This window comes from Bombina bombina, chromosome 1 (assembly GCF_027579735.1).
Source record: "Bombina bombina isolate aBomBom1 chromosome 1, aBomBom1.pri, whole genome shotgun sequence".
Lineage (NCBI taxonomy): Eukaryota > Metazoa > Chordata > Amphibia > Anura > Bombinatoridae > Bombina > Bombina bombina.
The window spans coordinates 597,030,191-597,102,279 of NC_069499.1; the positions used below are offsets into that span (position 1 = coordinate 597,030,191).

Here is a 72,089-nt window from a genome sequence, read left to right on the forward strand (position 1 = left end):
GTGGAGGTGCGTCTACTGTTGAAGGCAAAAACATAAGTACATTAGTACATCATACAATGCAATCCTTAAGGACCAATCATAATTGTATAACAAACATATATCATCTATTATCAAGTATATCTCTTTTGTGTGGGGGAGAGAATAAAACCTTAGCATTCTTCCAGTTATACTCCGGTATAAATGCAAACATTTAACAGGGATTGATATAGGAATTAGCATATACAGCCGTATGAAGAAATAAAACTGATGAGGTTATCCCACATCCACATGTCACTGGGGTATAATTTGCAAACCAACTCCATTTCATAGGGGCTATTGAGGAATAATAGGGGTCTAATTGGTCAAAGGCTAAGTTTGTGAACACAGTGTTATCTTGAGCCAGTAACCCAGCCCTACATATTGCAAACCTGAGATGGCCATTGGTATAAGAACCCTTTGACAATAAAATGTAACATAGAACATAATATGAGATTATAGCAAAAACAGGCAGTGAATATCTGATATACAATTTTAATATAATTACACTACCTAGAGAGCCCCACACACACCAACCATACATTCCAAGCGGCTCTAAGTAGAAGATGGTGAGTTCATGCTTCATGCCACGGGGGGATGTACCTCTGATTGGCCCAGTTTTAAGTACATAAAGGAGGGGATCTATCTCACCTTTAGATTCATAATCAAAGGGCACTAGCTGCAAGCATTACAGGAAATGTAAAACAATAATTTTCATTCTCACACATTCAATTGAAACAAGGTCTTTAACACACAACAGAAAAACAGTAAAAAACAAAACCACCAATTCTCCGACACCTCCAGCTCTGTTTGTCCAGTATAGTGAGCTAGGGGGAGACATGGGTCTCCAGAACACAGTTACCAGATATGTCATCAAGCAGTATGTGAACTGTCGAAGCAGTCCAGTATCTCCGAGATCCTTCCCGGAGGCTCTCCCTACAAAGGAAGAAGTTAGATTCATCCACTTTTCCATTCGGAAGTGGAAAGGCTGGAAAAGGCATAAAGAGCAGTTAGCGAACATCATCTTGACCTTCCTTGTCTAGATAGTCCTGCAGATCTTTGGGGGTATTGAAGAACTTGGGGCCAGCAGGTGTCTGCAGTCTTAATTTAGCAGGGTATAACAAGGAAGCCTGTCTCCCTTATTTGTACAGGCGAGAGCATAATGGAGCAAATTCTTTTCGAAGTTTAGTCACCTCTGCCGAAAAGTCCTGGAATATTAGGAGCTTCTTTCCTTCGAAGACCAAGTCTCCAGAATGTGCCCTCTACACTCGTAGCAAAGCAAGTTTCTCCTGGTAATTGAGGCATTTGAAAATTACTTGTCGTGGGCGGGAGTTCAGGGTCTCAAGGCCTCTGTCTGGGCCTATGCGATGAGCACGCTCCACATCCAGAGGCAAGTGATCTGGGTTCATTTTAAGCAACTTAGGAATTGTTAATGCCGTAAATTCAAGGAAATCTTTATTCTTTACCGTTTCCGGGATGCCAATCACTCTGAGGTTATTTCTGCGGCTGCGATTTTCAAGATCGTCTACCTTTTCTTGCAATATTTGGTTCTGACGTATAAGTTGCCTTACTGAAGTGGAAGCTGAAGCTTGACTGTCTTCTACATCTGAAACACGTTGTTCCACCTGAGAAATTCTAGTAGAGAATTGATGTATTTCACTGGTGAGTGTATCTACTCCCGCCTGGAGTGACTCCATTTTCGGCAAAAAGAATGATTTGAGCTCTTGAAGTAAAGCAGAGGAGTCCGTTGTAATTAGATTTGAAGATTATGGGGAGGGTGGAGATTCAGCATGCGAGTCTGTTGCTGGCCACTTTTTATCAGACTGTTTATTTCTGGATGCCATCTTTCCCACCAGCGAGTTGGAAATGGGCGTAAAGTATTTTTCTAACTTCATGCAAAACCTGCACTTAGTTGCTTGCAATACAGGTATAGTGTTCTCAATATGTCAGCAAATGTCCTCTAGATGGCAGTACAAGACTATGTTTCCACAGTCTCTGAGCTTCTACCCAGGAGCCTGAATAAACTTGTTTTAGAAACTGCAGTTTTCCTTTACATTATGATGTGCATATATTTTTTAGAAATAAACCTTCAGCTTTGTGTGACACAGACTACAAATAGATCTTTATGTTTGTTTTCCAATTCTTTATATTCAGAGTTGCTTCATATGTAGAAAGAGATAGCAGGAGTCAAGGGTTTCCCTTCCTTTTGTAACAAAACACAACTGGTCACCAAAATATGTGTGGCTGCCTGCCAAAGTAAGGCCAACAGTCCCAAGGCAAAACACACAACCAGACAAACCAGGGGACGTCTTAATATTATCTCAGTATTACTATAGTGCCTCTGTCACAGGGAGCAATGTGTTTACTGCTTAAGGGGTTAATTGAAAGAGTCCCAAATATTTTGTGTTAGATGCAGGTTATTATAGCTGTGTGTTAAAGCTGTATGTTCACAGTTTCCATCGGTACACTTCCCCTCAGTGTATGCACTCCTCCTACCCCTTCTCACCATGCCTCTGACCTGTTAAGCGCGCTGCGGTCTGACTACAGGAATAGGCCAGCCATGTGGTCTGCGCTGACTCACCCTCCTCTGCTCTGTTGTTGATGGTGGGAATAGCTGTTCCCCAGCTCTAAATGAGCCGTTACAGATGTTGATGTAATGTCAATCCAAGATGGCGCCCTCAATATGCGCTCTGTTGCGCACTTTAAATTTCCCTTCCAGGGGCAAGGGCGATATTCGGCCCTTCACACTTTAGACCGGTTGGGCTAGTGTCCAGAAAGCTACCCAACAAGGATGGCATGTGGGGAAGTGTGATCGGTAGCAGGTTTAGGGTTTTTTCAGAGCTCAATGCACGGAGCTCTTTCTCTATGCTGCTGATCCGTTGCTCCGCCCACCAGACGTCGACATTTATCATTTTATTTGGTATATCTCTCCGCTCTCTTTCAGGTGATACTGCAGTATTTATGACTGTGCCTGTGCCTGTGGCCCACTGTTGGCCACTGGCTGTACCCCTAAAAAAGGATTGTTAGGTTGCTGAGCTGTAAAAGCTTGACTCATATTAGTAAATAGTGTACATAATTGACTAACTTGTGTGCTGAGTTGGCCCACTTGAATGGACAAGCTATCTTTACCCATGGACTGATTTTTTGATGTCCCAGGGTATTGATTCTTGGATCCTTGGGTTCCCTCAGAATCATAGCTATCTCTCCTATTTTGACGTGGTTGTCTTTGGGGTTCAACTCGTTCAGAGTTAGTATTTTGGGGAGCACTATTTACTTGGGGTGTCTGGTTATCCTGAGAGTATTTTTGCCACTTTTGGTATTTACTTTTACGGGGATACCAATTATTTTGTGGACGTTCATCTCTTTGGGAATAATTATTTACCTGGGTATGCCCCCCATCTTGAGCATAATCTCTCTGTGCCTCAGCCCGTGTTTGGGGAGGGGCAGAGTTAGAACTTTGTGGGCATGGCCTGTTTTCTCGGGCCACCTCCACATAGGTTTTCTTTTTAGACTACAAATTGAGGGGGCTAGGTGACACCCTAGTTTCTGACACAATTTTGGGACTGGGTTTTGGTTCCCTTTTAACCCCCTGTTCACCGGACTGCTGAATAGAGTATTACTTTGTACTCTCTTTAATCAGTCAGTCCAATGAGCAGTGCTCATCAAAATCTCTAGCTAAATTAAGTTTGATGGGCGTGGGCAATGCTTCGGAAAATAAATTCACAAATTCTGAGCATTCAAATATGGGATTATCTTCAGCCATACTGTACGCACTTTTCAGTACAGAAAGGAATTCTATAGGGCTTTGATTTGCACTGCATTTTAAACTGTATACAGCTATTTTTGCTGCAGTTTTGTGCGATATTGCCCGAATTATTTTCTGCACTGTGGTTTTGTCTCATTCCAGGAATGAATATTAATATCCTTTAGTGAAGCAAAGAATTTGTGATATTTACCTTCAAATACCCAGGGCAGAAATTCAATTTTTGACTGCTCACTTGTAACATTTATAATGGATAAAGCATTTTCATAAGTCGCTAAGTGGTCAATTATAGAATTGTTTCCTTGTTGGGGAACTTATGTACTGCATCCTTTAAGAAAGTTATTATTTTAGGGGTGACATATACCTTATTAGATGTATCTCGGCCTTTCCTAGGAGCCTTATTTTTGGGGCTGGAGTACCCCCTATCTGCCCTATATTCACTATGGGGAGACCCCCTACATATATTAGCACTACGTGGGCTATTTTGGTAGCTAGCTCCGCCCTCTGACTCACTATAATCACTATCCTCCCCTTCTGAAGTGTAGCAGTTCTCTGAATTGATAACATGAGGTGACTGTCTATTTTGGAGGTTTATTTCTGACCCAGTAGGGGTCCTCTGTTTAAATTCTTCCCTAAATTTCTGCAGTTCAGTCCTGATGTAATCTTTAAGAGATTTAGAATTATCTGCATTATCCACATTGCTAATAGAGGGGTTTTCATTATGACAATACAATCTTTTCAAACCACTTAATTCTCTCTGGCTTTGTGCAAGTTCTTTACGCAAATCTTCTATCTGGGCAACTAAATTCTAGTTATATTTTTGTAAAGTGGCCATGTTTTGGGCAAACTCATTAATTTTATTTCCGGCTATATTGAAATTCTCTTCGCATCTGCGTGAGGAGCGAATACTATCTTCTAGCCCCTGTGTTTGCAATTCCTTCGCTATGAGGTATAGCGACATTTCGTCAACAATGCATATTACAAGGTGCCAAGATTTTAGTATTAGTTCATCGAGTTTTTTTGAGAGTTTTGCATTGATTCATTTTTAATAACTCTTGGAATAATTCACTTTTTTCATTCCACCTTCCATCATCAATAGCAATATTTTTAGCCTTAATTTCAAGCATATCCATATTATCATTTAAATCACCCGCAATATTACACCTCTTTTTAATGAGGCCTATAATGTCCATCTTAAGGACATGCCCCTGAGTGAGGGGCAATTTCGGGGAACAAATTTTAACACTATGTACAGATTCAAATGATTCACTTCTGGTTACAGACATTATTATATTGGCTTAGTATTTAGTTAAATTAAAATGCTAATATAATTTTGGCCAAATAAGAAGAAAGAAAAAAAAAATTTTTTCAAAATATTATTAATTTTGAAATATGAAAAATCAATTTATAAAAAAAAAACATTTTCTTTAATAATATTTCAAGATATTAATATTAATATATATCATATCAATGTGATAAATATTAATAATATCTAAAGCAGTGTGATTCCAAATAATATGTCAGTATATGGCCGGGTTATATTACAATATATTTAATAATTATTCTTTAAAATAAACCCCCAATAAAATGCATATACAAAACAATAAAATTAATGTAAATTCCTAAATTCTTTATATTAGTTAAAATTTATAGACACATTGAAATATATTTATAGAAAACCAGATATGAATCAAACTATACACGTTTAAAATGTTATAATATGCTATGCAAAGATCATAAAAATTACCTTACTCACAACAATCTCTCAAACCAGAGTTGAATTTAAATATCACAATGAGATGCCAAGATAGGGTTCACTAACTTTAACAGTGCTTAGTTAAAAAATAGAACAATATACTTTAACAGTCAATTTCTATGCCAAATTATCTGAGATGAAAAAAATTCTTATTAGCTACAATTAAGGCAAGTTCTAATATATATATATATATATATATATATATATATATATATATATATATATATATATATATATATATATATATATATATATATTTGCAAAGATAAATTATACACCAGAGAGATTTACTTACAATAATAGGTCTGATTTAGAAATATGCAATACAAAGGACCTTTGTTTGGTAAATAAATTATTTAGTAAATACAACAGAGGGGTTTTTATTCAAATAAAATTTTGCAGCATAAATATAAGTCAATACTATTGCAAGATGTTAATCTCAATTTTATTTGAACTATGTAAATATATTTAGCAGATAGAAGTATATTTGTTTTTGCAGCACAAATATAAGCTCATATTATTGTGAGATGTTTATCCCAATCTTATTAGAAGCTATGTAAGTATATTTGGCAGACAGAAGCATATACTCATATGCCATGAAAGAGTGGACTTAAAGGGCCACTAAACCCAAAATCTTTCTTTCATGATTCAGATAGAGAATAGAAATTTAAACAACATTACAATTTACTTCCATTATTTATTTTGCTTCATTTTTTAAATATCCTTAGTTGAAGAAAAAGCAATGCACATGGTGAGCCAATCACACGAGGCTTCTATGTTCAGCAACCAATCAGCAGCTAGTGAGCATATCTAGATATGCTTTACATCAAAGAATATCAAGAGAATAAAACAAATTAGATAATATAAGTAAATTTGAAAGATGTTTAAAATTGCATTCTCTTTCTAAATCAGAAAAGAAAAAATGAGGGTGGCATGTCCCTTTAAGTGGTTGGATGTGCACCAAAATATCTTTTGTTGTTTTGAAATTATTTAGTAATAGTGAATAGTTAAGACTACACAGGACTGTGAAACACAAGTTTAAAATACAAATTGTCCTTTTAAAATTACCAAGTGCAATTCAGTTATAGTTACCAATTACCTTTGTCTAAAATATTAAATATAAACAACAGTCATACATTACCAACATGAGCCAATTTTAGAATTCCAAACTTTTTCAAGTATTTTCAGATCACCTCATATGGAAATAAGTTATTGCATAGATCAATAATTCTCAGCCTTTTTGCTTAAAGTGATTGTGCCCCCAAGTATGGCAACCAGTTATTCAATCACCAGTGTAAGAAGACAAAATAACTTTTTTTTTCTCTTGCATTCAGCTTTTCTTATATCTAATCATTGGTGATCTGTTTTTGGTTACGCCCCACGGAGCTTAACATGGGTTGGCCCTTCGAGTCAAAACATTTGATTGGTTACTTGGATTTGCATATGTTTTAAACAATCAATTTGTTTGGCTGTCATAGCATTTTAATCCCCTAGGGGGCAGCAAACAACCAGAAATGCAGTCTTATCATCCATTTTTTGCTACATTCCAAATATCTCATTATCTTCTTATATCCAACATAATATAATTCCCAGCATCAACAAGTCACATGTTCCATGTGTAATGGACCATGTCATACTATTCATCGTGATTATTTTAATATGAAACATCAGTATGCTTCTAGTGATCATTTTAATAAGCAATTACACTGTCAATAATATGCTCTCCCCCAGAATCATAGCATTTAAAATCCTGATATATATTCATACAAACACAGCATATTTCACATTCCCAACAATTTTTGAATACACAAATCCATGTTCATGGCTAACATTCAATGGGCATCTTGCTGTCTGTAAAAAATATAATGATAAAAAAATATTCCATATACACGTATCTAATATGTTGCTATTTGTCACTGCTTCTTAGGTCTACAAATACACATTTCTATACAGTATTTAAAATTATACAGGTTGTATTGTAAAATGAACCCAAGAGTTACAATGCAAAACATGTGCTCTTGCTTATCTAATCTTCCTCTAGACGTAACGTCCAGAATTTGTGGATTTTAAACAACAGGGACTATTTACCACATATGTGACACTCAGTCATTTTCTCAGCCAAAAATATTTCTCTACAAATCTCATTAGGCCTCAAAGAAAAATCCCAGACACCACGTCTCCAACAACCCAGGTGACCTAAGTAATGAAACAGATGTTCTCTTTGAAGTAACTTCCCTTTTCTCTAATTGAAACAGAGAGAGGGGGTTTGTTTACACACAGTTTCACAAATAAAATGAGTTCTTGGTCTTATCATAAATCTATGTGTAGATAAATATACATACGTATATACATTATTTAATGATATTCAGAATACAGATATACTGACAGTTTTTCTGGGTCTTTCATAGATTTGATATCCAGGAAATTTTTCATGGTTTAAGGTGAGTCCAGTTCTTCTCGGCTTGCCTTGCATTTTTCAGTCTTCTGCATACCTATCAGTGGCACTATGCTGGAAGATAGGGTAGCTACCATGGACCTTATTCCTTTTGTTCTTTTTCGGGAGCAGACAGATCGCCCTGGAGCAAAACTTTCGAATGGTAGTCCTGGGCCAGGACTACCATTCGAGAGTTTCGCTCCTGGTGTTTTTTTGTCAGTGTCATCTCTCTCGAGACACGTGCCTTTTGAGACCATTGTGAGAGATTGTGTCTATGGATATCTCCCTTCTGGTCTGGGTTGGGGTTTCCTGAAGGTTCAGGAAATCTGGTTACTGGAAAAATCTTCTCTTTTCATCAACATTCTCTCATGAGATCCATCTTCAATGCTCTGATGGCGTGGCCTCTACTTCTGTTTGTCCTATTTATCAGATGTCAGTCGGACAACATTTTGTTTGTGGCTTATGTCATTCTTTAGGATGACACAAGGAGATCTTTGGCTATGAAGGAGGTCTCTTGCTCCTTTTAACTATTGGAGATTCTATTGTCTCTTTTTCGGAGGCGGATCCTGAGCATAGAGATGTTCCAAGAGAGTGGGCCCTTCATCCGGTGGTGTTCTCTGAGATATCCTTCAGGTAGAGTATTCCGGAAATAGACCACATGGCATCTCATACATTTTCAATCTGCCCGAATTCGGGTCCAGATCTAGTGTTGGTGGACATAGTGTTGGTGGACTTGTTAGCGGTTCCGTGGGAGTTCAGTCTGATATCTCGGTTTCCGCAATTTTCCCAGGGCCATAGCCCGCATCAATCAAGAGCGGGCCTCTGTTCTATATGCTCCAGCTTGGCCTTGCATGATTGTTCCAGATTTGGTAAAGATGTCATCCTCCCCTCCTTGGAGGTTATCCCTGAAGACGGACCTTCTACACAAGGTACGTTCCTTCATCTAAGTCTAGATTCTCTGAGGCTGTCTAAATGGAGACTAAACGCTTAGTCCGGTTTTTAAGAAGTTTCTCAGATAGGTTCTCTGACTCTCTGATCCAGGCTCTTAAAGGAAGACTGAACCCATTTTTTTCTTTTGTGATTCAGATAGAGGATGCGATTTTAAGCAACTTTCTAATTTACTCCTATTATCAAATGTTTTTCATTCTCCTGGAATTTCCTTGCTGATTGTTGGATACATTCATCCACCAATAAACAAGTGCTGTCCAGGGTGCTGGACTTTATTTTTTAAATAAAGATAGCAAGAGAATGAAGAAAAATTTATAATAGGAGTAAATTAAAAAGCTGCTTAAAATTGCATGCTCTATCTGAATCACCAAAGAAAAAATTTGGGTTCAGTGTCCCTTTAAGCCTGTGACTAGAGTTCTTTGAATTCATTTGGTTCTCCAAGAGGAGTTCATGCCCTGGTCAGAATCAGGCCTATGTTTAAATTTGTTGCTCTTCCTTGGAGCCTTAATCTGGTTCTTCATGTTCTGCTTCAGTCTCCGTTTGAGCCTGTGCTTTATGTTTGGTATTAAACTTTTTATCTTGGCAACTTGGGTTTACTTCCCAGGGTGTTCTCTGACTGCAATTTTAATCAGGATATTGTAATTTCTTCCTTTTGCCATTTCCCGTCTTCTCAGAAGGATCGTTTGCTACTCTTCCTGGATGTCTATCTACAGGCTACCAAGGATTTTAAATAGTGTTCTGCCTTGTTTTGAGGTGTACGCAGGTAGACGCAAGGGTCAAAAAGCTTCTGTTACTTTTTATTTGACTGAGAGGTGTCTTTGTTTGGCCTATGGGAAGCTGGGCAGCAGCCTCCTGAGAGGATTACTGCTCTCTCCTCCGTGCTGTGTATTCTCTTGCTTTTTTAATTTCTAAGTGTCTATGGAACAAATCTGTAAGGCAACTACTTGGTCCTCTTTTTCAAATTTTTCAAGTCTCAGCTGAGGTTTCTTTGGGAGAAAGGTTCTTCTAGTGGTGGTGCCTTAAGGTTTAGGACCGCCTGCCTTTAGTTCTCCCTCCCTGTCCATTCTGTGTCCTCTCTGGCTTGGGTATTGGTTTGCCAACAATAATGAATGGAATAGTGGACTCTCCATGCCATTGAAAACAAAAAATGTATGCTTACCTGATAAATAATTTTCTTTCCTGGCATGGAGAGTCCACAACCCACCCTTATATAATTTATTTAGGCGGCATTTATTTTTATAGAGGCACCTCTATACATCTAGTGTTCCTCTTTCTCTTTCCTTATTCCCTCGGCTGAATGACTGTGGAGTATGGAAAGTGGGAGGGATACTTAAGCTTTGCTGAGGTGTCTTTGCCTCCTCCTGGTGGCCAGGAGTTGAATTTCCCAACAGTAATGAATTGTGGATTCTCCATTCCTGGAAAGAAAATAATTTATCAGGTAAGCATACATTTTGTTTACGTTTGCACCTTTTGAGTCACCAACTCCTACTGAGCATGTGCAAGAATCCACAGAATTTATACATATATGCATTTGTTATTGGCTGATAGCGGTCACATGTTGCAGTGGGAGTGGAAATAGACATAACTGAAATTAGTCAGAAAAAAATCTACTACTCATGTGAAGTTAAGACTAAGTGCTATTGCATTGTCTTGCTATCATGCATATGTTGATTATGCAAATCTACTGTATTTACTGGTCCTTTAGCTATTCAGCTTTTCCTATGTTAAAAGGCACAGCATTGGCCTTTTGATGTTATCAGGGGAGAAAATGGGAAGTTTCCTTACACGCTGTATATTGTTTCACAGGTATTTTGCATAACTGGTGGATGATATTGATTTCTTTGCTTGTATATCTTTCCTTTGTTCTCAATGAGATATATGGCATTATAAAGGCCTGCACCATTGTTATATTAAATACCGAAACGTCTCTTTTGCTTGGCCATCTGTATCTGTGCCTTCACTACTATTATATATTTATATTATGCAGATAGCCAATCTTGAAATATTTTGCTATTGTCATAAGCCACAGTTTGTTTACGTATTCTCATCATCTAGGCATGACTGATCACCATGTTGCAGATTTCATGTCACAGGATTTTGTGTTGTGGTCTTCAGATTAATGTATGTGTATTTGTATTCTTATGTAAACTGGGTGTGCTGGGTTCCTTGAACTTTGCTAATTTTCACTTCTCCTTTGGTACTTTTGCTAGCACAGATTATATGCTGCAAGCACAGTCATATGCAAAAGTTTAGGCACCCCTGACAATTTTCATTTATAAATAATTGGCTGTTTGGATCAGCAATTTCATTTTGATCTATCAAATAACTGAAGGACACAGTAATATTTCAGTAGTGAAATGAGGTTTATTGGATTAACAGAAAATGTGCAATATGCATCAAAACTAAATTTGACAGTTGCATAAATTTGGGCACCCTTGTCAGTTTGTTGATTTGAATACCAGTAACTACCTAGCACTGATTAATTGGTACACAATTAGTTTGGTGAGCCCATTAAGCCTTGAACTTCATAGACAGGTGCATCCAATCATGAGAAAAGGTATTTAAGGTGGCCAATTGCAAGTTGTTGTTCTCTTTGACTCTCCTCTGAATAGTGGCAACATGAGGGCCTCAAAACAACTCTCAAATGACCTGAAAACAAAACTTGTTTAACATTATGGTTTAGGGGAAGGCTACAAAAAGCTATCGCCGAGATTTAAGCTGTCAGTGTCCACTGTAATGAACATAGTGAGGAAAAGGAAGACCACAGGCACAGTTCTTGTTAAGGCCAGAAGTAAAATATCAGAGAGGCAAAGGATGGTGAGAACGGTCAAAAACAGCCCACAGACCACCTCCAAAGGCCTACAACATCATCTTGCTGCAGATGGTGTTACTGTGCATCATTCAATAATTCAGTGTATGGGAGAGTGATGCAGAAGAAGCCTTTTCTGCACACACGCCACAAACAGTCGCTTGAGGTATGCAAACGCACATTTGGACAAGCCAGCTTCATTTTGGAAGAAGGTGCTGTGGACTGATGAAACAAAGATTGAGTTATTTAGTCATAACAAGGGGGCGTTATGCATGGCGGCAAAATAACACAGCGTTCCAAGACAAACACTTGCTAGCCACAGTAAAATTTGGTGGATGTCCCATCATGCTGAGGGGCTGTGTGGCCAGTGCCGGTACTGGGAATCTTGTTAAAGTTGAGGGTCGCATGGATTCCACTCAATATCAGCAGATACTTGAGAATAATGTTGAGGAATCAGTCACAAAGCTGAAGTTACGCCGGAGCTGGATATTTCAACAAGACAACGACCCAAAACAATCTACTCTAGCATTTATGCAGAGGAACAAGTACAATGTTCTGGAATGGCCATCCCAGTCCCCAGACCTGAATATCATTGAAAATCTGTGGGGTGATTTGAAGCGGGCTGTCCATGCTCAGCAACCATCAAACCTAACTGAACTGGAGATGTTTTGCAAGGAGGAATGGTCCAAAATACCTTCATCCAGACACTCATTACAGGCTATAGGAAGCATCTAGAGGCTGTTTTGTGTGCTAAAGGAGGCTCTAATAAATATTGATGCAATATTTCTGTTGGGGTGCCCAAATTTATCCACCTGTCTAATTTCGTTTTGATGCATATTAAACATTTTCTGTTAATCCAATAAACTTAATTTCACTACTGAAATATTACTGTGTCCTTCAGTTATTTGATAGATCAAAATGAAATTGCTGATCCAAACACCCTATATATATATATATATATGTATATATATATACACACACACATATATATATATATATATATATATATATATATATATATATATATATATATATATATATATATATATATATATATATATATATATATATACACACACACACATACATACATACAAAACACGGAAGGGAACTGCACTCTCATACCGGACCGGGTACACATCCCATGACCCTGAAACATGCTCAGCCCTGGGTGCCACTGGCACTCACAGGAAGCTGTGCTGTCCCCAGAGCCACAAGCAGTTAACCCCAGACAGGTCTGGGTGCAAGAACCATAGGGAAAATTACAAAACAAATTGATACAACACACAGAGAAAACCCAACACTCACTTACAAGCTCTCAGCTAAGATTTAAAAGCAAAAATGGAAAGGTTAGTCACCGCATCTGGCCAAATGGGACAAGCTCAGGTACCACGTCAAGGTCCTTTCCAATACCTGAGACCCTAAAACAGCCACACAATGCAAGCTTATATATGCGCACCTGGTAAAGCCTCAAGGCCCGGAGTATATACAGATGAATAAGGCGGATTTCGGCCGATTTGCCTCAGCAGCAACTCTCCGGAATTATCAAGGTGCAGTATAGTGCGATATCACAGCTAACAAGCAAGCAGTCTATGAATTCAGTCGACACTTTATAGCCACAGCAATTGCTATTGAGATGCTGTTCTATGCATCCGCTTTAAAGTAAAATAGGAGAACTCCCTATGACTCTTTCAATGCTTTAACCTGCACTTCTGTTATAAGGAACTTTAAACTGATGTCTTAAAGACTCTATGCACATTAATGGTGTCCTTTGACTATACAACAGCTAGTTCTTAAGATTGTGTGAAATTACTAGGATGCATGACTATTAATATAGAGCGATTTATCCCCACAACTTGGATCCAATTTTTTTTTTACCTGCCCAGACTACACCCTATTTACACTAATATAGGGGTCTGTGAGCAGCAGGGTGTAGTTGTGGGGAATACTACGTCACTCTATATATTAACACATGTCCTTGCTCTGACTGTATATATATAGTATGTCAATTGTATAATATGTGGTAATACTGTATTCCTTACTGCATAGCATATAGGGTGTCAATTTGGAAACCTAGATCCCCTAGGTCATCTGCCCAGGTTTCATCCTCCATTTAAATCCGTGGGGGTCCTGTGAGCAGTTGGGTGTGGTTTTTCCTACATACACCTCTAAAAGCCTCACTTTTTGTAGGAACATATTTAAAGGTACCTTGCCTACCTGACCGGTCAGATTTCTTAACTGTTATATATGTTAATATTTTAGTATTTTTTACTAGACACTTTATTATGCCTTAGGCTATGTTGGCCTGCGCTTCAGTCTACTATTGCCCTGTCTATCTTAAAGGGGATGGAGTGTGTCTAAGTAGCAAATTTTTTGTATCAATAAAACTGTTACTTTGTCTACTATAGAGCTGTGTATCCTTATATAAAAGAGTGCTGAATTCCCTGTCTTTTTGAAGCAAAGTATCTTTCTTGCTTCTGTCTCCTCTACATATATTCTTGATTTTATATATATATATACACATATTATATATATATATATATATATATATATATATATATATATATATATATATATATACACACATATACATATACATACATACACACACACACACATCTGGCCATAGCTATACTCAGTTTTTGCACCTGCATATCATTGCTTGTATGGTGCTGCTGTTTTTATTACCACGCTATTTTTTTCACAATAAAGTGCACCGTTTGTTTTGAGCAGCCGTCCGGATTTTTTTAATACATATATATATATATATATATATATATATATATATATATATATATATATATATATATATATTAAAAAAACATGGAAGGGAACTGCACTTTTTTGGAGTGCTATTTAGCACCCAGGGCTGGATGTTGCTGAGTCACAGGATGTGTACCTGATCCGGTCTTGGAGTGCAGTTCCCTTCCATGTTTTGTATTTTCTATGGGTGATTACATCCACCTGTGCACCCCTTCTTTGTTCTCAGTTTGTTTGGCTTTGTGAGCTCGCAGGATGGTGTGGCTGTTTGGCCAGATGCAGTTACTAACCTTTCCAGTTGTGATTTTATCTTAGCTGTGAGCTAGCTGGTGAGTGCTGGGTGTTTCTATGTGTTATATATATATATATATATATTTTTTTTTATTCAGCTCAATAGAGGTTTGAGCAATTGTTGAATTGTTTATCTTGTTAAGGAGTTGGTTATGCATTAGTGTGAATGTGAATAGCTTAGGGATATTTGTGGGAGTTTGGTTATGTTTGGGTGTATGAGAGTTGGGGTTTGTATGGGTCCATTGGAAGTTGGTATGATGGGTGTATTTCTGCTGTTTGTTGACTGGGCACCGAGTTGGCGTTGGCTCTGTTATGGCAACATTTAACGGCCCTATTTCACATGGACATTCTTGAATTGGTATGTGAGCGTTTGATGGTTACTTGACTTTTATATGGTTTGATGGATGAAGTTATTTTTGATAACATTATGTGGTTTCATAGATTTGATCATTTTGGTTTAGGTATGAGCCAAGGTAAAATTATGGATGGTCTGTATGGATGGAGCTGTTGATTGAGTCAGTAGGGATGTATGGGTTTTCGTTGATTTTGTTTTTGTTTGGCGTGTATTTTGATATATTTTATGTTGAAAAATGGATTTCCCTGTCCTGAAAAGCAAATAAGAACTAATATAGCAGTATCAGTTGTGCACAAACATTTTGTAAATTTAAAATGATAAATCTTTGACAACAAAAATCTTTGAAACTTCTTTATTTATGGTTTGGCATTGACACAAAGGGTTAAGGGAGGACCCATTACCCTCAAATACATTCAATACATTTGTTTTTCTTCTTTATTCCTCATCTCTGCTCTCAATGGTTGGTGGGAGAAGAGGTTAATGGAGTGATTTGCCAAGCTCTAACAGAAGAGGAAGTAACTGAGAAATGTGTATGGCTCATAATGCCAATGGAGCACTACTATTCAGGAGGTATTATAGAACAATGCACAATGCCCCACAATTCTTAAGATGGTAGACTGTGGGGATCTGTAATTTGAAACTTGAACTGAGATATTGTTTTATCCTTTGTAGAGTAGAGAATGCTTTGGTATGTTTTAGATTGGTAGCAGTTCTCCTTGAAATATATTATATATTTTTTTTTAAATATAGTTGATCACCACTAAATAAGTAGGTAAAGCAATTTCTGAAGAATGGTTTGGTATTCTCTTTGGTAATAAAAGATTTCAAATCATCTGTGGCTACAGAAAAATAATGCTCAGTGACATATCATAAAATGTAATGTGCTCAGATCTGTTGTAGGAGAACGTTTAGAAATGTTGAGTATTGGTAGGAAGTGCTTAGACTTCTTGGGTATGGAGAATTTTCACATTTCCTCTGTTAAAGGGGCAAGTCACCCTCAGAGAATATGAGAATGCCTGCAGTGGTGGTATAATGCTAATGACTGACAACAGAGAATGCTCAGTATTTCACTGAAAAAATGAAGAATACTGTGAACTCTTCTGGGGATCAATATTTTAACGTTCACCTTTAGGAAGCACAATAACATTGAGGATTCTTCTGGGGAGTGGGAAGAAAATCTCGTCCCTTGGGTCTATTTTTCATTACGGTATAAGAATTATGCTGGTTTTCTCAGTCAAGCACATTGACTTAGTAGACCCAGGTTACTGGCACCCACTGTGGGGCGGTACATGCGGCATCCAAAGCAGCCAGCAGATCTTGTACAGTCTGCTCCACTCCATTATTTACCAATGTCAGGTCAAAGTGTTGTGCATATCGAGATCGGAGCATCTCTGAATCAGCGCGTAACTTCTGCAGAGCTTCTGACTACAAGGTAAGGGAGAGAAAATAAATACAGCCAATAATAAATATTAAATGTCCATGAGCCAGAAAAAAAACACAGAGTATATAGGTATATAGACACACACAAATATTTAGTTCTCAGATGTTTTGATTTAAAAACCTCAGACTCTGACTCACCAAATTGCCTTACCCCTTTATATGCCAAAAAATATAGCATAAAACTAACCAAAAAGCACACTTCTAATAAATGCAAATAGATGAAGGTTCCTACAGTTTGTCAGCAAACAAATTAATAGAGCAAATCAAGGCTAATCTTGTTGAAAATCTAGGAGCCAGGGCTTGACATATACACTATTCCCAGACAAGTAAAATTCATATATACATACACACATATAAATAAACACAGATGCCCCACTTAGAGGTGGAGAATCTGTCTTCAAGTGGGTACATTTAATAAACAGTTTATTCAAGGAATTAGTTTGTTTTAACTTCAGCCTGTTCTATGAGGAGAGTAGGCGATTTCTAAGCTTAGTATGTGGCTGCAAAGTTTTTGGTTGCACTAGGTGCTGCAAATTGTGGAAGGGGAAAGATCCGGTGGACAGCCTCAAACCTCTCTCTCTTCTCCCACGCAACTTTATCAAGTCACTTCCTTGGGCGCCAGGGGTATTTTCCTAGGTGCCTCAGTCACCCTAGCTCCTGTGTTTTGTTAACCCTGAGTTCATACAGCACCTAACAAGCACTATACACTTACAGTATATATTATGAAGGAACAAACAGAGAAAAACCTATATAACTCACACAAGTAGCGTCCACCCACATAAAAAAAACATATCCCCTCACACACACAGTGCCAGTCTCTGCTTTTTACCTCCTCCTTGTCAGTGGGTGAAATAAACACAATGAATGGAGCCAATTCAGCTGTGCGCACCATCTTCAGAGTCTAGGAAACAAAAAGTCATTCATGAAGCGACAATACAGATATCAGTTTAGTATCTATCTTATATACATATAGACAAACACACTGGTTTTCTTGAAAGACTATGATTTCTATTTTAGAATACTGTCTAAAGAAGGTATTCTCAGCTAGTTTGAGTAAACTAGAATGTCACAATGTCAGAATGAGGGTTTCCCAGGGAATAAATGCAGAAGGTGATGCATGTAAGAAACTGGTAAAATGGTTTACAAGAAAGTAGAATTCTTTGGTAAATATTAAATATACTGTACATTCAAATTTGATTTTGCCGAATTTTAAAGTTTAATAAAAGGAGTAGAGAGTCATTAAATTATTTAATATGTTGGTTTTTATTCACGTAGTATATTATCAAAAGAATTTCATACTTAAAGTGATGGTAAACTTTCTCCTTTGAATAAACAGATCCAGAATGTTAACAATATTTTAGATGAAGTTTAATTCATCAGTTGTAATGAAGATGCGCTATAACCTACTTTCTAATGTAGCGCTGAAACTATTATACGGCACGCTCCGGCCGCCCACGTCAAATCTAATTTTTTTTTTTGTTTCAATAGTTTTTTATTGGGTTTACAAATTACACAGCAAGATAACATACAATACAAGTGAACATATTGACATACCAAAATAGGTCACATAAGTATTGTTTATGAACCCGAAAATGTTTATCTTTTTTTATTTAGGGTGAAAGAAAGGTAATGGCGTAAGTCAAATGTCAGGGGTATAGAAACTAGTAGAGATTTGTAGGGTAGGAAGTAGGGGAAAAGGGAGGGAAAAAAGGGAGGAGAGAAAGGGGTGGGGAAGACAGTGACAAACCTTCCCATAGTGGTCACAGCAATTTATAGTAATATAGATCCCAGATATATCCATGAGCTACCTGATGGCGAAGAAATAACAAGTACAATAAACAAACAGCATGAGAAGTCATTCAGTTATCACCTGGTAAGTACGTCATTCGTACTACCCGTTATCAGAAGGCCTCTGCTCCCACAGAAAGAGAATGTCGTTAATAAAGTCACGTTTGCCTTTGGCTTATGTCACTACATAGTAAGAGAATGACGGTGATTCAGCTTCAATTAGTATACATAGACATAAAAAGTATTACTTATTGTAACAAACATTTGGTGGGTGCTTCACAGACACTGCGCCATCACTTTTAGGCCTCACCTCAGCTCCGTCATAAATTCTTATTGTGTTCTGGAGGTGGCCGTAAAGGATATTGTTGTGGTCCGGGTGTCTTCAGCAACACATCTATAGCATAGGTTGTATGAAGAGCCTTAGTGAGTTGCGGCCGTCGCTCCGCCCCCAACTCTAATTTATTTTATAAGCTAACGGATGGAACTTTTCTCCAATCAGCGCTCTAGCCATACAGTGCTCGCCCATTTTTTTTTGTAGCTAGAGTGCTGATTGGAGGACAATTCAAATCGTCAGCTCTCCAAATAAAAATATTCTTTTGCAGTGGGTTGCCAGAGCAGGGTATTAAAAAGTTATAGTGCATCTTCATTACAACTGATTATTTAAATTCCATCTAAAATATCGCTAACATTCTGGATCTGTTTATACAAAGGGGAGAGTTTACATCACTTTAAGGATGAAGTGAGAAATTATGGACGTTTCCTCTGTATTTGGAGACATTTTTATAAATTATAAAATAGTTGTTTAGAGAATGATCTAGTTATATCACAAATATGTCTGACACTGGGTTATCTTTGGAAGTCCCTAACTGAAATCCCACTTTGAAGAATGTAGATTTGGTTTCATGTTCCAAAATGCCCAGCTGGCTGACCCAGAATCCGGCTGAACAGAGCTTGCTGGTGGTGACTTGACCTTCTGGATTAAATGGGAGACCTTACCTTGAAGGCTGTCAAGAGACTTATTTGTACTTAGAAATATCATCATCATCTGTTGTGGGCTATTTTTCCTCAGTTTAACAGCTACTTATAGGACAGTAAACACCTTGAGATTTTAATAAAAGTTTTTTTAGCTATGTGCAGTAAAACAACTTTACAATATACATTATTTATTTTGCCCCTTTACATGTAATTTAGCTTAGAATATTGTGGATTTTCTGCAGATTTTCCAAGGCAAATCCTTACAAATAAAGGGGACTTTCATTCATGAAGTATAAAAAAAACTTTATGCTGAAAGCTCCTTTATATGTTTGAAGCATTCGCCGCACTGAGCTGCTCAGGCAGCACCCGGGAGAATGCTGTTTTGCTAAGAGGTGACGTTTCAAAACCAAGCCGGATTTCCTGCACGGCTATTTGCTAAGAGGTGAAACTGTCATTTGTTCCAATGGTCAATCCTAGCGTTTCACAAAAGCTAGGATTGACAATCACTTTAACAGACAACAACTGCAAAACAATTCAGTTTCTACAAACATTATGACTGCGGTTAGCCCCATCTACCCCAGAAGCAAGCCCCAGAGTGGGCAATTGATTTTCAACAGCAAAACTCCACCAAAGCTGTAACGCTTGCTAGTAAATCAAAGGCACCACTCTATGTAGCCACACTTTAGAAGTTATTAAGCTCTTTTCTCCGATCAAATTATGAAGAGATCTTTTGTAGGAGACGTTTATGCTGGCATTGCCTGTAAAACAAACATCCAGTACCCTATTGGACATGTGACCAGCTTAAGAACTATGAAGTATCATACATTGTGATGTATAAGCAGTGTTATATGTGAATGGGAACCAAAAGGTAAAAAAAAACAAAAAAAAAAAACACCTTTCATGAAAATGTTACTTTCCTTTTACAGGGTGCTTTAATCTAATGTGCAGCGTGAGCTGCGGTCATCACTAATTAAGTACTTTTACATTACAGATATATTCAACTAATGCTTGCTGGTTCATATATATGCCTCTTTCCTATGGACGTTTAACCCCTTAACGACCGAGGACGTGCAGGGTACGTCCTCAAAAAAAAGTCAGTTAACGACCAAGGACGTACCCTGCACGTCCTCTGTCTGGAAAGCAGCTGGAAGCGATCCTGATCACTTCCAGCTACTTTCCGGTGATTGCAGGATGCCTCAATATCGAGGCATCCTGCAATAAAAAAATTTAGCCATCCGGTGCAGAGAGACACTCTGTGGCCCTCTCTGCACCGGGGATCGATGGCACTTTTCGTTGGTGGGTGGGAGCTGGTATGGGAGGCGGCCATCGATGGCCCTGCTGATCTGGAGGGGGGCAGGATTGTGGGCGGAGATGTCCGGAGGAGCGCACGGATGCGCACATGTGCACGGGGGGGGGGGGGGCGCGTGCACGGGGAGGGAGCGGGTGGGAACAGCTACACTACAGAAAGAAAAAAAGTGCACAAAAATGAAAAATAAGGGGGGGGGGAATATATATAAAAAAACAAAACAAAAAAAAAAAACATCAGTAATGTGGTGGGAGTTAGTCTGTGGGGGGGGGGAAATACACTACAGATTTTTTTTTTTTTTTAAAAAGTTTTTTTTGCAAACTGGGTACTGGCAGACTTTTTTTTTTTAAAAATACCTTTTATATTAGTACTGGCAGACTTTCTGCCAGTACTTAAGATGGCGGGGACAATTGTGGGGTGGGGGAGGGAAGGGAGCTGTTTGGGAGGGATCAGGGGGTGGGATGTATCAGGTGGGAGGCTGAGCTCTACACTAAAGCTAAAATTAACCCTTCAAGCTCCCTATAAACTACCTAATTAACCCCTTCACTGTTAGCCATAATACACGTGTGATGCGCAGCCATATTTAGCCGCCTTCTAATTACCAAAAAACAACGCCAAAGCCATATATGTCTGCTATTTCTGAACAAAGGGGATCCCAGAGAAGCATTTACAACCATTTGTGCCATAATTGCACAAGCTGTTTGTAAATAATTTCAGTGAGAAACCTAAAATTGTGAAAAATTTAGTGTTTTTTTTAATTTGATCGCATTTGGCAGTGAAATGGTGGCATGAAATATACCAAAATGGGTCTAGATGAATACTTGGGGTTGTCTACTACACTAAATCTAAAATTAACCCTACAAGCTCCTAATTAACCCCTTCACTGCTGGGCATAATACACGTGTGGTGCGCAGTGGCATTTAGCAGCCTTCTAATTATCAAGAAGCAAAGCCAAAGCCATATATGTCTGCTATTTCTGAACAAAGGGGATCCCAGAGAAGCATTTACAACCATTTATGCTATAATTGCATGCGTTGTTTGTAAATAATTTCAGTGAGAAACCTAAAGTTTGTGAAAAAATTTGTGAAAAAGTGAACAATTTTTTTTATTTGATCGCATTTGGCGGTGAAATGGTGGCATGAAATATACCAAAATTGGCCTAGATCAATACTTTGGGTTGTCTTCTAAAAAAAAAAATATATACATGTCAATGGATATTCAGGGATTCCTGAAAGATATTAGTGTTCTAATGTAACTAGCGCTAATTTTGAAAAAAAAAGTGGTTTGGAAATAGCAAAGTGCTATTTGTATTTATGGCCCTATAACTTGCAAAAAAAGCAAAGAACATGCAGACATTGGGTATTTCTAAACTCAGAACAAAATTTAGAAATTATTTAGCATGGGTGTTTTTTGGTGGTTGTAGATGGGTAACAGATTTTGGGGGTCAAAGTTAGAAAAATTGTGTTTTTTTTCCATTTTTTCCTCATAATTTACTATAAAAAAATATAAAATATAAGATATGATAAAAATAATGGTATATTTTGAAAGTCCATTTAATGGCGAGAAAAACGGTATATAATATGTGTGGGTACAGTAAATGAGTAAGAGGAAAATTACAGCTAAACACAAACACCGCAAAAATGTAAAAATAGCCTTGGTCCCAAACGGACAGAAAATGGAAAAGTGCTGTGGTCATTAAGGGGTTAAGCGCTATGATGACTGGACTATTTATTAAAGATAATGCTTGGGACTTTTTAGGTTTTGTCCTGTATGTTCATCATGCATATTTGTCTCTATATTTTAGTGATTAGTTTTGGCAGTATTGCCCGATATGCTGGTGTTTTACCTTTTTTTGATAATAAAGCTTGTTATGTAAAGGGACAGTCAAGTCCAAAAAAAAAACCTTTCATGATTTAAATAGGGAATGTAATGTTAAACAACTTTCAAATTTACTTTTATCACCAATTTTTATTTGTTCTTTTGGTATTCTTAGTTGAAAGCTTTCTAGGAGGTTCATATGCTAATTTCTTAGACCTTGAAGACTGCCTCTAATCTGAATGCATTTTAACCACTAGAGAGCATTAGTTCATGTGTTTCATATAGATAACACTGAGCTCATGCACGTGAAGTTACCCTGGAGTGAGCACCGATTGGCTAAAATGCAAGTCTGTCAAAAGAACTGAAATAAGGGGGAAGTTTGCAGAGACTTAGATACATAGATAAATCACAGAGTTAAAAAGTGTATTTCTATAACAGTGTTGGTTATGCAAAACTGGGGAATGGGTAATAAAGGATTATCTTTCTTTTTAAACAACAAAAATTCTGGTGTTGACTGTCCCTTTAAAAGAATGGTCAATCTAGGGCTGCAACTAACGATTATTTTCATAATCGATTAATCGGCCGATTATTATTTCGATTAATCGACTAATCGGATAAAAAGAGAATCAATAATAGTTTTCTATGTTTTAAATAAAATCCACATAATGAGTTTTACAAATATAAACTTCAGACGAAAACTTTACATTAACACAACTGTTTCTTCAATTTTTAAGCAGCAGAACACAGTTTTATAATTAAACAAAACCACAAACTGCTTGAAAAGAGGTAGAACTAGAAAGAGTTAGACTATCACTGTTAATAACATTCTGTTATTCTCTATTTCAGAAACTTTGCATTGAAATGCAAACATCTCAACATGTCCACATGCTTCTGGCTAAGGCTGGTTCTCTGTTTGCAGCTATATTTCCTGCAGCAGAGAAAAGGCTGTTGAGGTGTATAAGTAGGGTTTTGCTAATTTCACCAAAGTGGGATATTTATCTTTGTTAGCTCTTCACCAATGCTAAGCGTTTTCTACCTTGGCAAGGGACCTCTGAATAAAGTAAGTCTGGACTTCATTCTAACATAAAAATATCTTGAATATCTATATGCAATGGTAAATAACCAGCTATAAGGTGAGGGGAAATATCTAGTCCGCTCTAAAAATAACGGATATATACTTATAAAGGTTAAATCTGGTACATATTACCACAATTTATTAAAAATATAAAAAAAACAATAAAAAACAAGATCAAAAGCGCTAAGGACTGTATATCAATAACAGGACAAAGCCTTACACATTTATTTTTACAGTACATATAATCAGCAATAACAAGCAATACGCTAATAATTGTGCAAACAGATAATAGTGCACATCAATTTAAATAACTCCCATCAATCTAGGGCTAGGTGTAAATAACAAGCCGAGCCCTATATCATGAAAAGCATAGTTCCAAATCACAAGATTTAATATAAACAATACAAATGATGACTATTATATCTGGGTTGCACATAAGCCTGGGGTAGTTGTAAACGTATACTGTCCTGAAAAAGTGAAAAGTAGACGTCCTTTAGGCTAAGGACATAACCATAAAACACAATACCATATGCAGGAGTTCATTGGAGTGAAGCAGCTGGTGTTGTGCACAGACCAACTAATTGCAAACCAACTAATCGATTATGAGATTCGTTGACAACTATTTTCATAATCGATTATTATCGATTATGCCGATTAGTTGTTGCAGCTCTAGGTCAATCCCCTCTTTTTCCAGGATACTAGTATTTTTATCCCATCCCCTCTCTTTTTGTGATGATTTATTTTGAGGGTTTGCACCACACTTGATATTTATTTTTGATTTTTTTTTTTAAGGGTCTTTACTATTTTGAGCAAGTTTCTCATAAAGATAATGTGGGATATGCACCATTTGCATGCCCCCCCCCCCCCCCCGGCCATTTCTGGAGTAATCCACTATTACCCAGAATCCCAGGCTTAATTGTGATGAACTGAGTTTTAGTTTGAGTGAATAATGTTTTTAGATCCTGTAACTAAACATAATCTTTAGGGATTATTCACTGAAATTACTTTTTTGGTACTTTTACAGGTCATGTGACATCCCTAATAAATTTTATAAATTTCTCTCACACTACAAGAACTCCATCAATTTAATACAACAAACAAGTAGGCAGTGTTGCTTATTTGTATACTTTGTTATTTTTGTCATTAAACAGATAGAAAAGGTCAAAATTGAAATGTTCATGGGTGCATTTCAATGTTAAATAGAGACATTTTTGCAATATTCTTCCTAGCAAAAATAGCCTTTAATAAAAGTAATTACTGTTTCCTGCTGCATACGGACATATCCCATGAGGGCCCATGCACCAGTATTCAAACAACACAGAGAAGAGAGTCAGTGGTGGCTTGTATGACACAAATGATGTCTTCACAGAAGCAATACACAGTGCCACCAGCTCTCTGGGCTTGAATACTAGTGCACTGGCCCTCACAGGATATGTGCGTATGCCGCAGAGAAACAGTAATAACTTTTACTAGAAGCATTTTTGCTAATGGAATTATATTGCAAAAATGCTTCTATTTCAAATTAAAATGCATTTATGCACATTTAAATTTTGACCTTTCTATCCCTTTAATATCTTTCAAGCTCAAAGATTTATGTGGTAGTTTTTCATCTTCTGACCTAAGCAGAGGGATGTGACATTTCTATCCAAGTATCATTGCTTGAAAACCACCCCACCGTTCCCCACTGCTCTGTGGATATATATCCAGCACAACCTTAGCATCTCACCTGTTGCTCTATACTGTGCACGGCTTTCCTTATCCTCAAGTATATCTCTCAATATCACCCTTTCCAACTTACCTGCGGCTCTATATCCAAAACAGCCACTTTCCCATCTTTATGAATATCCTTTACAGTCTGTATCTTTGTGCCAAACATGTATCCATTGAAGCTACCAAACTCCAGAAAGTGATTTTCTGAGATAGTTCGGCTCATCTCTTCAGCGGACACAAAGTGATAGGAGGCTCCATCTTCCTCCCCACGCTTGGGAGGGCGTGAAGTATCTGTAAAAGGGTTATGGGACACAAACAGATGGTTTGTCAGTAACTCGCTGTTACACTTATTTATATACAGCAGGAAATACAAAAGCAGGTGTATAGGATGTGAAAAAACAAAACAAACAAAAAAAGTTTCAGGACACTTACGTGGTGATGGGTAGCTGAATCTTTCTGGATATTTGGTCAGCAAAGTGTTTTTAATGTGGCTGCGTCCAACACCACTGACACCTGAGACACAAGGAAAAGAAAGAGGGAAGGTGTATTTTATATTTAGGAATTGTAAATATTTCTTAACTTTACATTAAAATATCCTAAAATGAATATTGATAAATCACTTAAATAGTGCAGTGCATCATATATAGGATTCTTACAACAGAGAGGTAGTGAAAGCCATGACGACATGTTAAGTGAGTGATTCTAGCTTTGATGAAGCGGTTTCTCAGAAGCACAATTTTTTGGAAAGATAAAGTAGATGCTAATAAAAGACTGGCGATTACTTTGTGTTCCAGACTTCAGATTAGTCTGCTGTCTTTGATGATATTACACCATTAAAACCATCAAAAGGATTTTCTTTTGACAAGATCAGTACACGATGGAATTTTTAAGGGAATTAGAAATTATTTAACACTTAAAATTCTAGTGTAAATTAAATTATGCAAAGTATAAAAAAAATACACATTGCAATGATTTCTATTAACCTTTTCCTGCCGTTAGGATGTTCCATGCCGTCCTAACTGCGCTGGACTTCAGCACCGTTAGGATGGCATGAAACATCCTACCTGTTTGGCTGTACTGCAGCCAACAGCGCTTACAGGTTGGGATTGCGGCATGGAGGGTGTGCCTAGCGTCATAAGGATGCCCCCTTGACCCAAACCCATCATTTAATTCTTGCGATCGTATGCAGAATTGCGTGATTTCAATTTGTTTATATCAGAACGTTGTTCCGATGTAGACAATTTACACCCGATACAAAAGGGTTAATATAAGCCACTGCTTACTGTATTTTTGTTTTGTTTTTTATTACAACAATTAAACAGACTGTTTAACATCCCTTTAAGGAAAGGCATATAAAACCCCTTTGCTTTTGTGTACAAATTGCATGTCCGAAGCTCAATAAAAGCAAGGAGGTGTTTAATGTCCATTTATCTCTGCAAAGTGTCAGTTGGCCTCACCCGGAGTAAGCTAAGATACTAGAAAACAAAACAAGGTTTTTTAAAAGGAACACTAAACAAACACTTATGCCCCTCCCTCTAATAATGGGTGCAGCTATACTGGAACCCAGGTTACACTGCAGGTACCTGAAGGAGAGTTTCTGCATATGTGCAAACACATCAGCAATGGAATGCAGTGAAAGCTAGATTTCAATATGACAGACCCATGACTAGAGGGAGGCAGGGAATAACCTCAATACTATGCTTACACAATGTAGTTAGTTTTGAAAAGGGACATTCAGTCACTATTTAAAGTGATGGTAAATCCTAGCTTTTGTGAAACACTAGGATTGACTATTGGAACAAATAAAGGGGACTTTCATTCATGAAGTATAAAATACTTCATACTGAAAGCTCCTCTATTTGTTTGCAGCATTTGCCGCACTGAGCTGCTAAGGCAGTCCACGGCAGAACGCTATTTGGCTGAGAGGTGACGCTTCCACCTCTTAGCCAATAGCCGTGTGGGAAATCAGCCACAAAGAAAAATTCTCCGGTACTTTTTTCTCTGAAATTCCTGGTAGCGAACTGGTTAATATAGGAGTTCTATTTTTTTAATTTTCTAAATTAAAATACTACATCATAGAAATTTATAGACACAGTATTACTTACCAATAAGAACCAAAGTTTTCCTTGTAAATGCTGGAAGAGAAACCACCTCTTCATAGGATACTACATCTAGCTGGTCAAATACTGCAGAGATAGAGGGGGGGAAATATATCATTAAGATGTGTAGATAAAGGGTCAGGGGTGAAGAGAGAAATTAATACAAATCCAGAGAAATTTAAAAGTTAAGGCAAATACATAATTAGCATTTTTGCATACTTAGTACTGGGATAAGAATAGAGGGTTAGCATCACTGATTATAAACTATCAAGCAGCAAATCCCACAAACTATCTTACATTTAAGGTAATAAGTCCATACTGACCAGACCCTAACAAGAATGCCAAACGAATTACAGTGCAGAAAACAATCCTGCCTAGTAAATGCCAGCCACAGGACTTTACCCTCTAACAAAATAACCTACCACAAAGACCTTAACCCCTTAACGGCAGAGGACATACCATGTACGTCCTGCAAAAAATTTCAGTTAATGACAATGAACGTACCTGGTACGTCCTCTGTGAAACTGAGCGATGGAAGCGATTGCTTCCAGCCCCTTTCAGGGTATTGCACCAATGCCTCGATATTGAGGCATCGTGCAATACCCTCCGATCAGTAGCCAATGTAGAGAGAGACACTGTGTGGCCTTCTCTGCATCGGCCAGCGATGGTGCCGGTCTTTGGTGGCGTGGGAGGGTTAGGAGGGAGGCGGGTGGGCGGTCCCATCATATTTTATAATAAATTATAAGAAATGATGAGAATGGTATCTTTAGAAAGTCCATTTAATGGCAAGAAAAACGGTATATAATGTGTGTGGGTACAGTAAATGAATAAGAGGAAAATTACAGCTAAACACAAACACAGCAGAAATTTAAAAATAGCCCTGGTCCCAAACGGTAAGAAAATTTAAAAGTGCTGTGGTCACTAAGGGGATATATTCTCTATCAGATCTATCTGAATCATGAAAGAAAATTATGGGTTTAATATCCCTTAAAACCCCATCCTATCCTCCCTACTACTAAACGGTCACCTAAAATACTTCCCAACATCACCATCCTGTAATGAAAGGGCCACAAATGATCTCACTTGTGGAGCAGGCGGACATTTTTAGAAATTCCACTCTACTACTTGTGTGACAGAGATACTAGTAGATGTGTTTAACCCATGCTGTGTGTGCAGGAGGAGGGTATCTAGTACTGGCCCAGCTATCTAGGGAAAACATTTCATACAACTTAAAAAAAAAAAATGTTAAAGGACTAAATGCAAAAAAAAAAAAAATTGTGCATAGTTTGAGAAACAAAAATCTGTTGTGGAGGTTGTTTGCATATAAACAACACTCTTCACTTGTCTAAAAGACACATTATATACTCTAGTTTATTAGAGCATGCAATTCTAGCACTAGCGACTCTGCAACTGTAGGAGTTTAACCCCCACATGGAGTCCTGCTTAGGAGCCACAGAGAACTGCTGGTCCTGACTCGAAATGGCGGATGACCCCCAAAGCAAGAACATGTTGTGATCTGAGATGTCACTGCAGAAAATGCAACGTTTGCATAAAGAACGGGAACTGTTAGCGGTTTCGCTTTGTAGCACTGCTCCACATCAGGCTGTTCTCTTTAACCCTTTGAGTGCTAAGCACTTTCCCACCTGGGTGCTATGATTTTTTAATGTTATTTTTATTATTTTGAACAATTTTTTTTTAACTTTGTTTTATTTTTTTCAGACCCCAAGACTTACACTGTTGGAAAGGTTAGGCGATTACCAATGGTGGGTCTTGGGGGTTTGTAGCTGCTTAGATGTCTGAGAAACAGGCTTCTAAGCAGCATACCCCCGACTCCTATACTTAACATTGTTAAGTATAGATAAAGTTGCGCAGTGACGTCATCACGTTATTGCGCAGTGACGTCACCACGCAAAAAGGGAAGCCCCGGCGATGCCTGTCACTCTACAGGCACGATTGTCGGGGTAGGAAAGGGTGGGAGCCCCCAGATCTCCCTCAAGGTGGGAGAGTGCTAGTGACGGCTCTGAGCCGTCATTAGCACCAGAGTGGGAAACTCTGACGGCTCAGAGCCGTCATTAGCACTCAAAGGGTTAAACAGCGCTGTACAACTTGCCAAAGCGCTGTTTGAAGAGAACAGTCAAATACAGAGCAGCTCTGCAAAGCAACAGCACAGTGATTGATGACTGGGATGTCAAGGATTTTTTCAACCCAACCTCCTAAACTTTACTGGTCTGTAAAGCTTTGACTCCTGAATGCAAGACGTTCTTGTGAGCAATACACCATTTTTCTATCTCCATTGTTACCTTTTAATTATGTGATGTTAGAACAAGAACAAAGGAAACAAGTTTATTCAACTGACATTTCAAAATTCTTTTTTTTTTTTCCTGCAGCTAATTTGCAATATGTTATAAAAGTCTAAAAACCTGCTTTATTCTCCAGTTAATCAACACAATGCAATGGAGCTGGTGCTTTTCTGCAACTGCCTAATTTAAAATGTAATTTAATTACAAAATGAACTTGCAGAAACGGATGACCCAATCAGCAGTGGAATAAAACTATTTTGAAATGGCTTCCAAGCTCCACCCACTGATGACCTGATCTGGGCTGCATACGGCGTTGAAACACAAAAGGCTCACTAGTTATATTGTCAATATTATTCAGCAGAGTGCCTAGATGCAGCCCAGATCAGGTCCTCATCAGTGGGCGGAGCTTGGCAGCCATTTCAAAGTGGTCAGAAACAATATTCATTTTAACATAACTTTTTTACTGTTCCTTCTGCATAATATAGAAAATGGTGCAGGAGGCTATTTGTAGCTTAATCGATGGTAGGACTTTAAGATGACTAAGGTGTAGACTGTACATCTAAGTCCCATGTCTCTTCAACTTAAGATTGATAAACGTTATAAGGACTAGAATCTCAATTTCATATAAACACAATTTTTTTTTTGCAATCTATTTCTTCTAGCAAGGTTGTACCTCTCACTAGCGCGGCATTACAGGTCTGCAAGTAGTAACCAATGCACAGGAACAGTTTAGCTTATTATTAGGTTAGACAATATGTTACTCACTGGAGCTGTGCTTTGCTAAATATTTGTCTTTACATTTCTTCTTCTTGCTGAAGGGACTGCAGCTCTGAGGGTTTCTGTTGCTGGTACTAGTACTGGCCACACGCCTATGGAAGGAAACACATTAGGTATAGGTTCAGAAGACATGTATACACATAGATACAGACCATATATAGGCACAGAGCACATACCATTCCTGCAGTTCTGGAGAGGGAATAAGCCCAGCAGACTCTGCACCCTGAGCCCGTCCTTGCCACCAATTGGCATCATCTTTATTGATGATCTGAAGGATGTCTCCAGTGCGGAAGCGTAGCCCAGCCTCACGGCAAGGAATTAAAGGGTCAGACTGAGGATCGTAATCAAATAAAGCCCTCACGTACATCTGGGAAAAATATAAAGGTTTCAAATTGAACAACCTTTTGAAAGGAAGCATAAATAATAAGACAAGAGAAAAGAGAAATTAAATAGAAAGGGGAAATTAAGGGGTTAGTTTTGTTAGTGGAAAACTGCAGTAGGTGAAGGTAAAGGATTAGTTTGCACAGGGTATACATATGTCTGTCTTACAGCATTTCTGCAGAAAAGAGGGTTTTTTTTGCTGTAGCGGCTAAGCAAGTTATCATGGGTTAGGGGTTAATAGAATATTCCAACAGCAAGAAGGATTACAACTTTGATAGGACAGTTTTGTATTAGGTTAAAATAATTATCAGTAGTGTGTGTTTTTGGGAGGGGAATTACAGGATATCTACATAATTACTAGCAGGATACTGGCAGGAGGGCTATAGGACACTACTGGCGGGAGGGCTATAGGACACTACTGGCGGGAGGGCTATAGGACACTACTGGCGGGAGGGCTATAGGACACTACTGGCGGGAGGGCTATAGGACACTACTGGCGGGAGGGCTATAGGACACTACTGGCGGGAGGGCTATAGGACACTACTGGCGGGAGGGCTATAGGACACTACTGGCGGGAGGGCTATAGGACACTACTGGCGGGAGGGCTATAGGACACTACTGGCGGGAGGGCTATAGGACACTACTGGCGGGAGGGCTATAGGACACTACTGGCGGGAGGGCTATAGGACACTACTGGCGGGAGGGCTATAGGACACTACTGGCGGGAGGGCTATAGGACACTACTGGCAGGAGGGCTATAGGACACTACTGGCGGGAGGGCTATAGGACATTACTGGCGGGAGGGCTATAGGACACTACTGGCAGGAGGGCTATAGGACACTACTGGCAGGAGGGCTATAGGACACTACTGGCAGGAGGGCTATAGGACACTACTGGCGGGAGGGCTATAGGACACTACTGGCGGGAGGGCTATAGGACACTACTGGCGGGAGGGCTATAGGACACTACTGGCGGGAGGGCTATAGGACACTACTGGCGGGAGGGCTATAGGACACTACTGGCGGGAGGGCTATAGGACACTACTGGCGGGAGGGCTATAGGACACTACTGGCGGGAGGGCTATAGGACACTACTGGCGGGAGGGCTATAGGACACTACTGGCGGGAGGGCTATAGGACACTACTGGCAGGAGGGCTATAGGACACTACTGGCGGGAGGGCTATAGGACATTACTGGCGGGAGGGCTATAGGACACTACTGGCAGGAGGGCTATAGGACACTACTGGCAGGAGGGCTATAGGACACTACTGGCAGGAGGGCTATAGGACACTACTGGCAGGAGGGCTATAGGACACTACTGGCGGGAGGGCTATAGGACACTACTGGCAGGAGGGCTATAGGACACTACTGGCAGGAGGGCTATAGGACACTACTGGCAGGAGGGTTATCGGATACCTGCAGTGGCGGTTTGCGATTGTTCTGTGTCGGTGACACCTTCAGGTTGACTGTACCTTTGCTTTCTTTCTATTGCAAGGAGAAAAAAAAAGTTAAACAACAACATACAATAGCTGGTTTCTTTTTGACTTTACTAGGAATGCCGCTATAAATCCTTACAAGCAGGCTAAACATACCTTTAGGGACATTAATAAAGTATTTGTTTCTCTATTGCATCTAAAAGAAGGAAATTTAATTTTTTTGTTTTTTTCTTTTGTAAAACAGAAATGGATGTTCCTTCAAGGGGAGGGGCTTCTTGGTTTTAAAAGGGACATGAAAGTCAAAATTAAACTTGCATTAAGTTTTATTTCCAATTTACTTCTTTAATCAAATTGGCTCTGTTAAAATGCATAGCTATGTAGGCACAGGAGCAGCAATGTGCTACTGGGAACCAGACGGTGATTGGTGGCTGCACATATATGGCCTCTTGTCATTGGCTCATCAGATGTGTTCAGCTAGTTCCCAGTATTGCATTGTTGCTCAGGAACTGACTTGAACTATGTGTTTAAACTCTGCAAAATGGGTTAAAGTTATAAGCAAGCAATAGTGCAATAATAAAATGCTTGACACATTTAAGCATTTGCTTTGTGCACTTTAATGCCTCTAAACGTGTGGAGGTTTCAGTGGTGTTGTGAGAGTTTTGCTTATAAACCAGCAGGCTTTTATTTCACTTTCCGTATTAAAATCAAATAAAACAGCTTAAATGTTCCCAGTTTTAATGCAAACTATTTTTAACATAAACAGTGCTCTGTCATTTGTATGAGAGAGAGAGAGATTTTAAAAAGGGACAGTAAAGTCAAAATTAAACTTGAATGGATTGGATAGAGCACAACATTTAAAACAACTGTCCAATTTATGCTTTGTTCTCTAGGTATCCTTTGTTAAAGAGTCATTCTAGGTGAGCTCAGGAGCGTGCACTGGGCCTTAGCCATCTGGCACCATTGGTTGCCACAATGTATATAGAACTGTTATACGTAGCTACAAACACTGCTGCCATACAATGTTACAGACACTCTGCTTCTGTAGTTTGCAACTGAGTAACATTGCTAAAAACATTGTTGCAATAACTGCAGCCAGATAGCTAATGAGATGTGCACACTCCTGAGATCACCTAGGATTACTCTTTACTGTCTCTTTAAGTGTATAAAGTTCCTTTACGTCTACTATAATGTTCTCACACCCTCACTTTATTTCCCGTGGTGAAATCAGCATGTGCACTCTTCACAAAAATATGTTAATATTCTGCTCACCAGTGGTTACAGTGAGTAATCTCTCAAATACGATGTGATTACACAGTGATCACATCATTATTTATATACCATGACTCTGAAGTGGACTAGATCTTAAAAATGCTTTCATTCTCAGCTGATTGTAAGGCAAGATGAGACGTAGGGTAATCTTAAAGGTTCATAGTTGAGGTTACATGCTTGTAAGTGCTTTTCTTCCCAATATGATTCAGTGTGAAGTGTACTTAAATTACAATAACTTAATATGAACAGTTTATTTTCTTTACTCTGCCCATAACAGCAATCGAGAAATGTTTGTTTTTTCCCCCACACCCATGATTATGGATAGTGACTCAGTAGTTCACATACGTTGAAAAGGCCGGACCTGAAATAGCATGAGTTATTTGTTAATAGCAGCCTGATGGTATGAGGAAAGGGAAATTAAAGTGGGTATTCATTTCATGTCCATTATAAAATAAAACTCTTCACCTAGGTGTTTATGAATGAAGCCAACAAGACTATACACGCTGCACACAATATTGTTCATCCTAAAAGATTACAGATTTGTTTTTTGTTAAAAATGTAAAAGTCTGAACATTACAATAAAATTCTGCACACACGGCACAACCCCAGCAATGCCCAGAGCACTGCCCTCAACTTCTATTTCAACCAATTTTTAAAGGCCCACTAAACACAGTAGAATAATGAAATCAATCAATGCATAATAAAGAGACAATGCAAAAGCATTTAGTTTGAATTTCACATGAGTAGTAGATTTTCTTTCGGGCAAATGTTAAAGTTAGCTACATTTTCCTTTCATGTGACAGTGATCAGCCAATCACAAAATGCATAGGATGATTATCCTGTGAATCTTGCATAGGCTTAGTAGGAGATAGTGCCTCAAATAATATGGATATATAAAAAAAAAAGATTGTGCCCAATTAGATAATGGAAGAGAATTGGAAAATTGTGTGATCCATCTAAATCATGAAAGTTTAATGTTGACTTGACTGTCCTTTTAAGACCATTAATGCTTACTGCAACAATTTCCCAGTTTAATTAGTATAGCTCATTGCAGGCTCTATCCCAAGTATCCCAAAGTATTACTGAGGCAACCGAAGCATAACTGGACAATATGCGCTTGGCTGCCAGGCTAGGATCCACTGTCATATCTCAGCGCATGTCTAGTGCTCCCCACTCACCAGTAGACTCTGCAGATGATCCACGCTCTGATTTCGGACACTCTTTCCATTTATTTCAAGTATTTCATCTCCAACATGGAGTGAACCTAAAGAAGGGATAAACAAATTGTTTCACGAACATAAGGGAGAATGTAAAGAAAGGAGGTAAATAAAAAAAGTTGTAAATTGGAGCTGGGAGAATTTAACTAGTAAGAAAAGCGACGTGCAAGAGAGGGGTAGTGTGTGCATTGAGAAGGAAAAAAAAAGCATAAATACGGTAGTGGGAAAAAGCGGGTGTTTGCGCTAGTCAGGATTATAGCTAGTATTACAAGTGGAAAGTAAATGCGATCGCAATTTATGCTAGAATCATTACCGAGACTTCACAGCTCTGGTTAACTGTTAACAACACACATCAAAAATACATTACAAAGTTCAGTTAGACTCATAATAACACTAATAAAAAATATTTTTAAAAAATATTGCGCACAAGTTATAAGGGCTCAAAGATATGAGGTCCCAGGTGTTTTAAAATAGGCAGAAAAAGGGCTTTAACATAGAGATACATACAGATACATCTCTAAAAGGTGTATGGTCAGTTACCAGGGTGTCCAGCTTGGAAAATTACATCTCAAAAGAACCCATATAGAAGTTGTGGTAGGGAAGCGGCACTCACTGGATTTGAAATTTAAAGCAAACAACTTTTTATTTTTTACACTATGACGTTTCGGGGTCGCAAGACCCTTGCTCAGACAGTGGAAGGAGCTTGCGACCCCGAAACGTCACAGTAGTGTAAAAAATAAAAAGTTGTTTGCTTTAAATTTCAAATCCAGTGAGTGCTGCTTCCCTACCACAAACCACAACTTCTGTATGGGTTCTTTTGAGAGTATATATAAGCACTCACTGGTCTTTAGATAGCCAAGACATTAAAAAAATCTTTATTGCGTGCTGTGACGTTTCGGGACCAAACACAGTCCCTTCCTCTGACAATATTAAAATAAAAAAAGCAGCCTTATATAGGCCCCAAACACCCTCCCACTTGTTGAAGGGCCAATCACTGCCCCATTCAGTACACATCCCCTAAAAACCAAAACACCCATTGGATTTGACACAAAGTTATAGGATAAACTAATATGTTCTACACTCAAATATGTGAAACGATTCTTTTTTGTTCCCCTTCACATATTTTTATTGAAGCACATGAAATAATTTTTTACAACACCAAAAATTACATACAGTAAGAATATATGATACATGGTAATAAATAGTTATCTTCACTATATTTATTGTGTTTCCAGTGCTTCCTTTTCCTTGTAATCCTACCCTTAATAACCCTTGGCATAACCACACACACAAACCTAATAAAATAAATAAAAATAAAATAATTATTTCTCACCACCCTCTCCGCCCCAGTATTTAGTCACTTGAGTCTTTACCATAGATCCAGGAGAACAATATCTATGTTTCTAAAAGGATATATATTAATTGGTTTTATTCCCATTGTGTCTGAGCTATGATAAATATGGCCCATTTCTGAAAGAACATCTGCACTTCCATATCAACATGCTTAGGTGTATCAAATTGTTCTATAATGAACTGTTTTTTAATAACGTTTATCCATTCCGAGATTTTGGGTTCAGATTTCCTTTTCCAGTTTCTCATAATTAGGTTTCTAGCTGCTAAGATTGCAGTATTTACCAGTTTATATTCTACCCCTTGATTACATTTATCAACTAAAACTACTATCTGTTCTAGGGAGAATTTAACTATCTTTTCCAAATGTAGCCAGAACTCTAATTTCCTCCAGAATTGGTTAATTTTTAGACATTGCCATATTAAATGGAGTAGATTTGCCGCTAAAAGTTGACATTTTGGACATCTAATAAAATTGGGATTTTTCCATAAAAATCACTATGACTTGTTTTTGACTAGACTGTTCCTTTACATTTGCAGTCTCTCTCTGTATTATGTAACAGCCAATCACAGACTCATATACGTGTACACTGTGAATCTTGCACACACTCAGTAGGAGCTGGTGCCTCAGAAAGTGTGCATCTAAAAGACTGTGCTCATATACGTGTACACTGTGAATCTTGCACACACTCAGTAGGAGCTGGTGCCTCAGAAAGTGTGCATCTAAAAAGACTGTGCTCAATTTGATAATGGAAGTAAATTGGAAAGCCTCTTATAAATGGCATGCTCTTTCTGAATCATGAAAGTTTAATTTTGACTTATATTAGTTGTTTAAATATTAAAGACATAGTTGTAAAGGTTTAATTTCTATAATGTGGTGGGCAATGCCAGGTTTAAACTCAAGTTACCCTTATTTATCTTTCCTGCTGAGGACATTTAGGAAAATATATAAAACAGACGATAAAAAAGACTGCACAAATAAGGTTGTGTGGAAACTGTCAAATAATTACTTTAACGATCATTCCACACAGCCTTCTTTGCACAGTCTCTTTCATAGGCCTTCATAATTAAACATTGTATATAACAAATCTTATACTGTTTAATATCTATTTAACCATTGCAGGCAGATTACTACACTACCATAATACATACAGAGGTTAAATAAACTGACAATACAAATTAAATTCATTGCTCAAACTATTTTACAATGTAATACTGACCATTTGTATTCCATTTTTATTTTAACAAATAATTAGCCATACATGTGATGCAACTTTGTAAAGACACAATTTACCTTTCAGAATTAAAAACTGACATTGGTCCCGTTTAGCAAACTCAGGCATTGCTGCCCGCATTTAACATTGCACAAAATGCAGGTTGTACAACACTGCCCCCTACTTGCTGTTAATTACCCTGGTCAGACTAGTCCGGGGTGATTTCAAACAGCTAGCTCAGAGCTGGCGTATAGGTTAGGAAGCAGCGTTTTAATGACAGAAGAAGCTCCAAAGCTGCATCTGCAGCTTGATAAATAAATAGAGCCCATTTTATATTTTACCATTCATTTAACAAAGCAACTTTAAATTATTATTTTTTTATTTATTTTTTTGCTTGAAAAAAAGGAAAAGGAAAAATGCTGTTTAGAATTAAATTAAGATAAATACTATGATCAGTTATTTATTTTATATTGTTGAAAATAAAATTAAATAAATCTAAAGAAATAGAAAACAACATTCACAACTTCATAGGCATGGAATATAGGTATTGCCATTTTCATTCATCAACAATCAGCAAATTCACTTAGTCTGTCATTATGATGAGACTAAGAGATTTAAAAGTCCATATGTCCGAGTACTGATGTTCAATTTATAGTCTCTAAACAACCATCAATTTTAGAAAATGTATAATCCCGTACCCTGTTGCAGGGATACGTTGATGTTTGTCGACTAGAGTGAACTAATCTGAGTATGGTTGTTTGGGAGACCAATACTTATTAATTGTTACTTTACGACAAAGGGCTCCATGTACGAAGCAGCGTAAGCTGCTCCAGAGCCCTTACGGAGCAGGTTCGCACATGCAAGCATGCTTCCCGCAATGTAAGAAGCAGAGGTTATTAGCTTGCTCGCTCTCTGTGATTGACAGTCGCGCAAGTGAAGGGGCAGGTATTACACACACACACATTGGAGTGTGTAATGATGCATAAGGGCCAGCAGACGAACAGATCCGCTGCCCTTATGCATCGAAGGCGTGCGGCAACGCCTCAAGTTGAGAAGCTGTCCGCACGCCATTTAATGCATGGGGCCCAAATTTCAGCAGTTTTTTTAATTTAGTATTGAATGAACTGTATAGCAGCCCAATGATAAGAAAGACAGCTTTTCAAGCCTGTTACTGGGTGTTAGTCATTTCTACGATCCAATATTTTGAATTCTTTATATTTTTACTTTACATTGAAGCAAACTGGTTGGTGTCTAAAATGAACATTGGTACCTATCAGCTAACTAGTATTAACTGGATGTACACAACTGATACTGCTGTATTAGATTTAGTTTACATTTAAACAGCTTTAACATCACATTTTTGTCCAGAAAAAAAAGTTTTTAGAATATTTAAAGGGCCATAATACCCAAATGTTTAAACACTTGAAAATGATGCAGCATAGCTGTAAAAAGCTGACTAGAAAATATCACCTGAACATCTCTATGTAAAAAAGAAAGATATTTTACCTCAAAAGTTCCTCAGTAGCCACCTCCCATTGTAAAGGATTTCTAAGCAGCATTTTAGTGTGTCTGTCCTGGGACATCTGAAGGGATGAGCATCGTGCACTCTCATCTTATTTCACCAATCAGGTAAAGGAAGTTTACAATGAAATCTCATGAGAGTTAAGTCAAATTTCATGAGATCACAGTAAGAGTTCATGACCTCAGCACTGCTGATGCTGATTGGCTGCTGTTCATTTCTTCATTTTTTTTTTATTTTTACCTGCAGCTGGGATAAGGTGAAGTATAACTTTTTACACAGAACTTACTCTGCTGAGCTGAGGAAATTGTGAGGTAAAATATCTTCCTTTTTTACATAGAGATGCTCAGGTGATATTTTCCTGTCAGCTTTTTACAGTTATACTGCAACAGTGTCAAGTGATTTAGCATATGAGTATTATGTCCCTTTAATTTCTGCTCTTACATTTGTATGACAGAGTATGGTTAGTTCATCAGGAAGGAAAATGTTGCCAGCTAGGGTTGGGCGATATGGGAGGGGGATCAAGATTTTTTTTATAAAAAATGCAATTGCGATTTTCTTATAAATTACTATAACACCTTAATTTTGCACACGTGACGGATCTCTCCCTCTGAGCAGTAAGCGTTCCTGGGATGGTCCTGGGGAGGAGGGGCGGGGCATAGACTTGGTAGGAGGTGTCTATAGCAGGTGATTAGTGGACTGGTGTTACTGTAGCATGAGAGTGGCCCATCGGAATTTAGCACCAACACAACACCGGCTTTTTCATTACAGGCGGTGCTGTGGGATCATGATACTTCCTGTTCTGTCACTACAGTTCCTGTGAGCTCCACGTCTTCACATCTGAGGGAAAATATTAACTTGCTCTAATGTTTAAAATGCACTGAGGTCCCTGGGAGGCAGCTTAAAAATACTATTTCAAATTAAAACACAGTGCATAATCAAGCGGTACCTTATTAGCGTTTTAGCCTCTCAGCTGCCTCCCAGGGACCTCAGTGCATTTTAAACATTAGAACAAGTTAATATTTTCCCTCAGATGTGAAGACGTGGGGTTCACAGGAACTGTAGTGAAAGAACAGGAAGTATCATGATCCCACAGCACCGCCTGTAATGAAAAAGCCGGTGTTGTGTCGGTGCTAATATTTTCTATTATTATATCCTTTTCTGCTATCCAAAGCACAAATTAATTGCATAATTTAACAAATGTATTTAATGATAATTTGTGCACAAAAAAATTGAACCTTTTTAATATTAGCTAATTTTAGCTTTAATATTGGATACAATTGGACCAGGTGGTCAGTAAAATCAGTGTGGGGTAAGTACAGCAAACAAAAAATAAATACTGATCTGCTTTGAATTTTGTAAAAAATAATACAATTAAAATAAATATGGAGGCTCTGGTGGCTAAACTTGCTTCACATACTTTAGTGGTAAAAAAAATAATAAAAAGGTTAGAAAGCACTCCAGCAAAAGGAACCATAAACCTGTTTGCCTTGCTTAGAATACAGAAGTGTGTTGCTATAGAGACTTAGAAGGCAACACACATCATCCTATGACACTGCAGTAAACATGCTGAGGCCATACAGTTTGTTTTAGGGAGGAGGAGGTAGAAGATGTGAGGGAGGACAATGAAGTGGTCACCTTGTCTGTGGATGAATCCTCCATGCAAGATTCGAGCAACTATACAATTCTGTTGAGTGTTCACTTTGAGTGTGATACCCTGTGAAAGAGAGTTACAGACAAAGTGAGACAATGACAAATACTATGACAATAATGTGCAAAGGGAGAGACAAGAATAATGTTACAATGAAGAAATGACAGAGAGCGTGAGACACTCACATACTCAATTTCTCTCTCTCTCTTAAAAGTCTTCCACAAATCATTTAATCCCCTAAAACCTATTATTTATAAAATATCCTCACTGCATATGTAACTAGAATGCCGGTTATCTTTATGAACTTTACCAACCCTCTGTTAAATCCCCTTCTGGGCAAAAGCCACTCTGCTCTTCCTTCACTGATATATATATATTTGCCACTAGCAGCCTTACTCAAGCTCTCCCACCAGCTCTTTACCCCTAACAGACTCCATGCCCTCTATAAGAACCTTAGTAACCCACTGGTGCCACTTACCCCAGCCTCTGTCCCTTTACACATATGATTACAACTCATGCTGGCACTGCCACACACAAGTTTTACCATTACATATACTACATTCTTGTCCTGACGCCCATCTGCCACCACCATGTCTCACCATAGGCTCTTCAGTCTGTCGGTCAAACTGCACAAGCCGCACTCTTTTCTTCTCCTCATGGCCCCCAGGAGCTGCAGATCCATTTGTATAGAATTCCTCAGTCAGAGCATTAGGTGCTGGTGCAGAGCTCTGTGGGGCACAGGATGGTTAAAATAAATAAGTTAGATTAAGTATGCAGTAAAATGTTCTCCCCCTCTAGATCCCTATGATCCATTTTACCTGCTGGACTGTATTACATTAATCTACAAATAGCTCCTTTACCTCCACCTTATGCTAATTTTTTTTTTTTTTTTTTAAAAACATCAGTACAGGAGCAGTGACTACAGAAAAGCCATCTAAACAAGGGACATTAGAAGAAACAAAAATGATATGAAATTTCTAACAAACTGACATTAAACGTCAGACTGAATAAGACACACGTGTACGGATAATAATATTAGGAGTCAGCAATATCAGTTTATGGACGTGTGGGAAATGCAACTGTGCTGAAATTGACTCAAATTACTAAATGTATACAGCTTACAAAAAGAAAGAGGGAACAAACACAGCTAATATTTTTTTATGGGATGATGCATTTCCAGATACAGTTTCTATGATCACACTGATTCTGCTATTCACAGAACTAACTGGCACATCAGCCTGGCCCTATTCAACAGGGAAGGACAACCTAAAAACACGGTCACTTTGAGCTAGAGCTTTACACAACCCAGATGTAGATTTCAGGATATATGGGCTTCTGACTGCAGAGGCACAGCTCTGGCACAGAAAGTCAAACTTAAACTTGCATGATTTAGATAGAGAATGTCATTTTAAGACACTTAAATTCACTTCTATTTTTAAAATGTGCTTCATTCTATTGGTATCCCTTGTTTAAAAAGAATACGCACATATCCTACACTAGTGGGAGCTATCTGCTGATTGGTGCCTGCCTACATTTGTTCTATCCAAATCATGAAAGAAAATGATGGGGTTTCCTGTCCCTTTAAGGCTCAGTGAGCAAGAGATCAGTGTTTGGTTGCCTATTACCCTTACATAATTAACTAAAGCTCATTTGGATACACATGCAAGAGAGAAGGGTGCATAACTCACGATGAACATGGTTCAATACACTAATGCAGCTAGGTGTGTGTGTGTATATATATATATAAATAAATCATGGCTAGACACATGTATATTGAAGAAAGTTTTCACTCTGGCAGTTAAAAACAGGACATCACAGCCAATGGATGACAGCTAAAAGCTAGCTCATTTTCTACAATATTTCACTACATGTTTTCATTAATAAACATTTTATGACATTTTTATATTGGTCTTGCAACATATCTGGCCTTGGATTCCTAGACTTGTCTGCTTACCAAGGTTTTTGATAATACTAATGTGACTTTGTCTGTTTCACTGGAAGTATAAAGTGGAAACAATTCAATGGAAACTTATGTTGGAATTAAAACATTTCCCCTAACAATTCTAAGGAAGCTTCAGAATTTGTAAAAATGCATCATACAATGAACCAATCTACCATATTACCATGGTGAGCTTGTTAAAAAAAAATGTATGTTTTTATGATGAAGTGATAAAAGTACAACTTGGAGAAAAAGATATTACATGTGTATAAACAAATTTTATTTAAAAACCATTACAGAACCAGGTTTAAAAAAAAATACATAAAGGGCAAAATGTATCATCATTGAAGGAGTACAGGTTAGCAAGTAGTAAACTTGTCCCACTGCAATTGTCACTTGTGATGCTGCGTTGCATGGAAACATTTAACATTAAACACGTTTTTTGTGTAATGCCACCTCCTGCTCCTGTGCAACTAACTGCGCAAGAGCAATTACTCCAAACGAGCAAGTGTTGGGATGGCTAATCTCGCCACATCGGAGAGGCAAAAGAAGCAGTTTCTGCTTCTTAAATATGTGGCTGCAGGCTCGCTCATACAGACCTGCTCCGCATAGACTAAAATGCTACATACATTTACCCCAAAATGTATATACCAGCAGAGATGAAAGGCCTTCGTAAATATACATTGTAATACTTGTCATTCTTTAGGAGCCAGAAGCGAGATTTGGGGATTTTACCCCAGTAAGAGAACAAACTGAGGATCACAATTTTTAAATTATTGCCCTATAGTTCTGGATGAGGTAGGCTAGAAACCATCAACACATTCACAAATACTCACTGAGTACAATGAGCCAAAATGCCTCACCAATATCTCTTTCAATCCACAAGCTCATTGCCTCACACATCATCAGTACATCTCTTCTGGACAACTAAAGTCTCCTACGCTCTATAACCAGTGTGTTTGTTAGCTCCAGTTAGAAGTGCCCCCAGCATGCTGTGTTTTCTGTTTTGTCCGATCAGTGGCTCAATCACAGTGATCATCTAACCTTTGTTCAGGTATGGAATAGTAAGCTGCATTTCTTACCATTAGCACCACCTATGTTCCATGCAAATAATTTTAAAGGGACACTGTAATATAAAATTAGATTTCCCTTAATGCGTTTCATGATTTGTTATACCTAATGCAGAGTATTAAAATGTATGGGAAATGTGTCATTTGTGTTTATTTCTGCATTTGAAATAGCTGGTAAAATAAAAAACCAATCATTGGGAACATATTAAAGGGGATAAAATTATACAACGTCCCTTAAAAGGGACACTGAACCCAAATTTTTTCTTTCGTGATTCAGATAGAGCATGAAATTTTAAACAACTAATTTAAACCTATTATGAATTTTTCTTCGTTCTCTTGCTTTCTTTATTTGAAAAAGAAGGCATCTAAGCTATTTTTTTGGTTCAGCACCATGGAAAGCACTTGTTTATTGGTAGGTGAATTTACCCACCAATCAGCAAGAACAACACAGTGTGTTCACCAAAAATGGGCAGGCATCTAAACTTACATTCTTGCATTTCAAATAAAGATACCAAGAGAATGAAAAGAATTTGATAATAGGAGAAAATTAGAAGGTTGCTTAAAATTGCATGCTCTATCTGAATCGCGATAGAAAAAAATTGGGTTCAGTGTCCCTTTAAGTTATATGTATTACTGTGTTTATTCTAGACAAAGCATCTTCACTAAAAATGAGTATGCCCTTCCCTAGACAGACTGTTCATTCATGCTTCACTTCCTCTCCACTGCAATCTACCTCCCTTCCTCCACATTACATTGTACATGCTGCTCTCCATTGCCAAATTAACCTCCCTACCAAGAGGGCACCTCTGCACTACAGAATTTACCTTTCACCCTTCATCCATGTGTAACCCCCTCAATTTACAAGGTATTCTTATCTAAATAAATGGCTAGGCTAGTCTCTTTATTAGCTGATAAGAAGAAAGAAAGAGCAAAGATCAGTGGCAGAATGTCTTAGCTCATAGATTTGTCAGACTAAAGTTCTGTAGGGCATTACATCTCAGATAGATTGACAAGAGTATGCAGCCTGGAATTAGCTAATCATTTGTAACCAGGCACTGCAAAGCACAGTAAACGGATAAGGAACAGCATTATGTCAGAATTCTACAAAGTAGCACAACTCTGAGGGTTTACTTGAGGGCTGCCTTTTACTGTTCAGGGTATAAGATATAGCAAGGACCAAAACTATTGTGCATAGTAAAGAAACAAGCTGCATCTCAGGAATACCAAAAGAGAAGTTTTCAGAGTGCAACAAATAATAAGGGTCTTTATGATACTATTTTGTATCCAAGAGACCCATAATTTAATCAAATTAGAGTAGGCATCTTTGAGATCACTCACCTGGTACCATCACCTGCATGGTTTATGACCTATCACATTTTCTGGTAGTCAGAAATAAGAGGATAACTTTAACAACAGAAGACAAGACAACAAGATGTATTAAATAATTTTACTATATCTATGTAACTATTTCTAAAATACATCACCTCTGCCCAAGTATAACCATCCAGACACTTTAGCAAAACACACAAGACCTGTTTCTTTTGACAATTATCTACACAATTCCTCATTTGCCCCTCTGCGAAAGAACCAAGAAGTCTCCTTAACACTGAGTTAGTATGTCAGACTTTTCAACTGTGACAATAAGTTAGTATTATGGATGACATAACTATCCCACAAAATTACTTTACCTGCATAATAACATTATTATGAGGGATCCCTTACATACATCCCTAATAACCTGTCTACCTATGTAACAGTCCAAGAGCCCCTCACCTGCACCCCTACAAAACTATTAAACAGATCCCTTACCTGCATCTCTCATCATCATTATCCAAGACACCCTTCACTTGCTCCCCTACATAAATATCCATAAAACTCTCAACATCCCGGTGTAAAGTATCAAGGTCCCCTTCACAAACAATAACCTAGAAAAACCCTTAGCTGTATAAGTATCAGATATATGCATGAATAAGAGAGGAAATAAAGGAGTGCTGTGGACTGATGTGTACTGGGAAGAGGATTGAGCGGAATCCAGTGTTTCCAGCAGTATTTATATAATCCAGGAGCTGTTTCTATATAAAGGACTTTTTAAATATCAGATAACCCATTACCAGTAGGCTTGTGCGTCTACCCAAATGACTACTCTTGCATCCTAGTTTAAAAATACAGAACTGTCACCTACACCAATGCAGAGGTTCTTGACTCGAGCTTTCAAGTACCATTGCAATAAATCTGAGTAAATTGCTGTTTTTTCTAGTAATAAACCCATAAAAATGACAACCTAAAATAAGCCCTGTTGTCAGTAATTTAGAAATTGAGTTAAACACTGATCTAGTAAAGGTATCCTTGATTTCTCTCATCTAAACCCTGTGTAAACAGCCAGGTAATATCTTACCTGTGCTGGGCTCCTGTTTTGCAGCAGTGTCTCAAGGTACAAGTCTGACAGTGCAGTCCTCACACTGGATGTATCACAAAAAACCGTCTCCGAACGTTCAGATTTCAGTGTCATTTTGTATAAGTGGTATCTAAGGATGCTCTCTTTCTCTCTATATATAAATATATATAACTTCTTATTTTGCTTTTTCCCCAGTGTTTATCTATCCCCTTGTGTTAAACTATCTATCCCGTCCCTCTTTCCCCCACTTTCTCTGTTCCCACTCTACAATCCCCTATGTCCCTCTCTCCATAACCCTCTCTACTTCCCCAGTTTCTGCGGAATGGGCTGAGTCAGATAGTATGTTTTGTAGAGATGGCACAAACAGACTATACCATGTGAAGCACGGGGAGATTCGAGCACATTATTACAGCTACGGTATATTGTTTGATCACGTGTTACAGAAACAAATGCCTTTGTATGTGTGTAGCAAAACGAAAAAACGAATCACACAGTCTACCTCTACCGCAGGAATAAACATAGCCCTACTTTTTGTCTGGAACACAATTTCAGGTACCCCTATTCTGTAAACGTATGTTTACGAGTCACATGACACAAGCTGAACATCATGTGATCTCGGGGTCACAAGATGCAGGATTGACAGGGTTCGCTCTAACGATTATTAAAGGGTATAATTTTAATGCGACATACTTTGGGGGACTATAGTGGTTTCGGATACGGGAGCGCAGGGACAGCAGCAGTGAAAAAAAAGAGAGAGAGATATATGGAGTGATAAACAATGGCAGTAATGTAGCTGAGCAATAAGAAACATTACATACCAGAATGTCACGTGATCCCATAACATATATAGAGGAGAGTTGACGTATACGATAAGAGGAAGAGGGGGAAGGAAAAGCGCAAGCTACTAGATGAAAGGTCTAAAACAAAGAGATGGAGATAACATTATTTTCACCCAAATTATTTGCAATTTATCAAGCGCCTTATTAATTTTCACCCGTTATTTTTTAACTTCTATAAAAATGTATCCAAATTACTGTTTAGAAAAAGACTTCTATAAATAAAAATAATGTAATGCATGGAGACTGCTTATTTATTTATAAAATATTTTACCAGGAAGGATACATTGAGAGTTCTCTGGTTTTCCAGTATGTCCTGGGACCACAAAACATTGCATTGATACAATAGGGTACAATACAATACAAAAACAATAATAATACACAATATATGCAAACATTTTACATAGAACAGGTAGGAAATATATAATCAACCATGACAGGTGCATTCTGTTTTGCGATATATAGAGAGGGATCTCTTAAAGGATATTAGGCTTGGGGAAGGTTTGAAAGTGTGCGGGAGGTCATTCCATAATTGTGGCGCTCTGTAGGAAAAGGAGGATCAAGCTGCTTTCTTTTTGTATTGAGGCAAGCTAAATAATGTGCTGATACTGGATCGGAGGTTATAGGAGGTGGGAATAGCCGGGGAGAGCATTCTGCTCAGGTAGGGTGGGAGCTTCCCAGAAAGGCTCTTAAACACAAGGCAGGAAAGATGAAACGCCACTAGGGGGCGTGAAACGCGTAAGACGTTCATTCCGTGTCACACTTGTTTTGCCTCTATAGAAAATAAAGGATTTTTTTTTAATTTAATGCTGGTGCTGCCTTTTTCTAAAGATGGAGGGAGCGTCTGGATTCCAGCGACAGCCAGTTTAGTTCTTTTAGCATGTCACAATGATGGGTCCTGTAGTTACATTGTAGCACATAGCGGCAGAACGAGTTATACAATGTATTAAGTTTATTTAGGTGAGTTTGCGGTGCAGGTGCATATACTTCATCCCCATAATCCATGATAGGCATCAGCATTTGCTGTACAATCTTTTCCTTTACTGTAGGGCTGAGGCAGGATTTGTTTCTGTACAGGGCACCTAGTTTTGGATAGAGTTTAGATGCAAGTTTTTCTATGTTGAGGCCAAAAGATAGATTGGGGTCTAACAACATACCCAAGTATTTGAAAGAGTGGACTGCGGTCAGTGTGCAATTGGATTTTGTTTTGATGCATAGATGGGAATTTTGTAGTTTGTGTAATTTAGGTCCCGTTCCAAAGATCATTGTGACAGTTTTGTCAGTGTTTAGGAAGAGTTTGTTTTTTGAGATCCACTTCTCTACCTCTGTGAACTGGTCTTGGAGCACTGCCTCAAGCTGCGGGAGATTGGATTTGTTTGCATAGATTACCGTGTCGTGTGCGTACATGTGTACAGTTGAGGATTTGCAGACATTAGGTAGATCATTTATAAATTATCAAATCAAAAGTGATTAATATTCCAGTACTAAACATTTTTACCATTTCTTTCTCTGGGTTGTAAAATTTTGCAGATTCCATGTTCAGATCTCCCAAATGACTCTATTTGAGTGGGACAGTTCCTAACTCTGAGCTCTGTTATGCTGTTTCTCTGAGACATCCTTATGTCTTTACTTGCAGAATGTCCATTAGCCCCACCCATTGATCGCCCAGAGAAGCCCATGATCTGCCCTAGACACACCCATAATACTGTAAAGTAACCACCTACGACCGCCCCACTCAATAAAATGGTGACAGGCCCCCTTTACCGCATTTTCCCAGATCCCACATAGGATACTTTGTGATTGACTGTAACGCCCGGTGTAGGTGTTGTTGGTTCAGGCAATTACCTGGTTTAGGTGTTCTTGGTCAGGACTTTGTGCACAAATAATATCATCTGCATAGATAAAATCACTGCCTCTCATTGAATATAAGTTATACAAAATAAACACTACTTAATATGGAACCTAAACCACACAATGATAATTCATACCACTAATAAAATATGTATTTGAAGTGAATAAGATTAAACGTGTTATATATTTAGGGAAGGTGTGCTCAAAAATTAGATTGTGACCCAGCAACTTTGTTCTAAACTGCAGAACACAAGACCCCTACATGTCTCATTTCTACCACAACCAAATCTTCTGTATTACACAAAAGAGAGAAAGTATGGGGTGGGGGTTTACAGCACTATTCCCTACTGATAAAACATAGTCTTTATTTATAAATTAAAATCATTAACAGAATATAATATCACATCTAATCACCCTGCTCACACACCACCCTCCCACTGGGTAAGGTTATATAGTACAGAAAAAAGTAGAGTGAATAAGAAAATAAACAGAAAAAGTTAAAAAAGAAAGCATCACACTAATCCCAAAGAGTCCTGACTGATATACTGGAACCTCGGCATCAGGTGGGATAGTGGAGAGGCAAGTAAAACAAGACAGTACAGCAAACAATTTTCGGCCCTACACAGCCTTTTTCCATTGCTAAAATCAAATTTTTTTTTTATTTTTTTTTCTAATATTTCATTCTGCATGTCCTCTCACTATCTTAAGCTAAATCTCTCCAAAACTGAGCTTGTTATTTCCCCCTCTTCTTCCAAAATCCTAACCCCCCAACTTTCTCTATGCCCGATATCTTGGGGTCACACAACCTCGGATCTCTCTTTCACTCCCCACATCCAGTCTTTGTCCAATTCTTGCCGCCTTATAAACATCTTCAAAATTCGCCACTTCCTCACACAAGACACAAGTAAGACTTGAATCCACTCTCTCATAATTTCCCTCCTTGGCTTTTGCAACTCCATCCTCTCCGGTCTACCTAGCTCCGTCAATCTCCCAATCCATAATAAATGCCTCTGCCAGGCTGATCTTCTTTACACGTCGCTCCTCATCTGCTGCACCTCTCTGCCAGTCCCTTCACTGGCTTTCTTTAACCTCCAGAATAAAACATAAAATCCTGACTCTAACTTTTAAAGCTCTCACTAACACTGCTCCACCCTTTATCTCCGACCTAGTCCCCAGATACTCTCCCTCCCGTCCCCTTCACTCTGCTCATGACCTCCTCTCCTCCTACCTTGTTACCTCCTCACATTCACCTCTACAAGACTTCTCCAGACTGGCAGCTATTTTGTGGAACTCTCTGCCTTGCTCTACACCTTTCAAGCGCTCCTTAAAGACTCTACTGTTCAGGGATGCATATAATATACACTAACATTTTCTTAATTTAGTTCCTCTCCTCCTTTAGCTATCCCCTTGAACCCCCTTAGCACATAGCCTACGAGCCTAGCTGATTTGTAGATCACCTTCATGAGAGATCATTTACAACAGTGAAACTTTTGACAGGGACCCCGGCCCTCTATAATAACTGATAATAATATTCAATGTGAGGCATTCATTTTATTTATGCAGATGATAATATTTGTGTGTCCTGACTAAGAACACCTCCACTGGGCATGTAATTGCCTGAACTTGCAACGCCTCCACTGGACGTTACAGTCAATTACAGAGTATCCCATGTGGGATCTGCAAAAATGCCCCTCAACCTGCTGAGTCCCTAATATTAGCAACAAATGTTGGCAAGTATGCATGCTTTTTGCAATACAGTGCAATAGGGATCTGCACCTTGTTCATGATAAATCTCAATCAGTAACTATTATTACCTCATGATGATAGTTCCTGAGTAATAGCAATATCAATTTATGTGCGAGCAACTACGCAGTAATAATGACAGTATTCCATGCCTTCCAACATTTCCTGGAAGCCATCTGGATGGGGTTGGGTTTAGTGGAGTCTGAAAAGTCCAGTAATTCTGGAAACTGGGACATTTACCTTGAAGGGAAAACTGTGGGATGAACATCAGGACAGAGATCCCAGACCATGTTAAGCCTGCAATATGCTGGATGAATAGGAGCACAGGTATTCTGTGCCTGTCACTAGTATGCTGTATTCATACAAACCCATTTTTCTTACAATTATCTTGGTTTTAGTGGGTATGACAGTGAGGGTGGCTGTCTAGGTTAGTGCCTATTGTTTGTTGGGAATATTGCTTAGGGAGACCCTTTGGTGTGTGTGGGGGGATAGTGTTGTGGAAGTCTTGTGGGTGTTGGGGTTCTTATGTGATATAGGTATCTGCTTGGGCGTTCGCAGAAATTTCTCCGGGGGGGGGGCAAAAATTTGAAATATGCTCAGACAAAATAATATACTTTTTACCTCTGTGATTACCTGCATCTAAGCCTCTGCAGACTGCCCCCTTATCTCAGATCTTTTGACAGACTTGCATTTTAGCCAATCAGTGCTGACTCATAAATAACTTCACGGGAGTGAGCACAATGTTATCTATATGACACTTGTGAACTAGCAGTGTCTAACTGTGAAAAACTGTCAAAATGCACCGTGATATGAGGCAGTTCGGCGGCTTAGAAATTAGCATATGAGCCTACATAGGTTTAGCTTTCAACAAAGAATACCAAGAGAACAAAGCAAATTTGATGATAAATGTAAATTGGAAAGTTGTTTAAAATTGCGTGTCCTATCTGAATCATGAAAGTTTAATGTTGACTAGACTGTCCCTTTAACATTTATGGAAATATTGAATTGTTGTACACCCACCGATTTCCAGTGATATAAACATAGCTATGAGTTTACTACTATAGCAGTAGAGAACGGTTTTACACCCCTTGACTGCTGGTAAAACACATTGATAAAAAAAGATAAAAAGATAAGGTTAAAAATATTTTAAAATTATATAAGTCTTCTAGCTTGACAATGGAAGCAAAACAGCTGTACCCTTTTGAATTACCCTTGTAGCAGTTTATAAAATGCTGGTTTTTCTTTCTTTTTTTTTTAATGCCCACATCCACAAACTGTGTAGATTCGGTGCACAGACAAGTTTGTCATATATCTTATTGAATGTGGGTGTGGATTGCAGTATGTTGTACAAACCACAAGAAAACTTAGAGATAGAATCAGAGAACATCTGTTACAAATAAAATGGAAAAAGGTAGATCTAGCCAAACATTTTAAAGACGTGCATGGAGGGAGTGACAGCAGTTTTAAATATATGGGGATAAGTAAAGTACCCAAAGACTGGAGAGGGGGGGACATGGAGCTCAAAATGCTTAGGACTGAATCCAAATGGATATTTAATTTGGACTGTATTTACCCTAAGGGATTAAATGCCAATTTTGAGGTTGTGCATTTATTCTAACACCCTCCCCCACCTTTCCTCCTTCCTCCCCCCTCTTGTAGGCAAATTGTTTGAGGGACTCCTCCTGACTACATTAGCCTCTGTTAGGATAGGTAGAGATGTAAGAGCATGTATTCTCATACTAGCCCCAATTTCCCCCTACACTAACATTAAGCAGTGATAGAATCTACATACTATCTTCCATAAGATAGGTAGAGATACTAGAGCATGGATTCTCATACTAGCCCCAAATCCCCCTAACAATATATGGCTATATACAAACAAATAACTCCAGCAGCACACCAAGGGTTAACAATTTTTAAACCTTTTATTGTACCAGGAGGAAAAAACACAATTTATGCTTGCCTGATAAATTTATTTCTCTTGTGGTGTATCCAGTCCACGGATCATCCATTACTTGTGGGATATTCTCATTCCCAACAGGAAGTTGCAAGAGGACACCCACAGCAGAGCTGTTATATAGCTCCTCCCCTAACTGCCATATCCAGTCATTCGACCGAAAACACGCAGAGAAAGGAGAAACCATAGGGTGCAGTGGTGACTGTAGTTTAAATGAAAAAATTACCTGCCTTAAAATGACAGGGCGGGCCGTGGACTGGATACACCACAAGAGAAATAAATTTATCAGGTAAGCATAAATTGTATTTTCTCTTGTAAGGTGTATCCAGTCCACGGATCATCCATTACTTGTGGGATACCAATACCAAAGCTAAAGTACATGGATGAAGGGAGGGACAAAGCAGGTACTTAAACGGAAGGTACCACTGCCTGTAAAACCTTTCTCCCAAAAATAGCCTCCGAAGAAACAAAACTATCAAATTTGTAGAATTTTGAAAAAGTATGAAGCGAAGACCAAGTCGCCGCCTTGCAAATCTGTTCAACAGAAGCCTCATTTTTAAAGGCCCAAGTGGAAGCCACAGCTCTAGTAGAATGAGCTGTAATCCTGTCAGGAGGCTGCTGTCTCATAGGCTAAGCGGATTATGCTTCTTAGCCAAAAAGAAAGAGAGGTTGCCGAAGCCTTTTGACCTCTCCTCTGTCCAGAGTAGACAACAAACAAAGCAGATGTTTGACAAAAATCTTTAGTAGCGTGTAAGTAAAACTTTAAAGCACGAACCACGTCCAGATTGTGTAATAGACGTTCCTTCTTTGAAGAAGGATTAGGACACAAGGATGGAACAACAATCTCTTGATTGATATTCTTGTTAGATACCACCTTAGGTAAAAACCCAGGTTTGGTACGCAGGACTACCTTATCCGTATGGAAGATCAGATAAGGAGAATCACATTGTAAAGCAGATAACTCGGAGACTCTACGAGCCGAGGAAATAGCTACCAAAAACAGAACTTTCCAAGATAAAAGTTTGATATCTATGGAATGAAGAGGTTCAAACGGAACTCCTTGAAGAACCTTAAGAATCAAATTTAAGCTCCACGGGGGAGCAACAGGTTTAAACACAGGCTTGATTCTAACCAAAGCCTGACAAAATGCCTGAACATCTGGAACATCTGCCAGACGCTTGTGCAAAAGAATAGACAGAGCAGAAATCTGTCCTTTTAAGGAACTAGCTGACAATCCTTTTTCCAAACCATCTTCGAGAAAAGATAATATCCTGGGAATCCTAACCCTTGGATTCACACCAATAAAGATATGTACGCCATATTTTATGGTAAATTTTTCTGGTGACAGGCTTTCGCGCCTGTATTAAGGTATCAATGACTGACTCGGAGAAGCCAGGTTGAAAGACCAGGGCGCTGCTAGAGCATCTATTAGCGTCGCCTTGGGATCCCTGGACCTGGATCCATAACAAGGAAGCTTGGCGTTCTAGCGAGACGCCATGAGATACAATTCTGGTTTGCCCAACGATGAATCAATTGTGCAAACACCTCCGGATGGAGTTCCCACTCTCCCGGATGAAAAGTCTGACGACTTAAAAAATCCGCCTCCCAGTTCTCTACACCTGGGATATGGATAGCTGATAGGTGGCAAGAGTGAGTCTCTGCCCAGCGAATTATCTTTGAGACTTCTAACATCGCTAGGGAACTTCTTGTTCCCCCTTGATGGTTGATGTAAGCCACAGTCGTGATGTTGTCCGACTGAAATCTGATGTACCTCAGAGTTGCTAACTGAGGCCAAGCCTGAAGAGCATTGAATATCGCTCTTCCAGAATATTTATTGGAAGGAGTGTCTCCTCCTGAGTCCACGATCCCTGAGCCTTCAGGGAGTTCCAAACTGCACCCCAACCTAGAAGGCTGGCATCTGTTGTTACAATTGTCCAATCTGGCCTGCGAAAGGTCATACCTTTGGACAGATGGACCCGAGATAGCCACCAGAGAAGAGAATCCCTGGTCTTTTGATCCAGATTTAGTAGAGGGGACAAATCTGTTTAATCCCCGTTCCACTGACTGAGCATGCATAGTTGCAGCGGTCTGAGATGTAGGCGTGCGAACGGCACTATGTCCATTGCCGCTACCATTAAGCCGATTACTTCCATGCACTGAGCCACCGAAGGGCGCGGAATGGAATGAAGAACACGGCAGGAATTTAGAAGCTTTGATAACCTGGACTCCATCAGGTAAATTTTCATTTCTACAGAATCTATCAGAGTCCCTAGGAAGGAAACTCTTGTGAGTGGGGATAGAGAACTCTTTTCTTCATTCACTTTCCACCCATGCGATCTCAGAAATGCCAGTACTACGTCCGTATGAGACTTGGCAATTTGGAAGTTTGACGCCTGTATCAGGATGTCGTCTAAATAAGGGGCCACTGCTATGCCCTGCGGCCTTAGGACCGCCAGAAGCGACCCTAGAACCTTCGTAAAGATTCTTGGGGCTGTAGCTAATCCAAAGGGAAGAGCTACAAACTGGTAATGCCTGTCTAGAAAGGCAAACCTGAGAAACCGATGATGATCTTTGTTATCGGAATGTGAAGATAAGCATCCTTTAAATCCACTGTAGTCATATATTGACCCTCCTGGATCATAGGTAGGATGGTACGAATAGTTTCCATCTTGAATGATGGAACTCTGAGGAATTTGTTTAAGATCTTTAGATCCAAAATTGATCTGAAGTTTCCCTCTTTTTTGGGAACCACAAACAGATTTGTGTAAAAACCCTGTCCCTGTTCCTCCTTTGGAACTGGATGGATCACTCCCATAACTAGGAGGTCTCGTACACAGTGTAAGAATGCCTCTCTCTTTATCTGGTTTGCAAATAATTGTGAAAGGTGAAATCTCCCTTTTGGGGGGGAAGCTTTGAAGTCCAGAAGATATCCCTGGGATATAATTTCCAACACCCAGGGATCCTGGACATCTCTTGCCCATGCCTGGGCGAAGAGCGAAAGTCTGCCCCCTACTAGATCCGTTACCGGATAGGGGGCCGTTCCTTCATGCTGTCTTAGAGGCAGCAGCAGGCTTTTTGGCCTGCTTACCTTTGTCCCAGGTCTGGTTTGGTCTCCAGACCGTCTTGGACTGAGCAAAAGCTCCCTCTTGTTTGCATTAGAGGAAGTTGATGCCGCACTTGCCTTGAAGTTTCGAAAGGCACGAAAATTAGACTGTTTGGCCCTTGATTTGGACCTGTCCTGAGGAAGGGCATGACCTTTTCCTCCAGTGATATCAGCAATAATCTCCTTCAAACCAGGCCCGAATAGGGTCTGCCCCTTGAAGGGAATGTTAAGCAGCTTAGATTTTGAAGTCACGTCAGCTGACCATGATTTAAGCCATAGCGCCCTGTGTGCCTGTATAGCAAAACCAGAATTCTTAGCCGTTAGTTTAGTCAAATGAACAATGGCATCAGAAAACAAAGGAATTGGCTAGCTTAAGTATGTCATCCAATGGAGTCGCTACCTGTAAAGCCTCTTCCAGAGACTCAAACCAGAACGCCTCAGCAGCAGTGACAGGAGCAATGCATGCAAGGGGCTGTAGGATAAAACCTTATTGAGTAAACATTTTCTTAAGGTAACCTAATTTTTTATCCATTGGATCTAAAAAAGCACAACTGTCCTCGACAGGGATAGTAGTACTCTTTGCTAAAGTAGAAACTGCTCCCTCCACCTTAGGAACTGTCTGTCATAAGTCCCGTTTGGTGGCGTCTATTGGAAACATTTTTCTAAAAATAGGAGGGGAAGAGAACGTCACACCTGGTCTATCCCATTCCTTATTAATAATTTAGGTATTGGAAAAACATCAGTACACACCGGCACTGCATAGTATTTATCCAGTCTACACAATTTCTCTGGCACTGCAATTGTATCACAGTCATTCAGAGCAGCTAAAACCTCCCTGAGAAACACGCGGAGGTGTTCAAGCTTAAATTTAAATGTAGAAATATCAGAATCAGGTTGCATAAAAAAAAAACGATATAGACGTTTTTTAACAGACACAACAAACTGCCACAGTCTGCTGTGGCCCTACCTTCCCCAATAAATGACTTTGGAAAGCCTTTGAGCCCTTTAGAGATGTCCTATAGCATACAGGAGACTCCTGAGGGAATCTGGATGTCACAGTTTGTAATTTTAACTGCAACAACTGTAACTTTTATACTACAACAGTGGAAAGCCTCAGGAAACTGTTTCTAGGCAAAATTTAAGCCAGCCATGTGGAAAAAACTAGGCCCCAATAAAGTTTTATCACCAAAGCATATATGAAAACGATTAAACATGCCAGCAAACGTTTTATATTGCAATTTTATAGGGGTATTACCCCTGAGAGTAAGCATGATACCAGTCGCTATTAAATCACTGTATTCAGGCTTAACTTACATTAATCCGGTATCAGCAGCATTTTCTAGCATTTTCCATTTCTAGAAAAAATTGTAACTGCACATACCTCATAGCAGAGTAACCTGCACGCCATTCTCCCGCTGAAGTTACCTCTCTCCTCAGACATATGTGAGAACAGCAATGGATCTTAGTTACAACCTGCTAAGATCATAGAAAACTCAGGCAGATTCTTCTTCTATTTACTGCCTGGGATAAAATAGTACAACTCCGGTACCATTTAAAATAACAAACTTTTGATTGAAGATAAAAAACTAACTATATTTAACCACTCTCTCTTACTACCTCCATGCGTGTTGAGAGTTGCAAGAGAATGACTGGATATGGCAGTTAGGGGAGGAGCTATATAACAGCTCTGCTGTGGGTGTCCTCTTGCAACTTCCTGTTGGGAATGAGAATATCCCACAAGTAATGGATGATCCGTGGACTGGATACACCTTACAAGAGAAACAGCATGCTGTTTTTCCTCCTGGTACAATAAAAGGTTTGGAAATTGTTAACCCTTGGTGTGCCACTGGAGTTATTCGTTTGTGGATTGTGTTGGAGCCTTTAAGCAGGGGCTCTTCCAACTTGCACTCATATTACCACTGGTGCTGGAGTATTACTGACTGTACAATATATGGCTATATCTGACTAAGTACAGGTATGATTATATACCAGTAGGTTTCAACAGTAATTCAATCATATAGTTCTTTTAAACATGTTGATTTCTCATAATTCATTTTATTTGTTTTTATGTTTATTTTTATTTATTTTTTCTTATTGTATCAAATACGGTACATAACTTAATTTTCATCTAAGTTTATTGTACTATAGCTAATGTAATACTTATTTGTATTATATTTTAGAAGTCATGGGTTGATATTTTAACCCTATAAATATCTGTAAATCCTGGAGAAATACTAAGCCTAAAATCCTCAATTTTTAGTGGAAAGGATCCTTATAATGACAAGGATCTATTTTTAAACATTTGTAGTTATTTTTTATAAAATTTTATTTTTTATATGTAATTTTTCAATATAAGTATCTTTTATATGTATTTGAGATTTATAAACAACCTCTATTTCATATACTAAGACCCGTAATAATATAAAGGATCCGATCGCAATTTAGCTAATACAGTTAGCTAAAACCCCTTTTTTGCCCCAAATCATAGCTCTAAATTGAGACAGTAAGAAACTCTAAGTGTAAACAACTTTAATAAAACAAGAAACAGGTTTGCCCATAGTTAGCTGTGTGATAATGGAAGCATCCCCTTACTCAAAATGGAGTCCACGCTAAATAGTAAACCGGAAGTGGTAAAACCGGAAGTGACATCACTAAACCCCGGAAGGGACATTTTACCGCGAACTTTGGCGCCAAAAACAAAGGCGGACCTTCCTTTCAGATAGGATTTGATTGGAGAAGATACCATTTATAAGTCTAAGTTTTATGAAACCTCATTATGTCTTGAAAAAGGCCCTATATAAGGGCTGAAACGCGTCGACCAGTATCCCCACCAGGATTTGTGAGGCTTTCTATTTCTCTCAGGATCGTTTATTTGGGTGAGTGCAATAACAATAGCCTCTACCTATAAACGGCATTTTGTTCACTGTTTTTTCTTTCTTTTTTAGGATTGTATTGTTTATTACTAGTTAGCCCTCTTGGATATTGAGTTTGGACACAGGAATCACTACTAATAATATACACACTTATTTGGATTGTATCATCAGTATTATAATACCACTGGACACATATGCATATTTATATATTTTTGGGGTATTATATACATATTATCATTGGATACCTTTGGATTTTTTTCTTAATTTTGATTTGAACACTTTAATATAATATATATTTTTTCACATATTTTTCACGTTAGGATTTTTAAATTTTAATAATTTTTATATATATATATTGCATTTTTTGCAAATTTTGGCCATTTTTTGACTGTATTTTCCACAGTTTAGCACCTTTAATTGCACATGTACATGTTTGCATAGGTAACCAACCAGTATCCTTACCGGAGATCTATCCACACATTGCACTATTTTGATCTTCTGAGATTGTCTCTTCTATTAGTGTATTCATTTTTTGCACTTTATATCTATTACATTGTATACCAATTTTATTATATGTATTTCTATAGCATTAGATTGTATTTTATCTGAACAGTTTTTTACTTGACTTAATATATATGTGAGAGTGACCAATTCTGAGTCACTCCTTTTTTATTATAATTTTTTTAAAATAATTTTAATATAGTTTTTAACTCTAGGTGTTATATATTACAGGGAGTGCAGAATTATTAGGCAAGTTGTATTTTTGAGGATTAATTTTATTATTGAACAACAACCATGTTCTCAATGAACCCAAAAAACTCATTAATATCAAAGCTGAATTTTTTTGGAAGTAGTTTTTAGTTTGTTTTTAGATTTAGCTATTTTAGGGGGATATCTGTGTGTGCAGGTGACTATTACTGTGCATAATTATTAGGCAACTTAACAAAAAACAAATATATACCCATTTCAATTATTTATTTTTACCAGTGAAACCAATATAACATCTCAACATTCACAAATATACATTTCTGACATTCAAAAACAAAACAAAAACAAATCAGTGACCAATATAGCCACCTTTCTTTGCAAGGACACTCAAAAGCCTGCCATCCATGGATTCTGTCAGTGTTTTGATCTGTTCACCATCAACATTGCGTGCAGCAGCAACCACAGCCTCCCAGACACTGTTCAGAGAGGTGTACTGTTTTCCCTCCTTGTAAATCTGACATTTGATGATGGACCACAGGTTCTCAATGGGGTTCCGATCAGGTGAACAAGGAGGCCATGTCATTAGATTTTCTTCTTTTATACCCTTTCTTGCCAGCCACGCTGTGGAGTACTTGGACGCGTGTGATGGAGCATTGTCCTGCATGAAAATCATGTTTTTCTTGAAGGATGCAGACTTCTTCCTGTACCACTGCTTGAAGAAGGTGTCTTCCAGAAACTGGCAGTAGGACTGGGAGTTGAGCTTGACTCCATCCTCAACCCGAAAAGGCCCCACAAGCTCATCTTTGATGATACCAGCCCAAACCAGTACTCCACCTCCACCTTGCTGGCGTCTGAGTCGGACTGGAGCTCTCTGACCTTTACCAATCCAGCCACGGGCCCATCCATCTGGCCCATCAAGACTCACTCTCATTTCATCAGTCCATAAAACCTTAGAAAAATCAGTCTTGAGATATTTCTTGGCCCAGTCTTGACGTTTCAGCTTGTGTGTCTTGTTCAGTGGTGGTCGTCTTTCAGCCTTTCTTACCTTGGCCATGTCTCTGAGTATTGCACACCTTGTGCTTTTGGGCACTCCAGTGATGTTGCAGCTCTGAAATATGGCCAAACTGGTGGCAAGTGGCATCTTGGCAGCTGCACGCTTGACTTTTCTCAGTTCATGGGCAGTTATTTTGCGCCTTGGTTTTTCCACACGCTTCTTGCGACCCTGTTGACTATTTTGAATGAAACGCTTGATTGTTCGATGATCACGCTTCAGAAGCTTTGCAATTTTAAGAGTGCTGCATCCCTCTGCAAGATATCTCACTATTTTTGACTTTTCTGAGCCTGTCAAGTCCTTCTTTTGACCCATTTTGCCAAAGGAAAGGAAGTTGCCTAATAATTATGCACACCTGATATAGGGTGTTGATGTCATTAGACCACACCCCTTCTCATTACAGAGATGCACATCACCTAATATGCTTAATTGGTAGTAGGCTTTCAAGCCTATACAGCGTGGAGTAAGACAACATGCATAAAGAGGATGATGTGGTCAAAATACTAATTTGCCTAATAATTCTGCACTCCCTGTATATATTATACATTATTAGATACACCATTGTCAATATCACCCTCCTTTTCAGTCAGCTTTATTCCTGATTTATCCTGTTTTATATATACTTTAGCCAACTTTGGCGCATTAAAGTGCAATTTCCCATTTGCTCCACCAAAAAAAACCTTGAGATTAGGGATAAATTAAACATATTTGGGTAAAATATGGGATAAAAGGTAACCAAAAACATTCGCAAAAGTTGTACCTTTGACAATAATATATAGAATATAATTGTTCACTATTACATACTTACTCAGGTTGAAGTCTCAAATAAACTGAATAACTCTCAGATACCATACTATTCGCCGTCTGAAAAATAAATGGTAGGGGAATATGTGACATTATCATAACAAAATAATTATTGGTGAGCAATACAGAGACCAAAAGGATTTGTCTCATGTGGATGAGCATGGGAATGCCAAATATTATACCATCAGAATGCCATTTAAAAAGAACAAGCCATTAAAAGTATTTCTATGTGGTTCTGATATAAGCATGTATAAATTAAAATATACGCATTTCCAAACAGAAACATCTAATCCAAAATTTATAGCATAACAGTTATAGGGTAGAGCCCTAGCATGTGGATACCATGATATCAAGTGAAAAAACAGAATTTATGCTTACCTGATAAATTACTTTCTCCAACGGTGTGTCCGGTCCACGGCGTCATCCTTACTTGTGGGATATTCTCTTCCCCAACAGGAAATGGCAAAGAGTCCCAGCAAAGCTGGTCACATGATCCCTCCTAGGCTCCGCCCACCCCAGTCATTCGACCGACGGACAGGAGGAAATATATATAGGAGAAACCATATGATACCGTGGTGACTGTAGTTAGAGAAAATAATTCATCAGACCTGATTAAAAAACCAGGGCGGGCCGTGGACCGGACACACCGTTGGAGAAAGTAATTTATCAGGTAAGCATAAATTCTGTTTTCTCCAACATTGGTGTGTCCGGTCCACGGCGTCATCCTTACTTGTGGGAACCAATACCAAAGCTTTAGGACACGCATGAAGGGAGGGAGAAAATCAGGTTACCTAAACGGAAGGCACCACAGCTTGCAAAACCTTTCTCCCAAAAATAGCCTCCGAAGAAGCAAAAGTATCAAATTTGTAAAATTTGGCAAAAGTGTGCAGTGAAGACCAAGTCGCTGCCTTACATATCTGGTCAACAGAAGCCTCGTTCTTGAAGGCCCATGTGGAAGCCACAGCCCTAGTGGAGTGAGCTGTGATTCTTTCAGGAGGCTGCCGTCCGGCAGTCTCATAAGCCAATCGGATAATGCTTTTAAGCCAAAAGGAAAGAGAGGTAGAAGTCGCTTTTTGACCTCACCTTTTACCAGAATAAACAACAAACAAGGAAGATCTTTGTCTGAAATCTTTAGTAGCCTCTAAATAGAATTTTAGAGCACGGACTACGTCCAAATTGTGTAACAAACGTTCCTTCTTTGAAACTGGATTCGGACACAAAGAAGGTACAACTATCTACTGGTTAATATTTTTGTTGGAAACAACTTTCGGAAGAAAACCAGGCTTAGTACGCAAAACCACCTTATCTGCATGGAACACCAGATAGGGCGGAGAACACTGCAGAGCAGATAACTCTGAAACTCTTCTAGCAGAAGAAATTGCAACCAAAAACAAAACTTTCCAAGATAATAACTTAATATCTACGGAATGTAAAGGTTCAAACGGAACCCCTTGAAGAACTGAAAGAACTAGATTTAGACTCCAGGGAGGAGTCAAAGGTCTGTAAACAGGCTTGATCCTAACCAGAGCCTGAACAAATGCTTGAACATCTGGCACAGCTGCCAGTCTTTTGTGAAGTAAAACAGATAAAGCAGAGATCTGTCCCTTCAGAGAACTTGCAGATAATCCTTTCTCCAAACCTTCTTGTAGAAAGGATAGAATCTTAGGATTTTTTATCTTGTTCCATGGGAATCCTTTAGATTCACACCAACAGATATATTTTTTCCATATTTTATGGTAAATTTTTCTAGTTACAGGCTTTCTAGCCTGAATCAGAGTATCTATTAGAGAATCTGAAAACCCACGCTTTGATAAAATCAAGCGTTCAATCTCCAAGCCGTCAGTTGGAGGGAAATCAGATTCGGATGTTCGAATGGACCCTGAACAAGAAGGTCCTGTCTCAAAGGTAGCTTCCATGGTGGAGCCGATGACATATTCACCAGGTCTGCATACCAAGTCCTGCGTGGCCACGCAGGAGCTATCAAGATCACCGAGGCCCTCTCCTGATTGATCCTGGCTACCAGCCTGGGAATGAGAGGAAACGGTGGGAATACATAAGCTAGGTTGAAGGTCCAAGGTGCTACTAGTGCATCTACTAGGGTCGCCTTGGGATCCCTGGATCTGGACCCGTAGCAAGGAACCTTGAAGTTCTGACGAGACGCCATCAGATCCATGTCTGGAATGCCCCATAATTGAGTTATTTGGGCAAAGATTTCCGGATGGAGTTCCCACTCCCCCGGATGGAATGTCTGACGACTCAGAAAATCCGCTTCCCAATTTTCCACTCCTGGGATGTGGATCGCAGACAAGTGGCAGGAGTGATCCTCCGCCCATTGAATTATCTTGGTCACTTCTTTCATCGCCAGGGAAGTCCTTGTTCCCCCCTGATGATTGATATATGCAACGGTCGTCATGTTGTCTGACTGAAACCTTATGAATTTGGCCTTTGCTAGTTGAGGCCAAGCTCTGAGAGCATTGAATATCGCTCTCAGTTCCAGAATGTTTATCGGGAGAAGAGACTCTTCCCGAGACCATAGACCCTGAGCTTTCAGGGATTCCCAGACCGCGCCCCAGCCCACTAGGCTGGCGTCGGTCTTGACAATGACCCACTCTGGTCTGCGGAAGCTCATTCCCTGTGACAGATTGTCCAGGGTCAGCCACCAACGGAGTGAATCTCTGGTCTTTTGATCTACTTGAATCGTCGGAGACAAGTCTGTATAATCCCCATTCCACTGTCTGAGCATGCACAGTTGTAATGGTCTTAGATGAATTCGTGCAAAAGGAACTATGTCCATTGTTGCAACCATCAATCCTATTACTTCCATGCACTGCGCTATGGAAGGACGAGGAACAGAATGAAGTACTTGACAAGAGCTTAGAAGTTTTGATTTTCTGACCTCTGTCAGAAAAATCCTCCTTTCTAAGGAATCTATTATTGTTCCCAAGAAGGGAACTCTTTTTGACGGGGACAGAGAACTTTTTTCTTTGTTCACCTTCCATCCGTGAGATCTGAGAAAGGCTAGGACGATGTCCGTATGAGCCTTTGCTTTTGACAGGGACGACGCTTGAATCAGGATGTCGTCCAAGTAAGGTACTACTGCAATGCCCCTTGGTCTTAGAACCGCTAGAAGGGACCCTAGTACCTTTGTGAAAATCCTTGGAGCAGTGGCTAATCCAAATGGAAGTGCCATAAACTGGTAATGCTTGTCCAGAAAAGCGAACCTTAGGAACTGATGATGTTCCTTGTGGATAGGAATATGTAGGTATGCATCCTTTAAATCCACGGTAGTCATAAATTGATTTTCCTGGATAGTAGGTAGGATCGTTCGAATAGTTTCCATTTTGAACGATGGTACCCTGAGAAATTTGTTTAGGATCTTTAGATCCAAAATTGGTCTGAATGTTCCCTCTTTTTTGGGAACTATGAACAGATTGGAATAAAATCCCATTCCTTGTTCTCTTATTGGAACTGGATGTATCACTCCCATCTTTAACAGGTCTTCTACACAATGTAAGAATGCCTGTCTCTTTATTTGGTTTGAAGATAATTGAGACCTGTGGAACCTTCCCCTTGGGGGTAGTTCCTTGAATTCCAGGAGATAACCTTGAGAAACAATTTCTAGCGCCCAAGGATCCTGAACATCTCTTGCCCAAGCCTGAGCAAAGAGAGAAAGTCTGCCCCCCACTAGATCCGGTCCCGGATCGGGGGCTATCCCTTCATGCTGTTTTGGTAGCAGTGGTAGGCTTCTTGGCCTGCTTACCCTTGTTCCAGCCTTGCATTGGTTTCCAGGCTGGTTTGGGTTGTGAAGTATTACCCTCTTGCTTAGAGGATACAGAATTAGAGACTGGTCCGTTTCTGCGAAAGGGACGAAAATTAGGCTTATTATTAGCCTTAAAAGACCTATCCTGTGGGAGGGCGTGGCCCTTTCCCCCAGTGATGTCTGAAATAATCTCTTTCAAATCAGGTCCAAATAATGTTTTACCTTTGAAAGGAATGTTAAGCAATTTTGTCTTGGAAGACACATCCGCTGACCAAGACTTTAGCCAAAGCACTCTGCGCGCCACGACAGCAAACCCTGAATTTTTCGCCGCTAATCTAGCTAATTGCAAAGCGGCATCTAAAACAAAAGAGTTAGCCAATTTAAGTGCTTGAACTCTGTCCATAACCTCCTCATACGAAGATTCTTTACTGAGCGATTTTTCTAGTTCTTCGAACCAGAAACACGCTGCCGTAGTGACAGGAACAATGCATGAAATTGGTTGTAGAAGGTAACCTTGCTGTGCAAAAATCTTTTTAAGCAAACCCTCTAATTTCTTATCCATAGGATCTTTGAAAACACAACTATCTTCGATAGGAATAGTAGTGCGTTTGTTTAGAGTAGAAACCGCCCCCTCGACCTTGGGGACTGTCTGCCATAAGTCCTTTCTGGGGTCGACTATAGGAAATAATTTCTTAAATATAGGGGGGGGAACAAAAAGTATGCCGGGCCTTTCCCACTCTTTATTTACTATGTCCGCCACCCGCTTGGGTATAGGAAAAGCGTCGGGGGGCACCGGAACCTCTAGGAACTTGTCCATCTTACATAATTTCTCTGGAATGACCAAATTGTCACAATCATCCAGAGTAGATAACACCTCCTTAAGCAGTGCGCGGAGATGTTCTAATTTAAATTTAAATGTCACAACATCAGGTTCAGCTTGATGAGAAATTTTTCCTGAATCTGAAATTTCTCCATCAGACAAAACCTCCCTCATGGCCCCTTGAGATTGGTTTGAGGGTATGTCAGAACAGTTATCATCAGCGTCCTCTTGCTCTTCAGTGTTTAAAACAGAGCAATCGCGCTTTCTCTGATAAGTAGGCATTTTGGATAAAAGATTTGCTATGGAGTTATCCATTACAGCCATTAATTGTTGCATGGTAATAAGTATTGGCGCACTAGATGTACTAGGGGCCTCCTGTGTGGGCATAACTGGTGTAGACACAGTAGGGGATGATGTAGTATCATGTTTACTCCCCTCATTTGAGGAATCATCTTGGGCAATATCATTATCTGTTGCATTACTGTCCTTACTTTGTTTGGACACTATGGCACAATTATCACATAAATTTAAATGGGGAGACACATTGGCTTTCATACATATAGAACATAGCTTATCTGATGGTACAGACATGTTAAACAGGCTTAAACTTGTCAACAAAGCACAAAAAACGTTTTAAAATAAAACCGTTACTGTCACTTTAAATTTCAAACTGAAAACACTTTATTACTGAATATGTGAAAAAGTATGAAGGAATTGTTCAAAATTCACCAAAATTTCACCACAGTGTCTTAAAGCATTAAAAGTATTGCACACCAAATTTCAGAGCTTTAACCATTAAATTAACGGAACTGGAGCCGTTTTTACATTTAACCCCTATACAGTCCCAGAATGAGGCTCTGTCTATAACTAGAAAGGCCCCCATCTGAAAAAGGTGTCCAACACAGTGCCTGCCGTTTTTCTAAACGTTCCCCAAGATTATAATACCAATAATTAGTTAGAATCTGCATAATATGCCTAGTAAAGCAATTGTTTTAGCCCAGAAAAATGTCTACCAGTTTTTAAGCCCTTTTTGAAGCCCTTTATTCTTTTATGTTTAACTAAGAAAATGGCTTACCGGTCCCCATGAGGGGAAATGACAGCCTTCCAGCATTACATGGTCTTGTTAGAAATATGGCTAGTCATACCTTAAGCAGAAAAGACTGCTAACTGTTTCCCCCAACTGAAGTTACTTCATCTCAACAGTCCTGTGTGGAAACAGCAATCGATTTTAGTTACTGTCTGCTAAAATCATCTTCCTCTTACAAACAGAAATCTTCATCCTTTTCTGTTTCAGAGTAAATAGTACATACCAGCACTATTTTAAAATAACAAACACTTGATAGAAGAATAAAACTACATTTAAACACCAAAAAACTCTTAACCATCTCCGTGGAGATGTTGCCTGTGCAACGGCAAAGAGAATGACTGGGGTGGGCGGAGCCTAGGAGGGATCATGTGACCAGCTTTGCTGGGACTCTTTGCCATTTCCTGTTGGGGAAGAGAATATCCCACAAGTAAGGATGACGCCGTGGACCGGACACACCAATGTTGGAGAAAACTGTATACGATAAAACTATTGTAGTACAACAGCAAAACACATGGTATCCTAAGAGTCATCATGCTAAAAAACTGAATAAGTAAAGTGCTACCCCAGAGTCAATCCACCGAACAAGGTATCATTAACCGGGGAGAATCTAACTAAATAAACCTGGTACATCACTCAAGTGACTCTAGTAGTCCACAGCAAAAGGAATCTTCAATACCAGATTTCATAGTCTGTAAAAATACAACAGTCACCCAATTCCAACTTTGGTATACTGTAAGATCGGAGATAGTCCTGATCTCTGCAAAAGTACAGATGAGGGTCGGATCACAGCTATGCCTTTTCATTTATCCACAAAAGAGAAACGTTGCTTTCAATAGCACTTGTAACAGTATGCATAATCTTCCCATCTTCTACTGTAGGTAGCTTGGTAACAAGTTCCGGGTCATTTTTACTCCTATTTGAGGTTGTTGTCGAGCGCTGGGTCCCCAAAGCTCTGTAAGTAGAGAAACCTTGCTCCGCATAATCTGCCTTAGCTGGTTGAAGCGCCATCTTTAGTGTGTGGTCAGACGTAACCTGTTATTCATCTAATCTCTACAAAAGTGCAGATGTGAAGGAGGGTCGGATCACAGCTATGCCGTTTTCGTTTAGCCTCAAAAGAGAAACGTTGCTTTCAATAGCATTTGTATGCCTAATCTTCCCATCTTCTACTGTGGGTAGCTTGGTAGCAAGTTTCGGTTCATTTTTACTCCTATTTGAGGTTGTTATCGAGCGCTGGGCCCCAAAGCGCTGTAAGTAGAAAAACCTTGCTCCACATAAACTGCCCTAGCTGGTTGAAGCACCATCTTTAGTATGTGGTCAAACGTAACCTGGTATTCATCTAAGAGGGGACTTATCTCTCTAACGATAATTGTTGCAGATTCCATAATGTAGCTATTCAGCAGTAGTTAGCCAATGTGGGAGAGTGCAAAATATGGTATTAACTGACCCCTTCGTAACCAATTCCAACTTTGGTATACTGTAAGATCGGAGATAGTCCTGATCTCTGCAAAAGTACAGATGAGGGTCGGATCACAGCTATGCCTTTTCATTTATCCACAAAAGAGAAACGTTGCTTTCAATAGCACTTGTAACAGTATGCATAATCTTCCCATCTTCTACTGTAGGTAGCTTGGTAACAAGTTCCGGGTCATTTTTACTCCTATTTGAGGTTGTTGTCGAGCGCTGGGTCCCCAAAGCTCTGTAAGTAGAGAAACCTTGCTCCGCATAATCTGCCTTAGCTGGTTGAAGCGCCATCTTTAGTGTGTGGTCAGACGTAACCTGTTATTCATCTAATCTCTACAAAAGTGCAGATGTGAAGGAGGGTCGGATCACAGCTATGCCGTTTTCGTTTAGCCTCAAAAGAGAAACGTTGCTTTCAATAGCATTTGTATGCCTAATCTTCCCATCTTCTACTGTGGGTAGCTTGGTAGCAAGTTTCGGTTCATTTTTACTCCTATTTGAGGTTGTTATCGAGCGCTGGGCCCCAAAGCGCTGTAAGTAGAAAAACCTTGCTCCACATAAACTGCCCTAGCTGGTTGAAGCACCATCTTTAGTATGTGGTCAAACGTAACCTGGTATTCATCTAAGAGGGGACTTATCTCTCTAACGATAATTGTTGCAGATTCCATAATGTAGCTATTCAGCAGTAGTTAGCCAATGTGGGAGAGTGCAAAATATGGTATTAACTGACCCCTTCGTAACCCAGGCTCTCAGGGAAGGTGTCTTGCGCCAGCTCCAGCAACGCACATGGCTGGCCTCACATACAGTGGTAATCCCAGGGTTATTTAGCTGACAAATGTAGGCGATTTAACATTTTCCAGCTTTCCAAAGTCCCTCAGGATAATTCCATGAGAACTTGAACTTATATTTGAAGCAGGAATAGTATAATAGGCCCCTAAAAATAAAATTGAAGCCAGGAGCTCAACCTCAAAAACGTCTTGCTGCTTCAATTGTTGGCTCCGCCCCCTGCTTCAGTTTTTGATGTTCTTTTTTAGAAAGATGTGTCTCTTCTAATATGGCAATGTCTGTTTTTTTATATTGTAAATAGCGTAGTATCGATCTGCATTTTTGTGGTGACGTTATACCTCCTAGGTTCCAACTGACTATGTTAAGGTTGTTAGTCATCATAATATTTATAAAATATTGTTATGATTGTATGATGTAGCAATAAATACCTAACCCGAGAAATTTGTGATGCATGTGACTTTCGAGTGTAACTTCTTACTTGGCTGGGAAACACCTTGTCGATCCAGTTTGGAGAGTACTTTTGACTTCTGCAACCCCAGGGAGAGAGGAGAGTGGTTTGAGATCTAAACAAGAGAACAACTATTTAAAAATAAACCATAACATTTTCCAAAACACATTTAGTGAACTTAAAATAATTTTGCATTTGATCAGTCTCTGTCTAAACAAATTAACCGATCCTCTCATAACTGAGTACCAGACCTCTAAATTATCTGTTGCATCTAAACTACCAATTCCCATTAGCTATCCCTTGCTATTTAGTTTCCTTGGTGACCATACATTGATATGGTAATTACTAAATTAAACTTGAAAAACAAAAAGACATTGACTCAATATAACAATTAAATTTTTGTAACTGGTCTTAGGCTTGTCAACTTCTATCTATCTTGATAAGGGTTGCTGATATCCTATAGAGACTTTAAAGGATCATCTAATCTAAAAAAGAAAATCCTATGAGAAGAAAAACTGGATCCTGTCAACTAGTCTCCTATGTTAACTTATAAAATCATGGTTAATTTTAATAAACTGAACTTTCCATTTATCTAACTTGAGTAATCATTACCAAACGACAGCTATATCTAACGTCTCATTTCTTAGATTTCTGTCTCCTATTTAATGCTCTCTATACTATAGAGCAAGAGTTAAAGACTATTCTTCAACATAATAGCTGAATAATTGGAAGAAGCCACATTCACTTTCAAGTTTCTTTTCTTATGTCTGCTTCTTCTTGTCTCAGAAACTGGTGTTTAGGGTCGTCAAAGAACTTGATGCCCTGTTGGGTTTGAAGTTTGAACCTTGCTGGGAACAACAAGGACACAGAGCGTCCAGCTTCTATCAGTGATTTGCAGTATGGCGAGAACTCTCTACACCTCCTAGAGATCTCTGCCGAGTAGTCCTGGAAGATTAGTATTTTATGTCCTTTATAGGACAATGGAGAGTTTTGACGGTATGCTCTGAGAAGCTGAATTTTGTCCTTAAAATTAAGGTAGCGAATCATGACTTGTCGTGGTCCTCTCAAATTTTTTTGGTCTTGATTGATGTTTCCTAATCTGTGCGCTCTTTCAGCTACACAGGGGATTTCCTCTGGTTTCACCTTTAAAAGCAAAGCTTATGTGCGCTCTGCAAACATCAGTAGGTCTGAGCTGGGAATAGTCTCTGGGAAACCAACAATACGCAGATTATTACATCTTGATCGGTTTTCCAAGTCATCAATTTTATCTATTAATAACTTGTTTTGAGTTTCGAGTACATTCATTTTTGATGAAGACTCCCCTTGCCTGACTTCGTTGTCACCAACTCTTTGTTCAATTTGCTGGAGTCTAGAAGAAAAACTCCTGAACTCGGATGATAATGAGTACACCCCTGTCTGTAGCTGCTCTATTTTAGGTAAAAAGAGCACTGATATTTGAGAGACTATTGGGTGCGTCTCTTGAAGCATAGTGTCTGCAGGCTCAGTTGATATTGTTTCTGGGGCATGTATGTAAGGATTTCGCTATATGCCTTTAAGTAATTCCCTCCCCTTCTATTCATCCACACCTTTATAAGCTCACTTCCTCCATTCATTGCTTGATTATTTTGTTTTACTCTAGTTGCATTCCTTACTAGAAGCTCATAGTAATTGTCAAGCTACCTTGTCTCATCAGCCTCCGCTTAACTACTTGTTGTCAGTTAAAGAACTGTTTAGGAGTTTCCTTCAGTATTGCTTTTGCCGTATTGACTTATTTTCACCTACCGGATCTACTTCCACCTGGATATCAATCCGCAGCGTTCTACCGTGGCACACGCTGATTTCATCTACCATCTACAGCTCTACGCTGTTACCAGATCGACCCTCTAATTTCACCTCATCTCCTTCGCTGATGGTGCAGCACATCTCACTCAAATCCTCACTCTCTTCCGGAGTAATTATCTAGCAACCTCATCCCTCCTGCTTCATCTGTCCGATTCCGGAACCACAAGTATTTGTATTGCGGCATCTTGCCTAAGAAATACCTAAGTCATTTGTTTTGTAACATCTATGTGACTCAGCATACTATATCTTCGTAATTTGATACTTTGTACTTATTTCATCATTCTGACATTTACCTGTGTTCCCTTAATATTTCATACTTACTTATTTTAGTTGCTCAGAGCTATCCTGTCAGGTAAACGTTATGTCAGTACACCTGCCTTAATTATTGTACGCAGTAACTAATACTTGATCTACTGAATATACTCTCCTGATATTATTCCATGTAATACTACCACTCTAATAAACTGTTGGTATTTGGGGTATCCATTTTGTTCCACTTACAACTTGGAACAAACATATTAGCTACAAACAAACTAATAATCACCAAGAGGTCTGTGTGATCTTACATAATAATCAAGCCACAAAAATATATGGATCCCCAAGATATAACATCGCAATTTGAAACATTGAATCAAAAAGTAGATTATTTGGCTAGAGGCTTAACTGAGCTACAGGCAGAGAATGTAGTTTTAAAAAATATAGTTAAGGATATAGTAACCCCTAGGCCGAATGACCCACCTGAGCCTCATATAAACCCTCCAGCTATTTTCCCTGGAAAAAGAGAGGAGTTCAGGGCATTTAAAAACACATGTCACTTTTTATTTACAATTAAACCACGTACATACCACACTGAGAGAATCAAAGTATGCACAACCAAATCATTCATTTCAGGGGAACCTAGGGGTTGGGCCAATAGATATTTTGAATCCAATAGTACTATTCTCAATTCCTTATTCAATTTTTTTACTGCTATGGCCTCGCTATATGAAGATAGCAATACACAAATAAAATCCGAGACAAAACTCAGATCATTAAAACAGGGGAAGCGGCCTGTGGAGGATTTTATAACAGAATTCCAAATGTGGGCCACGGATTCATTGTG

The 72,089-nt window shown here is 38.9% G+C and overlaps 1 protein-coding gene across 1 annotated transcript; it reads right to left on the reverse strand.

Moving 5' to 3' along the window:
• Positions 1 to 15,468: 15,468 nt before the first annotated feature.
• MPP1 (MAGUK p55 scaffold protein 1) lies at positions 15,469 to 46,193 on the reverse strand. The gene is made up of 12 exons (XM_053698909.1): positions 45,861 to 46,193; positions 41,056 to 41,184; positions 40,444 to 40,522; positions 34,684 to 34,769; positions 32,217 to 32,285; positions 30,596 to 30,786; positions 30,408 to 30,511; positions 27,349 to 27,429; positions 25,676 to 25,756; positions 25,332 to 25,534; positions 17,401 to 17,472; positions 15,469 to 16,556 (listed from the first exon to the last, which is right to left on the reverse strand). The coding sequence occupies exons 1-12, from the start codon at positions 45,972 to 45,974 to the stop codon at positions 16,380 to 16,382; spliced, it is 1,386 nt and encodes a 461-aa protein (XP_053554884.1). The 5' UTR covers positions 45,975 to 46,193; the 3' UTR covers positions 15,469 to 16,379.
• Positions 46,194 to 72,089: the final 25,896 nt, after the last annotated feature.

What these genes read in the sequence shown, in the direction of transcription:
- MPP1 (XM_053698909.1), bottom strand. Translation starts at nt 45,974, where the DNA reads ATGACACTGAAATCTGAACGTTCGGAGACGGTTTTTTGTGATACATCC. An exon ending in ATCATCTGCAGAGTCTACTG is followed by an intron (nt 32,286 to 34,683) that starts GTGAGTGGGGAG and finishes TCCTTGCAATAG; the next exon opens with AAAGAAAGCAAAGGTACAGT. An exon ending in TTTAGCAAAGCACAGCTCCA is followed by an intron (nt 27,430 to 30,407) that starts GTGAGTAACATA and finishes CTATCTCTGCAG; the next exon opens with TATTTGACCAGCTAGATGTA.